The sequence below is a fragment of the Chelon labrosus genome (assembly GCF_963514085.1).
Source record: "Chelon labrosus genome assembly, chromosome: 2".
In the NCBI taxonomy this organism is placed as follows: Eukaryota; Metazoa; Chordata; class Actinopteri; order Mugiliformes; family Mugilidae; genus Chelon; species Chelon labrosus.
The window spans coordinates 34597789-34669877 of NC_140338.1; the positions used below are offsets into that span (position 1 = coordinate 34597789).

The following is a 72089-nucleotide window of genomic DNA, read 5'->3' on the forward strand; positions in this document are numbered from 1 at the left end:
ATTTTGAAGTCGATTCTGAGTTTGACTTGGAGCCAGTGGAGATGCTGTAGTACGGGGGTAATGTGCTGAAATGAAGGGGTTTTGGTGATGATACGAGCAGCTGAATTCTGGACCATTTGAAGCTTATGGAGGGATTTGTGAGGGAGGCCGAAAGAACACTTCAACATGTGGACAGGAGGAGTCAGGGATTGAACCATCTGACTGGACGACCACTCTCTGGAAATACAGACAAGTCATCAGTTGCGACTCACATAGGCCTCTCAATTGGCTGTCTTTTCACACGTGAATTTTGCCACAATTCTGCCGTGGTAGATTCGCAAATGTGTGTGGTGATTTGTGTGATTCTTTTTCACATCTACAGTCTTATTACACACACACATGGATTGAGATACATACACAACTCTCCACACACATTTGTAAATAGTTTTACTACAATAATAGAGAGCCGAAGTCATGTTCCTTCCGATGTACCCCATGGGACCTTATTTCAGAAAAGGTTTGTATGACAGTCAATGGTGAGAGACAAATTATTTCTTGAGCCTGTTTGAATTGAGCCACACCCCAAAAAAGCAAACTGCAAACTCCTCATGGTTGTTTAAATAAATGGTTAAAAAAACAAAAATAAAAAAAATCTTTTTATACTTTTTATAGTAAGGACTTTTCAGTACATCTTACTTGCTTGCGTGCTTTTTCCCTTCTCCCGCCACCAGATGCATTAAAGATCCAACTGATTACTAGCAATTTGTAGGAGGATTCTTCTTTGTCTACTATGTTGCATTGTCACTTCTGGTACAGATTCATTTACCCAGTGGCAGTTCTACATTGAATTAATCCCCGGGCGAGAATAATATACAAATACATTCTTTCATCTTCTGTGCCCGCTTATTCATGTTAAGGGTCGCGGGGGTCTGCTGGAGCCTATCCCAGCTGTCATCGAAGTTGCATGACATCATTTTAAAACTGTCATGTAACATCATCAGTTTGTATCATAAGATTCTGTCTGTACCCGGCTGGCCTTAGGCAGATGGGTCCCTCCATATGAGCTGGGTTCTGCTCAAGGTTTCTTCCTGTTAAAAGGGAGTTTTTCCTTGCCACCGTCGCCTTCAGGCTTGCTCTGGGGGTTTCAGGCCGGGTTTTTGTAAAGCGTCTTGAGACGATTTGTATTGTTATTGACGCTATATAAATAAAATTGAATTGAACTGAATCGGGCGAGAGGCGGGGTACACCCTGGACAGGTCGCCAGTCTATCGCAAGGCCATACATTTAGAATCACCAGTTAACCTAATGAGCATGTCTTTGGATGGTGGGAGGAAGCTGGAGTATCCGGAGAGGACCCACGCAGCACAGGGAGAACATGCAAACTCCACACAGAAAGGCCCAGTCGGCCCATGGATTTGAACCCGGGACTTTCTCGCTGTGAGGCATCAGTGCTAACTATGGAATGAATTTACTATCATAATGCAAGAGCATTTTAAATTGATTCGAGGGCAGGATTTATCGATTTCATTCTCAGATTTTGTGATATTATCTCTCAAAACTCTGCTCTCGCTCTCAAATTTGCTCTGCGCTCTCAAATTTGCTCTGCGCGTGCTCAAACTGTGTCCACACACTCGGTTACGATGCTGCTCGCGCAGATTTCCTGCGCTCACTCTCCAGCTCTCTCTCTTGCTCTCACGGAACATGTGCGCTCACGAAACTCTGCTCTGCTCGCGGATCTTTGGTGTATCAACGCTGTCAACCAATAGAAGGCCGGCTGGTAGTGACCAATCAGATGATCCCTGTTTGTATACGGTGCGTTGGCTGTTTTTCAAAGAGCGTCGCATACGGGCGGGCACTCTTTCAACAGGTTTTATCCACTCCCTACCCCCGGGGCAGTAATAAATGTGATTTCTTTTATTTGTTGGACCACTGTTCGAATAAAATATCATTCAACACATACAAAAGCGTCCGAGCTTCTCATTAAAATGGCTATATTGTATAATAATAGCCGCATCGAACACTGCTCTTTGCGGTGTGCTGGTGCAGAAAACAATGTCACCATCCTGAAGCTAGCGGGACGGACAAAATGGATCGGCGGCAAAGCCAAAGTGCTCAGGCAAGTTATTTTTAAATTCATTTTGATGAAAACTGTAAACAGTTTATTTGATCATATACCTGGTATTAAACATGCATGGACACCATACGAAATATATTTAGATAACCCAAACATCATGCTTATTAATGACTTAGCCAGTGACTTATACTTACAAACTATGTTAAGTGGATGCTATATCCTCATCAGGAAGTGATGAGGATATATGATCAAATAAACTGTTTACAGTTTTCATCAAAATGAATTTAAAAATAACTTGCCTGAGCACTTTGGCTTTGCCGCCGATCCATTTTGTCCGTCCCGCTAGCTTCAGGATGGTGACATTGTTTTCTGCACCAGCACACCGCAAAGAGCAGTGTTCGATGCGGCTATTATTATACAATATAGCCATTTTAATGAGAAGCTCGGACGCTCTTGTATGTGTTGAATGATATTTTATTCGAACAGTGGTCCAACAAATAAAAGAAATCACATTTATTACTGCCCCGGGGGTAGGGAGTGGATAAAACCTGTTGAAAGAGTGCCCGCCCGTATGCGACGCTCTTTGAAAAACAGCCAACGCACCGTATACAAACAGGGATCATCTGATTGGTCACTACCAGCCGGCCTTCTATTGGTTGACAGCGTTGATACACCAAAGATCCGCGAGCAGAGCAGAGTTTCGTGAGCGCACATGTTCCGTGAGAGCAAGAGAGAGAGCTGGAGAGTGAGCGCAGGAAATCTGCGCGAGCAGCATCGTAACCGAGTGTGTGGACACAGTTTGAGCACGCGCAGAGCAAATTTGAGAGCGCAGAGCAAATTTGAGAGCGAGAGCAGAGTTTTGAGAGATAATATCACAAAATCTGAGAATGAAATCGATAAATCCTGCCCTCGAATCAATTTAAAATGCTCTTGCATTATGATAGTAAATTCATTCCATAGCTAACGACCTCGCCACTGTGCCGCCCTACACAAATACAATATAGAATAAATATTCTAAATAGCACAAATCCTTCATCACACAAATAACACACTAAAGAAAATCTAATTATTACACTATTGCACTAAGAACAGAAAACACAAATTAAAACTAAAACCTGACCTTTCTGGACTTCCTTGATGCAAAAACATCCATGAATTGCAAATTTAAATAAACATGCGCTTACATGCTGAATGTCTGTCATTAGACACTATAGTAATCTATCTTTCATGGAGGAACAATTAGCTCCTTGGTTACTGCCTCGAATTCTATGCTTGGCACACTTTTAGTTATGACTGGTTAAACTATGTCTTGTCACGAAATAGAGTTGTAGCAAATGGCAAATGTTCATCTTTGAAACTACCTACACATATGAACAATCCGTTGGCTAATTACAGGACCCAACATGATGGAAATAAATAATAACTGAACTTGTAACAGTTTTATTGCAAAGCACAATCTTACGGTGAAATTAGATCTGGTGTTTGTTAAGATGAATTAAGCATTGCAAGCATCATAGCAAAAAGGCTAACAAACGTATACCACTAACATAAGCCCTTCATTCATGACATGATACTGTAATCATACACAGAGAACATACACTATATTACCAAAAGTATTCGCTCACCCATTCAAATGATCAGAATCAGGTGTTCTAATCACTTGGCCTGGCCCCAGGTGTATAAATTCAAGCACTCAGGCATGCAGACTGTGAAACAAGACATTTGTGAAAGAATGGGCCGCTCTCAGGAGCTCAGTGAATTCCAGCGTGGAACTGTCATAGGATGCCACTTGTGCAACAAATCCAGTCGTGAAATTTCCTCGCTCCTAAATATTCCACAGTCAACTGTCAGCTCTATTATAACAAAATGGAAGCGTTTGGGAAAAACAGCAACTCAGCCACGAAGTGGTAGGCCACGTAAAGTGACGGAGAGGGGTCAGCGGATGCTGAAGCGCATAGTGCAAAGAGGTCGCCGACTTTCTGCACAGTCAATTGCTACAGAGCTACAAACTTCATGTGACCTTCAGATTAGCCCAAGTACAGTACGCAGAGAGCTTCATGGAATGGGTTTCCATGGCCGAGCAGCTGCAGCCAAGCCACACATCACCAAGTGCAATGCAAGGCGTCGGATGCAATGGTGTAAAGCACGCCGCCACTGGCCTCTAGAGCAGTGGAGACGCGTTCTCTGGAGTGATGAATCACGCTTTTCCATCTGGCAATCTGATGGACGAGTCTGGGTTTGGAGGTTGCCAGGAGAACGGTACATTTCAGATTGCATTGTGCCAACTGTGAAATTTGGTGGAGGAGGAATTATGGTATGGGGTTGTTTTTCAGGAGCTGGGCTTGGCCCCTTAGTTCCAGTGAAAGGAACATTGAATGCTTCAGGATACCAAAACATTTTGGACAATTCCATGCTCCCAACCTTGTGGGAACAGTTTGGAGCGGGCCCCTTCCTCTTCCAACATGACTGTGCACCAGTGCACAAAGCAAGGTCCATAAAGACGTGGATGACAGAGTCTGGTGTGGATGAACTTGACTGGCCTGCACAGAGTCCTGACCTGAACCCGATAGAACACCTTTGGGATGAATTAGAGCGGAGACTGAGAGCCAGGCCTTCTCGACCAACATCAGTGTGTGACCTCACCAATGCGCTTTTGGAAGAATGGTCAAAAATTCCTATAAACACTCTCCTCAACCTTGTGGACAGTCTTCCCAGAAGAGTTGAAGCTGTAATAGCTGCAAAAGGTGGACCGACATCATATTGAATTCTATGAGTTAGGAATGGGATGGCACTTCAGTTCATAGAATGAGTAAAGGCAGGTGAGCGAATACTTTTGGTAATATAGTGTAGCATACCTTTATCTTTTGCTCGTTTCTCCTCTTCTGATTTCTTTTTCCTAAATTGGTCACCTGATGGCTTTGACCTTTTTCTGTCCATCTCTGCGTTTATTTGACACTCGACAATCAACAGATTTCCCACTGCTGTCACTCACGACCAGAAGTCAAGATTAAACCAATTCACCTTGGTGACCACATAATCGTTTTGTATTACCTATTTTTATTTGGCCATTTCACACAATTCATAAAAACAAAAACGCGCAGGAATTATAGGCCCGTATTTATAATATTATGAATGAAATGTGCGTTATGGAAGAAAGTCAAGGTGTGACTGACTTTAGCCCTTTATACAGCGGAAGCCCCACCGCCCCCCCCCAACGTTCTCTCTCCACTTTGCAAACAAGGAACTACCAGTTGATGGTGGCAGATCTGGGTTTGAGGATAAGGGGGAAAGCCTGGAGATTTTGCCAAACTTCCCACAAAACTTATTTATATCTTGCCAAGCCTGGAGAGTGTTGTAAACTACATATGTTTTTTTTATTTGGTGTAGTGCATTTATATTGTTAATGAATGGTAGCAGGGTTGCAGAAATAGGAGTACATAGTTCTTCTTCTATATCTATCCAGTGTGCATTATTGCGTTTTTGCACCCAGCTAATCAGGCCCTTTGTTTGGGTGGCCCAGTAGTACAACTGTAAGTCTAGTAATGCCAGTCCCCCTTTCTCTCTAGATTTTGATAAAGTTTTAAAAGCTATTCATGGTAAGGAATTTTTCCAGATAAAAGAGGTTAACATTTTATTTATGGATTTAAAGAATGTTTTATCCAGATAACAGGGCAGTGACTGAAATAAATAACTAAAACAGGGTAGAAGTTCATTTTAATTACATTAATTCGTCCGAGAAATTAGATGGGGAGCATTTTCCAATGTTCTAGTTCTTCCTTAACCTTTTTAAGCAATGGAATGTAATTTATGAGATTTTATAACCACATTCACCCCAAGCTATTTAAAGCTGTTTTGAGCCCAGGTGAACGGTGAGATGGTGTTGGAGAAGACTGTTTACAATACCTTTTTGACCTCGTTCCTCTTCTCTGCGCGTTCATTTAATGGACGACACTGTACGCTTCTATTTCTCAGTTTGAGTAATTTAAAAAAAGCAACACAAAGAAATAAGCTTACAGAGCTTTGGGTCCAAATCTTCCTGTCCCTGACAAACAACAAAGTCGTGTCAGTTCATGAAGTCTGACTCCCTATCTTTCCCTGGCCCAGTTCTAATATACTACTACAGAAAGTTGTGTAGGATGCAGGCGAACTTGGGTGTGTCGTCTTCTGGTTGGCTTGTAATCTGACTCCGTCTCTCCTCTTCACCTGCCACTCACGCCCATAACATCTGACTCCATCCTCGCTCCGTCTCCTCGAGTGAGTGCCTGCACACAACAGCCTTAACAAAGAACACATTCTCTTCCCTGATATGGACGTGCGGTTAATCTAGCGTTGGGTCATCTCGACCTGCTGCATCCCCTTCCTTTATCTGTTACTGACATTCTTCTGTTCCTGCATGGCCTGGAATATTCAATTCAATTCAATTTTATTTATATAGCGTCAATAACAATACAAATCGTCTCAAGACGCTTTACAAAAACCCGGCCTGAAACCCCCAGAGCAAGCCTGAAGGCAACGGTGGCAAGGAAAAACTCCCTTTTAACAGGAAGAAACCTTGAGCAGAACCCAGCTCATATGGAGGGACCCATCTGCCTAAGGCCAGCCGGGTACAGACAGAAGAAAGAGAGAAGAGAACAGCAAAGAGAGAAGAGAACAGCAAGATAAACATACATCTGTCATAGATACACATATCTGACTAAAGCGTACATGTGGAATCTTATGATACAAACTGATGATGTTACATGACAGTTTATGTATTCTGTGGTTAGTAAGATACATTAAGCAGAACACACTCTTAACTACTATACATTTTGTAACAGTAATTATCACACCATGTTATTAAACTATGATTAACTTCTCAGGTATTTTCATCAATTATATCTACAATGGCCCTGAGTCTACTAGAAACTGATGAATTAATTAATAAAGCATTGGATTTTGTCAGGTTGACTTTATAGCCGGATATTGTGCCAAATTTAGTGATGTGTTCTAATACTGCTGGGATTGATCGCTTAGGCTGGTTAAATATAGAATTATATCGTCAGCATATAGTGAAATTTTGTTCTTTGTTTTCCCGATATTGATACTGGCAATCTCTTCATTAGCCCGTATAGCTTCTGCGAGTGGTTCAATTGCCAGGTTAAATAAAAATGGGGATAATGGGCACCCCTGCCGGCAGCCTCTAAACAACTCAAATGTTTCAGTGAGGGTACCATTTAAATATATTTTAACTTTTGGATTGCTATACTTCTGACCCACCCGATACATTTTTCACCAGAATTAAATTTCTCCAGAACTGCAAACAAATATGACCACACTACCCTATCAAACGCTTTTTCTGTGTCAAGCGAAAGTAGTAGAGCTGTTCTGCTGTGTAGGGCCGAGTGGTCAATTATATTTAGTAGCCTCCGGATATTGTCAGATGCCAAGCGTGCCTTCAGAAAGCCGGACCGGTCAGGGTTAATAATCTGGGGCAACAAGTTTTCCAGCCTGCGTGCAATTAATTTTGATAATATCTTAAAGTCAACTGGGAGTAATGAAATTGGGCGAAATTATGCACATTGAGCAGCATCTTTTTCCTTCTTGTGTATTAATGATATTATTGCTGTCTTAGTGTCGGGAAGAATTCCATTTTCGAAAAAATCTGTGACCATAGGCATAAAAAGTGGCTCAATTTGCACCCAAAAAGCCTTATAGAACTCTACTGAATATCTGTCTAAACCTGGAGTTTTTCCGGAGGGCATTGACTTAATTGCTTGTAGCACCTCATCTGAGGTGAATGGAGCACTCAATTGCTCTTTTTCGTCCTCTGAAATAGAGGGTAAGGATACTTTTTCCAAAAATCTACGGATATCCGTTTCGGAAGGATTTTCCGACGCGTAAAGCTGTGTATAAAAGTCAAGAAATGAGGACTTCATTGACTGTGTATCATATTTCAACTGGCCTGCCGCATTACGTGTACATTTTATCGTATTTTCTGCACGTTCTTTTTTTAAGTTGGTAGGCTAGGAGTCTACTGGGCTTATTACCATATTCATGATATTGCTGTCTGGTAAAGAACAAAAGGTTTTTGATATGCTCTGTTTGAATGAGATTAAGTTTATTTTTGGCTGCATTTAGTTTCCTCAAGTTTTCCTCTGTAGGAGACTGTTTATGGGATTGTTCCAAATTGATTAACTCTTTCTTAAGTTGTTCTGTTTGTTTAATAGATTTTTTCTTTGCAGATGTGTAAGAGATCAGCTGGCCCCTAATTACTGCTTTTGCTGCATCCCACATCACTGCCAGAGTAACAGGGGAGGACGCATTATCTTGTCTGTACTGTTCTAACCTTTTTCTAATATTATTAAAAGCTTCAAAGTCTGTGAGGAGTGAGGCATTAAATCTCCATACTTTGGTTTGATTTGTCTGCTGGGGGAGGGATAGCCGCAGATAGACTGGTGAGTGGTCTGATATAAGAATGGGACCGATATCACATGAGACAATGGATGAGAGATGATCCTGAGGTAAAAAAAATAAATCTAGTCGAGAGTATGATTTGTGCCTAGCCGAATAGAAAGTGTAGTCTTTTCTTGTAGGATTAAGCTCTCTCCAGACATCGACCAGGCCGACATCGGCCGAGGCTAACTTCAAAGTCTTAGAAGCATTGGGGTTAGATAGTGTGTGTGATGATTTGTCTAAATTACTATCCATACAACAATTGAAATCTCCAGCAACTTTTCCAAAGTCTGTATTATACTGATTAAATAGGGTGATCATATCTATCATGAATTTGGGGCTATCCTCGTTGGGTGCATATACATTCAGCAGTGACAGTTCTTGTCCATATAGCATCCCTTGAATTATGTGTCTGCCCTCATGGTCGCTATATTGCTCTTTAAATATGAAAGGCAGTTTTTTATGAATAAGTATTGCTGTTCCCCTTTTATTACTAGTAAAGCTAGAGAAGTAAGCCTGTCCGACCCAATCCCTCTTGAGTTTTTTGTGCTCCTCATTGGACAGATGAGTTTCCTGAAGGAAAGCAATGTCTACATTTTCCTTTTTTAAGAATGTAAGAACTCTCTTCCTCTTATTTGGGGGCAAAGTTATTACATATACATATATTATAAGTTATTAGTGTACTAGACATACTGAGTTTTGCGTGCTATATTGGTTTCATGTGACCATGGTATGATAAAAGTAAAGGAAAAAATAATATAAGACTAACAGACAAAATGTTACATAGGTAGAGCACGAGGGGCCCCCTCTATTGTAATAATTTGTCCTCCGTAAAACATAATCATATTATTTTCAAGTATACAAAAACCAAAGTGTCCAGCCATTAACATTAATTAAAACACAATTTAAAACAAATTTTGCTTAATAACCGGGTTTGTGGAGCCTATACATCTCTTGCTTGCATCCCATCTCACTACCATTACTCTTTTCTATTTACCATGCTAAAAAAGTATCCAAAATAAAGTGAGTCATATACAGAGACTGCAAGTGTTCACAGGAAATAGATAAATAAAATAGAATAAAATAAAAATAAAACAGAAATTTTGCACTGTCTGATAATCAGTATAAACCTGCTGTTAATTGTTCATATTTTCCACTGTTGTCGAGCAAACACCAAGCCCCATTTTGAGCCCATTTCCCTGCACATAAGTTAGTGCACTTACCCCTCTCCATGTATGAGAAACAGTTCAAACCTGGTCATATGCAGGCTATTTGGCGGAGATACTGATATAGAATTCCTCAGCCTCTTGTGGGGAGGAGAACATCTGGATCTTCCTGTTGTGAAGCACTCTCAGGGGCCATCCACACGGAGACACTTTATGGTTTAAATGCAGATGTTTTGCATCGTTTTGGCCGATCGTCCAAACGAATCCTGTAAATGCATTGCCTTAAAACAAACTTTTCTGAAACCTGGTCCCAGGGTGAAAAAATTCGCAAACGCAGCCCTTGAGTGTTCGTATGGATGGCGAAAAAAAGCATACTTGCGTTTCGATGATGTCATCGCCACACCCCTCGAGCAGCCTTCCACCTCCCGCGAGACGTCTCATAACAACATCAACAACAATGGCGGACTACATGCTCGTGTGCCTGCTGGAGAAGATATTGAGCCTATTAGGGTTACTAGCGCAAAATATCATATATCAATATCATGCGATTTGTAAACAGCGCTCAAGCTTTATGCGCATGCTCCGCCTCTTCCTCTCCGTTTTTGGTGAATTTCTGAAACTGAAACAGTTCACTTTTGCTTCCCTTTTTGTGGACATTACTTTTGTATATACTTTTTTCAGACAGCATTGCACTTTTTTAGTTTTGTTTTTTATTGGGAGTCTCGCCATAGCCAAATATTTTTAACAACATCCAGACCTTTACTATGCAGGAAGCCGGCGGCGTAACTATGCGAGAAGCGGCCAGCGTGCGCATTGGTTACAGGAGGGAGCGGCTGATCGCCCTGCGTGGCGCTGTGGTTTTCCCTCGGGACGGACATGGGATCACTCCGGAGATGCTTCGTGGGACCCGCCGTGGATCCTGAGCAGGAAAACTACATCGAGAAGAGAAGAGACGCTTCACTTTTCAGCGCTGTTTTCTCCGTAACCATGGGCAACGTGAGATCGCTGCCATATAAAACGTTCGAACTGGCCGCATTCTGCAGGCTCTGTGGTAGAGTCGGCCATCCTGTGTGGAATGGTCTGGAGCAGTGGCATCGCAGAGAGGGAAAGGAAGAAGCTGGAAAAGATCATCAGGAAGTCCAGCTCTGTCCTGGGCTGCCCCTTGGACTCGGTGGGGGAGGTGGGTGATGGGGGAGTTCTGGCTTAACTGTCCTCCATGCTGGATGATGAGTCCGGCCCCCTTCCATGGTGACCTGAAGGGACTGAGGAGCAGCTTCAGTGGCAGACTGCTTCACCCTCGATGTGTGAAGGAAAGACCTTCTGTATCTTCACACACTGCTGCTGTTAGGCTCCATGGCGAGCACTCCTAATATGTGCAATATGTCTATTATCTGTTCTATCTCTGTCATTTCTGTATGCTGTTGCAAACTGCAATTTCCCCATTGTGGGACTATTAAAGGTTTTCTTATTCTTATTCTTATAGGCCTGGAATATGAAGTAGCGTGTTGAGTCGTGTTGAGATGGATCCGTGTGTACGCAAATATTCTTGAAACGATGCCAGGGAAAACGGAGGGGGAAAAGATCGTTTTGGTACGTGTGGACGGGGCCTCAGCTTGCATGTTTGAAGGTGAAATCCTCGGAAAGTCCCCATGTCAACAAACAGCTTTTTTACAGCGTTGAACTCCCGTCTTCGTCGGATTGTCTCTGCTGAGAAATCCTGGGCGAATGCGGATGGATGAATTATTTATCTTGGTAATTGAGAAAGCGGAGGACGACGGCTCGGTTCAGGTTGGGAATTGCTCGAGCCAGGGCGCGGTGGGCTCTTTCCAGTGTGAGTGTTTTGTCGGGTCCGGTGCCGAGCCATTGGGGTAGCATGTCGTTCATAAAGTCTAAAAGAGGACGCGTACCCTCAGCTCCTTCTTTGAGACCAAACAGCCGGATGTTCTCGGTCTTTTCCTCCAGGTATGTGAGCCACTTTGTCGCTTTAGTAAGAGCCCTCTCCATCTTATCCAGTGCGTCCTCTGTAGCGGCTATGCGGGCTTCGGCCTCCTCGATGCGCTGTTCATTAGCTGTTACATCTCGCTTAATTTCACCTAAATTATTCTCCATCACCGAGATAGAGTTTGTCAGCTACCCCAGCTGGTTGTTTATTCCATCCAGCTTCGAGCTAAACTCGGAGCGGCGTGATTTCAACTCAGTTAGCACGTCGGCTACATTAGCCATGTTGCTAGCCTTGATATTCTTGGCCGGAGTTGTCTTCGCGTTTCGTGAGCTTGTTTTGCGAGCGTTTGAGAAGATGACACACTCCTTTGCTGCTGGGGGTTTGGGCATAGTTTGTATTGTGTAGTTGACAAGGTTTGCAAAGGTTTGGGGCTATTTTCTGTGCGAAGTTGTAGGGAGCTGTCACGCTATGCTGCCATCTTGTTCGGGCTCTCAAGCACCCCCCACTTGTATTGTTATTGACACTATATAAATAAATAAAAATTCTGAATGCTTGACGAACCAGGTCTTTTCATACGTCTATAAAATGGCTCATGGAACCACCTCCATCAGAACAGACTGACCTGAACAAATGAACTGACCTGAAAAAATGAACTGACCTGAACAGATGGAATAAATCGATTCTATTCTGAACTCAAAGCATGCACTTTGTTATAATGATTTCCAGGCTGGTGGATTGGGAAGGTTTGAGTTTTATTTGAGGCTTATTAGTTACAATGTGTTGCACCTTCCCCTAGAGTTAGCATTGTATGAAGTTCACATGGAGCTTTCCAATAGAAATAACAGCTTCTTATAGATGTGAATAAGACTTTTGACAAGTTGCATCCATAATTGCAATCCCGTTCTGTACATTTTTCATCAGATCAAGACAATAAGCCGCACAGTGCCCCAGGAGGAAATAAGCCATGTGTGAAAGGATGTATCCTTAAGCATGATAAACCCAGAAGCAGCAGCATTCGTTTTTGGCATTTGGCCAGAGACGCTGTTCTACTGCTTAAATAACAATATACGCAGAAAAACTATCTGTGATTATTAACAACATTATGTGTATTTATATTTTATTTATTATAGGATGACATAGTTAAGTGTTACTGATTGAGTGTGGTAGCTGGAAATGACCGTTCATGAATGTTCAGCAGCTCATTGTGTGTTAAACTGGCAAATTAATAATGTAAGGCTTTATGGCTGCTGCGATCTCTGACCATTAACTGAAGCAGCATAGTTTTCTCCTCAAACTCAATCAAAACACATACACCAGAATGTATATATGAAAATATCTATGGGAATATCTTCAAATTTCAACTGATCACTTTATCCAACAAAGGTTAAAAAAGGCAACTGGACTTGAATCACCGTATTCCAGTTTATTTCAAACCAGGAAATACACTTAGGCAAAGACTGGTCCACCCAAAAGACAAAACACCCAGGCAAAAACAGAGTAATGTGGTGTACGCTGTTCAGTGCAGTGAGGAATGTACAGATTTATACATTGGGGAAACCAAACAACCCATCCATAAACGCATGTACCAGCACAGGAGAGCCAGCTCATCAGGAAACGATTCAGCGGTCCACCTACACCTGAAGGACAAAGGACACTCCTTTGTAGGTTACAACGTCCAAATCTTAGCCAGAGAACACAGATGGTTTGAAAGAGGAGTAAAGGAAGCCATCTATGTCAAGCTGGAAAAACCTTCACTAAACAGAGGAGGTGGACTGAGGTTTAATCTGCCATCTATTTACAATACAGTTTTAACTTCTGTCCCCAAGAAGTTTCAATCTCATTCACACCTTGACACTGGAGCCTCTGACGGACAAGAGTCGTTAGAGCACTATAGGGAAGAGGAGGGGGACAAAACAGTCCCCCCTCAACAACAGGTAAGTACCCAGCCCCTACTGGGTTAAGGGAAATTAGCTGCACCAGTTTCTGGTTATTAGCGTAACAAGCAAGTTTTTTTTCAGGAGGAGTTCCTATTTAAACCTCAGACTTCCCATCAGTCCCCTAGAGCTGAAGAAGCTACTCGGATGAGTGGTGAAACGTCTTCTCAAAAAAACTCTACAAGTCCAGTTGCCTTTTTTAACCTTTGTTGGATATACCATGACCTGGATGACTGAGAACCTTCACAGACAACTGATCACTTTGTTACATTTATTTAAATCAAATTCAGTATTTGTCATGAGTAATTAAACTATGCCCCTTTACTGCCATTTTACTACCACTTTACTACCACACGTAAAACAACTATGTTTTACTTGCCTGGTCTAGCCAGACTCCGTTGTTATCAGAATACAAGTCTGGTAACTCTCCAATTGGATTTCAGAGAGTGTTTAAACCAATTCAGAGAAAAAACTAAACCTCTGCATGCAACAACCATTCAGAGCAACTAAGTTTGTGACATTAAGCATTAAGGCATTCTCAACAAATGCCTGGTCACTGTTCATCCTTTAAAGTTATTTGAAGTTATTTCTGGCAACATCTTCTACATCTCTAAACGTCTTGCTTCTCCAGCAGTAGCCATTTTGTTGGAAACAAATTCAACTTCATGGCGCTCTGGTGACATACAATGCCTATGAAAAGTATTCACCCCACCTTGGATATTTCACTTTTTGATGCTTTGGTATATGAAATCATGGTCAATATCATTTGGCTCTTTTGACAAAAAATTGCACAAAAAATATAAAAAAATTTCAACTGTAAACAGATTTTTACAAAGCAATGTCAATTAATTAAAAACATCTAAGTTAAAGTAATTTTTGCATAAATATTCACCCCCTTCAGGTCAGTATTTAGTAGATGCACCTTTGGCTGCAATTACAGTGCTGAGTCTGTGTGGAGACTGCCACATCTGGACACTGCCATTTTTGTCCATTCTTCCTTCCTCAAGCTCTGTCACGTTGCTTGGGGATCGGGTGTGAATAGCTCTTTTGAAGTTCAGCCACAAATTCTTGATTGGATTGAGATCTGGGCTTTGACTTCAACAGTCCAGGACATTCACCTTATTATCTCTGAACCATTTCTGTGTAGCTTTTGCTGCATGCTTGGGGTTGTTGTCTTGCTCGAAAATAAATCTTCTCCTAAATTATAGTTCTCTTGCAGACCGAGTCAGATTACCCTCCAGGATTCATCTACGTCTACCTTTAAAAGATGTCCAGGGCCTGCTCCTGAGAAGCATCCCAAGAGCATGGTGCTGCCAACACCATGCTTCACAGTAGAGATGGTGTGTTTGTGGTGATGTGCATTGTTTGGTGTTTGCCAAACATAGTGTCTAGTCTGATGGCCAAAAAGCTCAATTTTTGTCTCTTCAGACCAAAGAACCTTAGTCCAACTGACCTTGGAGTCTCCCACATGCATTTAGGCAAATTCTTTGAGCTTTTTTTCAACAGTGGCTTCCTTTTTGCCATTCTCCCATACAGCTTCAACTGGTGAAGAACCTAAGCAACAGTTGGTGTTGTATCTCTCCAATCTGAGCCACTGAAGCTTTTAACTCCTTCAGAGTGGTCAAAGGTGTCTTGGTGGCCTGCCTCACCAGTCTTCTTCTTGCCCGGCCACTCAGTTTGTAAGGACAGGCAGCTCTAGGCAGATTAAAGCGCCATACTGCCTCCATTTCATGTTATTATACTACAATCACTTGACACACATCAACTGTACTCGGATGATCTCTATTTCACTATTTGTGACACTACTGGCATCCACTAGTTGGACCTCTGTTAAATTAAGTCACTTTAAAGGGGGTGAATATTTATGCAAACACTTATTTTACACTATAATTTTTTTATTTATTTACATTAGTTTAAAAAAAGTTTAAAAAAAACAAAACAGTTTTTACTTTGACATGAAAGAAGACTTTTTTTTTGCAAATATTTGTCAAAAAAGCCACTTTTTATAGCCACTGTATATGACTAAGTTGCTGTTATTTTTCTGCACATCACTGCATAAAGCCCACCTAAATGATATGATTGGCCCAGCAGATTTTTTCCAGAGCAGTTCCTTACAGTGCAGTTCCAGACCAACTTTACACCACAAAAAAATCTGTGGGCACAGAAATTTGGCTTAGTTTTGTTAGCAATAAAAGTGGATTTTCTCCCAAATGTCGTCTCTTTGTGTTTTGTGTTTAGCAGCGGCCATGTAAGGCTGCCTTATTGTAGTCAAAATAAATTATTCTTAATTCTACAGATAATCGACAACTATCAATGGTGAATCAGTTATGAAAGTGGTACACAAGGCAATCAGTGCTAATAATTTTATGTCAGCTTTTTAACTCCATATAAATACTGTTTTGCCTTTGCTAAGATTTAACAAATAACAATAACATATGAATTGGAAGTATTTAAAACAACCCCTCACAATAAAACCAGTACATTTCATTAGCCAGGCAAGCATGATGTGATCTTTGAGCAGGAAATATTTGTGATAGCACAACATATGAAGCATGCAGAGCTAAATGCTCACAGAAATACAGGGGATCTTGCCAGAATACTGGCCTTTCCAACTGCCTCAAACAACCCAGTCTTTGCCATCAAATTCAGGCAACAACTTGAACAATGAAGTCAAAGCGGATCTGCCAAAAACTGCAGTTCCTGTCAGGGTCACTTGAGGCTAGAAAGTCAGTCCCCATAGACCTCGATGTTAAAACATTTACAGTAGAAATAAACATGTTTACATCCTGGTACAAAAAAAACATTTTCTTTTTCTCTTTATTTCTAATTTCTCCATTCATGAAAACTGTACAAAGGAGAATTTTTGCCTGTTTAAATTATATCAAGGCTTTGTGGTTGCTTTGAGTAACAGGTGTGTGTTCTCACAGATTTCTAGCTGTCTGCCTCAGCTCTACCTCTTTGACCATTTTGATTATCTGCAGTCTGGAGGAGTCAGGTGCTGCCAAGATGGCGACAGCTGGAGACAAAACACTGAGGGTCAAAACAGAAATTATATATGCAACATCAGGAGGATTTGTTGTCTTTATAAAAGTCAAAAGTCTAATTGTAACTGCCAAATCTAACTGTACACATATTTGCTAGAAATGTTAAGTGTCTAAGAGTCTAAGCAGTACTGTGAGAGTGCAACCTTGTCACTGATGACTGGCCAATACCTCTGCTAGACTCACTTGTGTTTTGGTTAATACTGCACAGTGCACTCCCTCCACCAGTTCCCACCAGCCAGCTTTTTTTCCCACAGAGCATTGGAGTGTTCTGAGCCAGCAAGTTTAACTCACTGAAAAAAATGCAAAGATCCTTCAGATCCTTGAGGTCAGTTAGCATAGTTGACAGCACAACTACTATTTTTTCAGGTTTCAAACTGTTATATATACAGTCCTAATCTGTATGGGTTCTCCTAATGAATTTTACTTTTGTGTGTTTGTGATCACCACATAACTGCAAGTAGAACACCCTTTTTAGATTCTGAGACTTTCTCTACTAAGCTAGGACTCACACCATGTCAGACAGTTGCTACCTCATATGCAATGGCTTTATCATCTGCAAAAACAGCTACTGCTAGTAATGAGGCTGACCCTGGTGAAATGCAGCCAAAACAGTTACTGAAACACAGTAGAGCATGCTCTACAGTTGAGGTGACGATTGAGCTAAGAGCTAGTGAGTTAGCATAATGCTGTCATGGATGAATAATTATTAATATTGAGCATGTTAGCATGCTGCTTAGGCTTAGTTTCAAATCACAGTTGGTGCTGAGAGACATTTGGACAGTTTTCATGAACTGAAATGTTTGACAATTAAATATGAAATAAATACTCCAAAAATAGGGAAATCATTAATAACCGAACCAAACTGCATCACAATCCATCCTACAGTTACCTATATATCTGAATAAGAACCATTCTGCTACCGTGGCTAAAAACCTACCAATAAACCGTAGTTACATTTTAGCAAATTGAGTGCAACACAGCAGACACACAAGTCTGATAACAACAAGATAACAGGTCAAACAGGTGGACTTGAGCTACAAGACATTAACCAAACAGAGGGTGATGACATAATGGGGCTTGGTTACCTGCCAAGGAGGTGCACATTTCAAAATGCATCACGCAGCTAAAAGCTGATCCCTGTTAAGGCTCACTAGCAACAAACAAGCTTCAGGATCATAAAGCACAAACTGAGTTCCCACAGATTTGACTGATATGTTTCTGATCAATGGGCATTCTGCTTTAAACAAACGTTTTCCTTACATGTAGGCTAAGGATGTCCTTGTCCACACTTCATGCAGAATACCAGAGATCAGCTGAATACTACAGAGACAGGTACACAAATAAGGGACTGTAAAGGTTTGAGTCCACTTGTCCAATCCACAGAAATACTGTCTTTTTGTGCCACCTTGTGTGCCCTTGTCATTCACAAAATGTGAATGATGAAATCCAAGAGGACTGCTAGAAAAGTAACATTGGACAATTGTATCTCAACAGCAGTTATCACTATCAGCAGTAACATCAAAGGTCAACGTCATGGTCCTCTACAGTGTCAGGTTTCTGTAAGTCCCAAAACAGTGCAACATAAAATAAACAAGAGGAATTACAGGAGAAATAACGGTTTTCAAATGTAGGCAAGATAGATCTTCTAAATAACACTTTACAGGCCGTCCTTGCAAAATAAACCAGTCAGCCTGTCGTACTACTTGAGACAGTGTAACATGAAGTAAACTACAGCGGTGTCCAGGGTGATATTCAGAGGCCACTGGAAGCCTCTGGTTTGGTGACAAAGGAGAGTAAAAACTGTGAGCCTGAAAGAGGACTTTTCGTACTATGTTTCTCTGGAAAATATGCCTCACTCTGATTGTGCTTTTTGTAGAATCAAAACAAAACGCTGCATGCAGCATCCAGACCTCCACCACGTCTGCCTCCATGTGACAGAACTTAATCACCTGCTGTTGATTTAGACTTCCGTGGGTTTTTTGGGCAACCTTTTAAAATGTCTCACTCACACCAACAGGGCTGCACTGAGCATTCACTAGTAAATACAGTATAATAAATACAGTATAGTCGACAAGGGACTATCTATGGCACGGGGGATCAGTGCAAATGCACAGCAACCTTTCTCCAAAACATTCATCTCCTCCATCACCTACGCCTAATGCAAACAAGGGATTAACAGAAACTATGCTGAGAAAGAAAATAGATAAGATCACATGATGTTTGGGGAAGTTCGTGCCCGAGCAGAGGCTGGCACCGGGGGCCTTGGTGAGTCATGAGGGGTTGGGCTCTCCGTTTCGGAGGTGCTGGATTCGTCGTCGTCATCGTCTGTCTGCTCCGCGCTGTGGTACAGCATGAGTGCCTGGGTCTTATGGGTGATGGTAATGGTGCAGGGGCCTTGGGCCCACGGCTCCCCATCCACCTGCATGGGCATCTTGGAGCTCTTCAGGACCAGCTGCAGAAGTACACAGTACCAAGAAGTGTCTCACCAGTGTTTGTGATGTCAGTAATTAACACATTTTCCCAACAGTGATTATTGTGTTCGGCATTTTAACTCTCAAAAGCTGGGCAAACTCAACACAACAGGTTGCTGCTGCTATCTGCCTAACTTTTCTTATTAGGTACTTAGGTATTAGCACTTTTAAATTGCTTTATAGATTACAGCAGAGCAAACCTGAGATGATATGGTAGGTTATGCAAAAAGGAGTCTATCCCCATAGACCTCCATGTTAAAAACTTTACAACAGAAATAAGTTTCCTATAGCCTGGTACAAAGAACAGCTTTTATATGAACAGCCAATTTCTTCATTGATGTCAACTGTCTGTTCTTTGTACCAGGCTGTCGTAAATGTAGAACGTCAAATGTACAATGTCAAGGTGATTATTGCTCTGTATTTTAATTCACAAAAACGAAGCAACCTCTGTTGCCATGGCTATGACAACATGCGACTCTGACCAACACAGCAGGCTGCTGCTATCCGCCTAAACTTATCTCATTATGTACATTATGTATTGCTTTGTAGTCTAAAGCTGACTGACTCAGCCCCCATAGACCACCACTTTAAATGTCTTCAAATTTACAACAGAAATAAACATATTTCCAGCCTGGTAGAAAACAAAATGCTTTGGTTTCCACAGTTGATTTTTCCATTCATAACAACTGTGACACCAAACCCCCAGTTAACAGCAATGCTTGTTGTGCTTCCTGTGGTAGTTACACTCTGGCAACAGTGGCAGCAGTCTGCCTTCTCCTTTACATTCACAGTGAAATTAAAAGGAGGTCTTGCTGTTTGAAAGCACTTATAAATCTCTGTACAATTATTTTTGTAGCCGTTTCTTATTAAACAGTGGATTTAAAGGGTAATTACCGTTTTTTTACAACCTGGACCTTATTTCTGGCATAAAATACAATAATTTACTCACCCATATAACTGTCATTTGGAGTCGTTCGGAAGATATTTAGATCCAGCGGAGCGCTGCGTATATCCAGTGTTGGGCATGTTACTAGTAATATTAATTAGTTATAGTTACTAGTTACTTCTCCCAAAAAGTAACTGAGTTAGTAACTGAATTACTCCACTATAAAAGTAACTTACCAGGGAAAGTAACTGCGTTTTTTTTTAAAATACGTCTAAGCATTGGATTTTTTACAGCTCTTGCTTGTGGCTGGCTGTAGTCCGAGAGCCAAGTCAAGTGTCTTCAATAAAGCTCCAGGCGTCATATTACTTTTTCGTTGACACCGCCTTATTGGCAGGAAAACTGAGGCGGTTCATGATGACAGTAACGCAACTACAATAACAAGTAACTGTTTAATTTATTTTTCATTGTGAGTAGTTTTAGTGCTGAATGAGCAACATCCCTTTGTAATCCACCTTATAAACATTAGCCTAATTTGCCTTTATGAAAAGAAATCTGTTGGACATCGTGTTAAAACATGCTAAATAAACAAGACATTACACTTGGAAAACGCTGTATTCTGTACCTGTGATCGCTTCACAAGACAAATCCGTTTCTTGAGGGATCCCAGAGCTCTGTTTTCTCGTACCTGCTTCTTGAGCATTTTATTGCAGCAATCCACATCTACCGTCTCGCAGGATCTTTGGGAATTCTTTAAAACGATTTCCCCTTTGCTTGTCCCTGACTATTCTGACATCCTGGGGCACAAGATCTGTCGACCATTTTTGGTTGTAACTGGTACAAGGGCAAGTTAGTTAGCTGCTTGCAGTTGTCAACCGAGTAGTTATTAGCAAAGTGCGCTTTCCTGCCAATATGGTGGTGTTGTGATTGCTGGTGCAGGGTGAAGTCAGCTACTGGAGCTCTATTAGTTGCTTCACTTCACACAACATAACGCACCACATTTAATTGTCGGTAACGGTGTTACCGGCGTCGGTAACGGTGTTGTAACGATGGAAATAGTAATTAGTTAGATTACCCGTTACTGAAAAAAATAATGCCATTAGTAAGGCTGTTAATTTTGACGCTGTTATTCGTATATCCATATAGTAGGAGTGATTGGGGCTCCAAACGGCAGCCTCTAAATAACGCATTATCTGCCACGAATCTCGTTCATTTCACCAATATTTTGTTATGATACGCTAGTGATATTACCTCATATGGGTGAGTAAACGATCGTATTTTATGCCAGAAGTAAGGTCCAGGTTGTAAAAATGGTAATTCCCTTTTAAGGTTGCAACAGAGAAAACAGAGTGAAGCTGGGTTCAGAAAAATCAGATTAAATCAGATAAAAAAAATCAGATAAAATTAGATTCTCAAGTGCTGTACAGAGGCAAACGGAGGCAAAAATGTAATTTGACTCCCTCACTGTCATTTTTCATACCTACTTAATGGGGTAAACAGGAAGCAGTGGTGCAGAGCGGTGAATGTGTGTCCCTTACCCTAATAGTGTGGGCTTGTCCCAGCCGTACAGGATTGGCCAGCTTGACCTGGATCTGAGCACAGTGGAAGGAACCAAACACACCCACGACCTCCAACAGACCATCATCCAGCCTGCAGAGCATTTAAATTTTCATGACCAGAAATCAAATTGTTTGATAGTTACAGCAGAATATGGCTGGGCAGTGTGTCTTACCGGGTCGGGGGGCATGGTTCATTTCCCATGCCCTCCCAGATCCTACATCCTCCACCCCAGTAGCCAATGTTACAAACTATGATTCCCTCCAGACTGGGCAGCGCCACCTGCTCCCCATCCAACTCCAACTGTGGCAGCAACACACACAAACACACATCTGTATTTTCTGTATTTTCACAATTTCCTCACATTTTCAACAGTTTAAATCAAGTCGTGATTAATTCTTAAGATATTCAACTGGATGGTTATTTTGGATATAGTCTGGTACAGCCAGCCGGTAACACTCCATTATGGGGCTTATTTTGGTGGATTAGTTGGTCTTGGAAGGAGGTGCAACGAAGTGAAACGCTGAAAAAAAGTGTTCAATATTAGTATTTGAAATTCCTGAGAATTAGTGAAAGGTGTTGTAGTATGACCAACATGAGCTAATGAATGTGATTTTGATGACTGTTCAATGAATAAGAGTGGAGTTATTAAGCTATATGGAAGGATTGCCTCAGGCCTGATTGGGGAGTGAAAGTCTATTTATTATAGATAATTTACAAGTCTTATTGTGGTATAATGATAATGAGAACAACAATGCTAACAATAATTTCCTTTGATTATAACATGTTATACTTCAAATGCTACAGAGCTTAATGTAAAAGAACAAAAAGACGCAATAAGAGAACAGAAACAAAGACATTAAAATGATGCAACAATTAAAGTAAATTACACTGTGTGCCACAACAATATCTACTAACGTGTCGTTGTGTTATTAAGGCTTTTAACCAATTTCAAAAGTGATAAACTGAAAATTTCGTTTTGTTTCTGTCTTTGCAGTCACTTTTCTCTTCTAGAAGTTAATGTGCTTGTAGAGATGCTGCCAATAGCTGGCTATGTGGAATAGTTGTGTCCTAGGACATTTTGCTGATGAGAGTGCTATTTAACAATCAGTATTTGTTACTGGTGTTATTAGTGGTTTGTATAATTAGTATGCATAGTTATCTTTGCCCCAGGATACTCCTTTCCTGCTGTGTGCCACTTGATGTGGGGCTGTTGTTTGTCCTGGTCCAGAACGGGGTCCACTCGTTGGTATTTACATCATGAAAACAGTGGTTTTGAACTTACTTTGTTTAAAGAGTGCTTTTTTTTCTGGTTTGATGCTCAAAACAGGCTTCGTGAACCCCAGGCAATTTTTAGGGGTCTATGCAACGGCATTGCAGAATCCATATTGATTTTGTTGCGATTTTTCCTCTTCTTCTGTTTTTTTCTGCTAAGAGTGTCTGCCCAGGACACACAGGACAAACTGCAAGGGCGAAAGGCGTCAAACCTGGTTACTTGGTAGAAGTCCTAGTGTTTCACTTTGCCAAGGTGTCAACACACATGCCTATAGCTAGGTGGCGCTATAATAAGCCTAATATATAATTTTTGCCTGCCATTTTGAAAAAAATTGCACCTCAAAGCAAAATCAACTCCTCCTAGACCGTTCAGCCAATTCTGACCAAACTTGGCATGTATCATTTATGGACAAAGTTAATGGCTAACTAGATGATCGCAAGTGATCATAAAGGGGTCCATGCCTTTGCAAAGTCGTCCCCGTGCGGGATGCAGAGGCATAAGCGGGTGGGACACTTCCTGAAAGGAGGCAAAGTTTCTGCGGAAGAATTCTTTGGCTGACAAGTGAATGAGAGTCAGGCAGGTCGGAAGCAACGGAATTTGGTGGGCTTGTAAGGAGTCATCTACAGATTATTATTGTCAAATTTCAAGCAGTTTACTGTGGTGGTTTGTGAGATATAAACATGTAGTCGCTGTAGCGCGCCCCCCCCCCCCCCCCGAACGAAGATTATACAGTAATTATTAAAATTGTGATATTGCGCCGACGCAAAAAGCGGAACTAATACGTGTGGCTCCACATTCCAGTCTGATCCTTTAGTGCGTTACGCCACTGAAAACAGCGGTCAGTTTTGATACCATCCACCCAAAGAAAGGAAGAGAAACGATTACAATATTGTATTGTTATAAGGTAAGACTTCTGGTCAAGAAATCTTGTTGGCTAACTTTATGAATTATAATAGCAGCCTACCAGACCAGGCGTTAATGTCAGCTTGAGTTGATTGCATGCTTCTAGCTAACGTTAGTTAACCTTACCAGAACACAAAAACAAGCTCGCAACAGTAGCCTATTGTAATAAATGCCATTTATATACTGGGTTGCTGAAGTGTTGTGTATAGGGTTGCCAACTCCCTGAAAAATAAATAAGGGACACCTCGTTGGAAGTGCCGGCGGACCCGAATACCTTCACCCTTCCCGGCGTTGGGAATTTTTTTTAGCCCTTTTTTGTGTGTTTGAAACGATTTTTTAACTATTTGACTCAAACCTAAATTGAATTAAATTCATATTTTTGAGTGATATGAACTCATGGAAAACAAATTATTATTCAACAATTTATTTTTAATACAACATAACAAAATAAAATAAATATCTTTTTTAAACAGAAACCTGTCCTGCTTAACTTAAAACTTTATAAATTAATATAAAATAATGGAAAGCAGAACATTCCTCTTGTAATAGTGCAATTAGAAAAGTGCAAACATAAACTGTGAGGAAAAGTTGTTGCTTTGTTGTCTTCCGGTATCTTCTTCGCAAGCGACAGTACCTCGACCAATGAGATGAGCGGGATTCCCGCTGTTAGCTCATTGGTCAAAGAGCAGGAGACGGCCTGGGAATAAGTTTACCGTAAATGTTCATATAAATTTACGTCCTGTTATTCATTAATTCCACTGACATTTTACGCACTATTTTTGATTCTCACGGTAATACGGGACAAAGGGCGTCCGTTTCAGCTCAATAAGGGACGTGTACTTTTGTTTCTAAATACGTAACGATTCAGTTTTTTCAAGGGACGGTTGGCAACCCTAGTTGTGTATTCCTCTCCATTGCTTTTTGTCTATAGTTTTTTATGTGTCAATCAATTATATACAATTATCATATATATATGATAATTGTATATAATTGATTATAATTAACTGAAACTGAACCAAGGCTGCACCTAACAGTTATTTTTATTATCAATTCATCTGCTGATTATTTTCTCCAATCAGTCAATGCATTCTATGAAATGTTCTTATGATTTTTTTTATATACTTGTGTCTCAAATGTGATCTTTTGAACTATTCACTTTGGTTACAATGGTTAATCACTAGTTTTATAAAAAATAAAAATAAATCAAATAAGATTTCGAATCTTTGTCTTTTTTTGCCCCGGGTTGAATGTGGCCCTCTGACAAAACCCCTGGCCCCAGCCAGGCCCCCTCAGTAAAACTGGTCTAGAAACGCCACTGAGCATATTATAATGAGGGTTGCTAAGTTTCATAAGGACTGGGTGAATACTTCAAAAGTTACAGGTCTTAAAGTCATATGAAATGTTTCTGTGTCACCTGTAGTGCCCCCTCTAGACGTAATGTCACACAACTTGATGGGCGTCTACACATGTTACAGATTGTGTATGCCAAATTTCATGAAGTTAGCTATTGCAGTTTTTGAGATATTGAAATGTTGCCACAAAAGTTGGGGTGCTTGTACATAATCATGTTATTATCAATGATATGAAGTTTGATGAAGTTTGGGTATATACATGGGCATCACACCTGTGGGGGATGGGGGTGTTGCAACACCACCACTTTTTCAACAAGGTGATTTCATCCCCCCCACTTTTTTCTAAGGTATTAAACCGTTTGCCCGCCTTGGCAGCGTACCAGCCATGGTACCAGTGTACTGAAATGGAGCGCATCTCCCAGACATAAAAACCCGTTGGTCAAGTTAGATTGACTGACAGCCATCCAGCCAATCACAGCCATTTGACCAAACCCGCTAGTCCCGGCCGCCCGGCAAAGTAAACAGTTACATGCTAACCAGTAAAGTTAATGGTAACTGACAGTTTTCTAGAGCCATCCACTTGTCATGTAAGTGGTTATGTGACAGGAGGGAAACAGAAATCTAGCTGTCAATCCATAATTGCACTAATTCAGTTTTATAGTAGTACATATTCTTGCATTAATGCCATGTAGGTATTCATTTACGTAACTTAAAGCTATTTGTTGGTGCTTATAACCTTCTTTTCAGTGAAGAAAATCCCCTACATCAACTCATCCCTGTTACTGCTCTCAGAAACTAGAAAAGAATAGAAATGACAATGAAAGGCAATAAAACTATTAAAATCTTAATAATAAGAGGAATAAAATAATAATATAAGAGTAGGATGAAAGATTAGTTAAAACAGATTAGAACAACAAAATATATGTGAAATAATTAATAAAAAGCAGATAAAAGAACAACGAAAGAAAGGAATGGTTCCTCATCAAAATCAAGGCTGTAGAGGTTTGTTCTAAGTTTACATAAAATATTTCAACACTTCCATGTTCAGGAATATTAACATTGAGTTCTTTGTGTAGGATGAGGAAGGGAAGTCCAGGAGTCAGGACAAAGGAGAGCATGGAGAAGATGAGGGAGAGAACAGGAGAGAAGTTAGGGATATTGTGAGAGACTCAGTGGATGTCATACATACAGTGTTTGTTTCACTTCAGAGATTTTTGGGATAGGGAGGCAATTGCATGGGGGTGATAGACACACCTCATTTTGTGTTTTCCACGTAATGGTCTCACTGTGTATAGTGTGCCTTACATATTGGGGCCAATTAGGCTTGGGTATCGAGTATCGAGAATCGATTGGAACCAGGACTAGCTTTGTGATTTTCCCGGAATCGTTCAAAAGTTTAATTTTCGATTCCTAGTTTCGATTCCCAGTCCGCCGACCGGAAGAAGAAACCGCTGAACACCAACGAAGAAGCGTCCACCGGAAGTGTTGGCTTAACCGAATGTCTATGGTCGAACATGGATAGCGTGCGTCGGAGGTCGAAAGTGTGGCTTCACTTTCCTAAACAGAACGAAATCTCGGAAAAATGCAACATTTGCGACAAGATTGTTTCGTGCATAGGAGGGTGCACGTCGAACATGATAAAGCACCTCCGAATTCATGGAGTAGAAATAAATGTGTGCCCCGTCTTTGACGCGCTGCCCCGACCGTCCTCCGCTGCCTCCGCTGGCCTCTGCCTACCGCCCTCCGCTGCATCCGGCAGCTGCCGGTTAGTAAAACAATACATATACATTAAATAATATGTCTTGCGCCAACATTGAGGCAGCTAACAAATTAGCCCACGTATAGAGTTCATAAAAAGGAAAAAGTTCATAGAATTAAAATTGATAAGGTCAGACTATTTCATTAAGAAAGACCGTTGGCTAGCTAGTGTAGAATGTAATAAACTAGGTAGAGAGAGAGTCTCACGTTGACAACGCAACAGCGTGTCGTTTATTCATTCCTACTTTAACGATATCAAAACAAACATGGCGCTGCCCATGATAACAACAAACCAGCAGCGTGTTCTTAAAGAGACAGCGCCCCTAAAGCACGGAACGAGGTGAATTATGTCCATAGTGTCCACTACACTAGCTCATTTAAAATATCCTAAACTTTTTTTGACCCTGCCTCTTAAAAGAATCGGAATCGAGAATCGTTAGGAACCGGAATCGAAACAAGGAATCGGAATCGTTCAAATTCAAACGATACCCAACCCTAGGGCCAATACCAAAAAATACTAAAAGACAACCCTTTTCAATGTGGCATCAATTTCAACATTCTGTGGGTATAAAAAGCTGGTATTGTCAGTAAGTCATTCCAAGTTCATCATTCAAACAGCCATGAACACACGACGTCACTTAACGGACAAGCAGTGCCACCTGGCCATAGTGCGCCTTTGGGTCGGTGGCAGGCAGTCAGATGTTGCTCGTGAACTTGGTGTGTCTCAAAGTGTTATCAGCAGACTTGCATCAAGACACAGAACTACTGGCAGAGTTTGTGACAGACCCAGGAGTGGAGCCCCACGAGTGACAGACCGCAACGATGACCAGTACCTAAGGACCTATGCACTCAGACATCGTTATGCAACTGCCACACAGCTGCAGGCCCGTTTACGAGATGTGAGGGGTACTAGGGTTTCCAGACAAACCATTCGCAACCGACTCCACCACTTTGGCTTGAATGCCAGACGACCGTTGCAGGTGATTCCACTGACACCAAGACACCGCCGTGAACGTTTGCAGTGGGCACAAGATCATGTGACCTGGACAATGCAGCAGTGGTCTACCGTCCTGTTCACTGATGAGTGTCGGGTCACCTTGCACAGAAATGATGGTCTTCAGCGTTGCTGAAGAAGGCGAGGTGAGCGATACGCCGAGGTCAACATGGTCCCCAGGGTTCGCTTTGGTGGAGGAAATGCAACAGTCTGGGCAGGCATCACCAGTCAGCGCAAAACAGATTTGGTTATTGTAGATGGCTCAGTCACTACGCATTCTTACCTCAGAGACATCATAGAACCCATCATCATCCCCCAATTCCGCCAGCACACCCCCAACTTTCTGTTCATGGATGATAATGCTCCACCACATCGTGCCAGAATTGTCACAGCTCGACTTCAGGAAGTCGGAGTGCCTCATATGGTATGGCCAGCAATGTCCCCAGACCTGAACCCCATAGAGCATGTCTGGGACCAGCTGAAGCAGAGACTGGATGATCGTACCCCAGCCCCACGTGACCTGGCAGAACTGCATGTAGCACTTGTGGAAGAGTGGAACGCATTGCCTCAGAACAACATCATGAGGCTAGTGAGGAGCATGAGATGTCGCTGTCAAGTTGTCATTGCGGCAAATGGTGGAAACACCCGCTACTGACATTGTCAATTTTTGTTATTTGGGTCTATCCTTGTTATTGTCTAAATTTTTGGGGTAATAAATATTAAACTAATGAAAACGGTGTTTCTTCTCATTCAATATTAGTAATAGCAAAGGGAACTTTTACTTATTTCATTAAAATTCAGACCAAATAGGAAAAGCACTCATGTAAATAACAATATCCCTAACTTATTGTAAATGGTAAATGGCCTTGCTTTTATATAGCGCTTTTCTACCTATTGGTACTCAAAGCGCTTTACAGTCATAGACACATCTACCCACTCGCTCACACAAGCACACACACATTCACACAGCAGTGCCACGCACTGGGAGCAACTGGGGGTTCAGTGTCTTGCTCAAGGACACTTCGGCATGTGGCACATTCCGGGGATCGAACCACTAACCCTCTGGTTCGTGGACAACCCACTCTACCTACTGAGCCACCTACTGAGTAGTGTAATTGCTTAATACCATGGTATGTGACTGCTTGTGAATATATATCTTGGGTTAAAGAGCGTTGTGCAATAATGTACATTTTGAATGCAATATTATTTGCATATGCTCATGAAGAAAATTTAGAAATGCACTGCATTAGTTTTGGAGACTGAAACAGGGGCCAAAGGTGGTTACGGTGTTCATGTGCTCCCCCCCCCACTTTTAAAATTGCTGCTCCACCCCAGGGTATATACTTCATAAAATATTAGCTTTAGATCAGGGATGGGCAACTGTTTTTCATCAACACTACCAGAGGACCGCACACTTAACCAGATATGATAAAACTGCCATTTTAAATATCTTTGTGTGTGTGTGTGTGTGTATATATATATATATATATATATATATATATGTTTATTGAAACATATATATGTTTATTGAAGCAAACTAAAAATAACCACTTACTGTGATTTTTTATTTTTTTTTCAGTGCAAAGGGCTCATGAAAATAAAACATACAAATCACCATCCACCTCAAGGATGGCAGAAAGCTTCAGAACAGTAGACTAACATTAATTGCAAGAACTAATTCGTGCATTTTTACACTAAGAAAGAGTTTAAAGCCCAAGTTATGCTTCGGCGTTGACACAGCGCGAGGGCGCGTACGGACCTATTGCGTCCTTGCGGACCCCCGTGCGTCCTACGCAAGGGCCAGATGTGCACCTCCCAAAAATCCTCGACGCGCGTCGAGGCGACGCAGCAGCAACGCAGCAGCAACGCAGCAGCAACGCAGCGGCATTGGCTGTGATTGGTCCGCTAACTACATCCGCTGGAGACCGCTTTTCCGGTTTCCACTCATAAACATCATTGTCTCCTTTGTCGTGCCCTAATTTGCAATAGAAGTATTTCTTCCTCTGCTTGAATAATTTGGAGCTCCAACGCCAGTCTCTCTGTCTTGGTGTCCATCGTACACTGTGACTACGACAATAACTATACGATTCGAGATACGTCACAAGAGTCTTGGTCGGTCGGTCACAAAAAATCATAGCGCCCTCTACCGGTGTGGCATGCATTTCGACACGTAAACCCCACGCAGAACCATCACGGTCTCACGACTGCGTCCAAGCAACTGCGTGGCCATTGCGTGACCATTGCGTGATCACTACGCGGAAGCATAATCTAGCCTTAACAGTTGCCCTGTATACCCACGCTATCTCACCACTATCAGTAGCAGCCCTACTGGTTCTTGTTTAATGAGTTATTTTGATTTGAGGTTGGCTATGATAGCAGCCCTTCCAGCTTCAGTATACTTCTCGTATTTAGCTTTGTGCAACGTGCTGTAGTGGCGACTTAAATTGAAATCTTTCATGGAAGATAGTGCCTGCATTGGAGGCGCTATCTAGTGGCCAACTGTGTCATTACAACTGATTCAGTGCCACAGAGGACACATTTTCATAATTTTCAAAAATGTATCTAAGGGCCACTTCGAGTGAGGTCGCAGGCCGTGTGCGGCCCCCGGGCTGCCAGTTTCCCATCCCTGCTTTAGACTAACACTGTGCCACGCCATAAAAATTAATTAGCCATTAACTTTGTAATCAATAAACCTGCTAAAGTTCTTTTGAAGAATTTTCGTTATCTTTGTCCATAAATGATACATGCAAAGTTTGGTGAGAATTGGATGAACAGGCTAGGAGGAGTTGATTTTGCTTTGAAGTGCAATTTTTTCAAAATGGCGGGAAAAAATGGCAGGCGGAAATGGGAGTGACTTAGTCCCTTAGAACCAGGGCTATATAAGGAATCAGAGGGAGAAAGGGGAGAAAGAGAGGGAATTTTGTTTCTAGGGCACACGGCTCTTGAGATATGAGCCAAAACGTAAAGTGGCTTATTATAGCGCCACATAGCTATAGGCATGTGTATTGATACCTTGGCAAAGTGGAATGCCAGGACTTCTACCAAGTTACTAGGTCTGATGCTTTTCGCCCTTGCAGTTTGTCCTGGGCAGACACTCTTAGCTAAGCAGAATAAGATTAATCATTAAGGCAAAGAAGAAGAATAAAAATCCTGCAACTCCGTTGTATGGACCCCTAAAAGTCGAAAGAAAAACAATAGGGATCCTGCAATGTCATTGCATGGACCCCTAACAATAGGGATCTTGCAATGTTGTTGCATGGACCCCAAATAATGATGATTTGTTTGTTCAGTACAAGTCCAAACAATAGGCCCATTATCAGCCAGCAGTGGCTTCAGTATAGGACTCTGTCACTACAATGATAGTAGAAGCAAAAACAGCATCTCCCAGCATTTGCCCAATGCAAATAATTCAGGGACAAATGCACAACAAGGGCTGGCCAAGATGCTATCACTATTATGTTACCTCCTGCAGACAGAAGACATAAACTTTCCAGTAATGATTCTGTTTGACTCTTTTACTGTACCTCAATCCTCTTATCCAGATCTTTACATTCCTGCACTAAACAGTCTTTGGTGCCATACAGGAAATATACCGCCTAGAAAAAGAAGAAAGTAAACATTAATTAAAAGCTCTTGGATGTCTATGTCTATGAGGTAATTGCCTTAATATTTCCAAATGTGGTAAATATCCCCACATCATGATTTCTGTATGCAAACTAATGCTTCAGACCTTGTTGATGAGTCGGCTGGAGAAGAAAGAAGGGGTTTTTTCACGGTGTGTGTGGAAGTTGAGGGCCATCAGTGCGTCTGGGCCCACAGAGAAGTAGTTGTTCATGGACAGAACCTAAGGAGGATTTATGTTAATGACTCAGTGGCAAATAAACACAGCTCTGTGTTGATTACAAAAAAAAAAAAAAAATTAACTCTCAGAGATCAAACTCACCTTTGGTTTACGAAAGTAGAGACCCTTTGATGCTACCTGCACTTTCCATCTGAAAATTGTTATCAAGGTCAGAAGGAGACTCAAAACAAACACACAGGATTTCAGAAACATACCAGCGAGCCAAAACAAAAACATTGGTAAAATCAGGGCCGGTTTTTGCTATGGGCAATGTGGGCGACCGCCCAGGGCGCAATCCATGTGAGGGCGCACGAGCGCCCTAAAAAAAAAAAAAAAAAAAACTGGAAACAAAACTCGCCAGTTTTCTAGACTACCGCTCATTTCCATGCCAAGTTAGTGGAGTGGGCGCTGGGGCGCCCTCATTGTCACGTCAACTTGCTGCTGAGAGTCATACGGGTTGTGTGTGCGTCAGAAGAGGCAAGGGGGAGAGGGGCGGGGGATCAACTTGCGACTGCCGAGGTTGGCAAGGAGGAGGGGGGCGAGGGACACAAACTGCTTCCAAATAAATTGTATTTCATTCCTAAAATTAACATAGACCCATACGTACATGTAATTAATTGGGTTATATGAAAAATGACCAAAAAAATAAAATAAATCTGTGCAGTCATCTACGTGACTCACGTAACTCCGGTTGATTGACGGGCGAACGGACGGTGTTGGCAAAAGGTAATGTAAAAGTTAATTATGTCGAGTCTTCATCTTCATCATGGATCAAAGTAAAAGACCAAAGAAGCCATCAGGTGATCAGTTCAGAAAAACAAGAAAAGAAGAAGAGGAGAAACGGGCAAAAGATAAAGGTATGCAGATTTCTATGAGTGACGTGAGTGACAGTAGGCACAGAAGACGACTGTATTTGGTTTTTAGTTTTGCCTGACTAGCAACTATTAGAATTGAGGCAATTGCACTTCACACCTGTTAATGTTAATGCCAGTTGTAAACAGGGTGAAAAACCCAGGTTGAAAAATCTGCTACAGTCTGAGCACTGAATTCAGATTATGTTAATTATCTGCTGTTTCTCTATGTACAAAACTGGTGTGTTATCATAACTGGAACTGTTCAGATGGTATTAGGATGATGCAAATCAAAACTATGTAAAATACGAAATAGTTGTATTAGTGCATGAATCGTTTTTTATGTAGTTTTTTATTTATTTATTTATTTAGCTTTCTTCAGGGATTTTTCAAGCATGGTTATTAGATCCTGTGATAAAGGATTTGTGCAATTTACATTGGTGTTTATATACTGTATTTCATTTATTTATCTTGTTGTTTCTCTGTTCTTGTTAACTTTTTGTATTTAAGATTATATATAATAAAATAATACAAATAATATAATATATTGTTGTGTTGGTGGCGGTCTTTTTTTTTGGGGGGGGGGGGGCGCCGAGGGATATTAGCATGACTTTGCTGTTTATCATGACTCTGACTCTGTTGTTAATAGAACAGCTATAACTATTTAATCCTATTTAATCTATGACCTTGTAAATGTAAATAATTTATAGCATTTATAGCATCTATAGTCAGAATTGTTATTATTCAATCCTTCAACATAGTTAGTGTTGTTTCATTCAACCTTTAAAACTATTTTATTGAAGAGAAGTGAGATTATTTTTCTTGTCCCACAATACATCTATATAATGACAGAATCACTCTGTAAAATATGGACCATTTGTAAATGTCTTTTGGTGCCAAATACAACAAGAAGCAGTACTGACGTCCCACCTGTCCATTTTCACTACTTCAGCATCAAGGATGTTACGGAGAACTTGCTCCACGGGAATCTCTCCAGCATACCCAGCTCCCCAGCCTAAACTGTTGGAGAGGTCATTTCCTGTCCCCAGAGGCAGGATGGTCACCCTTGGGATAAACTGGTCTTGGCCCTGACAAGGGAAGGTACAGGAGTAGCAGGATTCTTTTTAACTTGACAGAGAGATAAGTAGGCGATCAGCAATTAAAAGTAGAGACTTCCCACCTTTAGCTTCATAGAGTCAATGGCATCGAGTACCCAGCCCACCGTGCCATCACCTCCACACACCAGCACCCGGACACTGCCAGGGGGAAGAAGTGTGCACAGCTGGAGAGCTTTGGAGGGAGTCAACTCAGACAGGTCAAACACCTGCAGGTGAGAGGAAAGACCAGTTTAATGCCAAAGACAAGCTCAGACAACGCTTTGAAAAAAGAAGGATGACATTTTAATTTTAATCTAACTGAGACAAAGCTGCAGACTTACCTGCACTGGGTTAAGAAGGGTGCGAAATTCTCCCAGCAGAACCTCGCCCATGTTGTTACCGCTACGTGTGTTGGCCAGGACCAACACTGGAGTCCAGCCACTTCCACAGGAAGACCCCAGCTGCAGGAACAGAACACCAACTAATTTTTAAAACAGCCCTGGAACAACACATACATTCAAATCAATTTTATTTATATAACGTCAATAACAATGCAAATCGGCATAAGGTGCTTAATAAAACCAGGTCTGAAACCCCGGCCTGAAACCCCCAGAGCAAGCCTGAGGGTTTCAGGTAAGGCAAGGCAAAGGCAAGGCAAAGTTTATTTCTAAAGCACATCTCAGTTGAACCAAAGTGCTGTACAGGCAGAAAATTATAAATAAATCAACAATCCCCGGTTAATATAAAACAAAAAAAAATGCAATAAAACATCAAATAAAACACATGTAAAACTGTCAATTACAAAAAAAGGCCAGTAAGAAAAAGTGGGTTTTCAACAATGATTTAAAATCATTAAAATTGGGGTCACCACCTATCCTTAATTTCATTGTACCACAATTACAAATAAAGACATTCTATTCCATTGCTCCTGTTTCTGAGCCTGGATCTAGGGAGGTCCAGTAGCAGTTAGTCTGTTGATCACAGAGCTCTGGGCGGAGTATGGCGAGTAATTCAGACAGGTAAATGGTAATGGTAAATGGCCTTGCTTTTATATAGCATTTTTCTACCTATTGCACTTTCTATAGCACTTTACAGTAGTACAGCATCTACCCATTCACTCACACAAGCACACACACATTCACACAGCAGTGCCACGCACTGGGAGCAACTCTGGGTTCAGTGTCTTGCTCAAGGACACTTCAGCATGTGGCACATTCCAGGGATTGAACCGCTAACCCTCTGGTTCGTGGACAACCCACTCTACCCCCTCGCAGGTAAGATGGTGCCCGGCCATTAAGACACTTAAAAACTAGTAGTAAAATTTTAAAATGAATTCTAAAATGGACTGGAAGGCAGTGTGGATGCCAGTACCGGTGTAATGTAATCTTGTCGTTTTAAAAGAGTGAATTATCCTCTCAAAATCATGTGTGAGGAGGTAAGACTTTACTTAGAAGACTTTACTTGACTACTAAACTAATCTGCTTGTCAAATTTAAAAGTGGAGTCAACATTCACGCAGAGATTTCTTTCGAAGGTGATAGTAGGATGCTAGAGGGCCGATGTCACTGTCAAAACCATCTAAGAGAACTGGGTGTCCAAATAATATAATTTCAGTTTTGTTTTTATTTAGTTTAAGGAACTTTGCCTCCATCAATGACTGTACATCCTTCAGAAAATTCAGTAAAGCCTGTATAGAGATATTGCTGTTTGTCTGTATTGGCAGATAAATTTGTGAATCATCTGCGAAACAATGAAAGGAGATATTTTTTTAAAAAAAGGACCCCAAGGGCAGCATGTACAATGAAAAAAGGATGGGTCCCAAAAAAGACCCATGAGGAACACCACAGCTAAGAGGGGATGCTGTTGAGGAATACTGGCCTAGCTGGACAGATAAAGTCCTATCTGATAAATAAGATCGGAACCATTCCAGGGCTGTGATCTACTGTGTCGTAGGCAGCAGTGAGGTCCAAAAGAACTGGAACAGCAGAGTTACCAGAATCAACAGTTAAAAGCAGGTCATTACAAACTCTTAAAGGGCGGTCTCTGTACTATGGCACGATTCAAAAGGAGAGAAACATCTGTTCAAAATGCTCAGAACCAACAGGGCATAGAGGGGAATCAGCATGGTCTGAGGCAGAGGGTGAGGAGAAGGACCTGACAGCATCTCGTCTTTTCAAAATGTAGCTTAGGTGAAGGCACAATAGAAGTGGAACCACAGGGATTTATAAGAGAGTTAAGAGTGTTAAAAAGAAATGGAGGTTTGTGGCTATTATTGGATACAAAATTAAATAAAAACTGGCCGTTTTAATGGCTCTCTGGTACTCCAGTATAGCCTGGCTCCGCCTGCCTACGTACTTCCGCTCATTTACATTCCCTACAGTACTCCGTCTGGAATAGAGAGCCGAAGTCCCGCCCCTCTACTTCCGGGTTATGGGACCTATCTTTCGAAAAAATATGAACGGCAGTCTATGGAGAGATCATAATTATTTTCTGGTCCCGATCGAATTGTGGCATGAATTTCACATATGATGTGTGTGAATTTAAAAGATAATTTTTCACGTCAAGAGATAAATTATTTGACGTAAATAAGCTGAACAACATTAGGTTTTGTATGAGATCGCTTAGTGAACTACATCTCTCGTCTCGAACAATGTACGTAACTAGAGAACTATGGCTGTCTCCTTGTTGAGCTTTACCGTCTTCTTCCAGGACGAAGGCAGAAGCATCAAACAAGGTGAAAATCATTATAAATCGGGTCATGTCGAGAGCTGTAGTTACACGAAGGGAGTTTTGGTCGGTTCTGTACGCGCCAGCATGCGGGACTTGTAGTTCGTTTAATTACGTATTTTCCATAGCGTTTTAGTTAACTATCTTGCGACAAACTGTGACATTCTTGACATGTAAAATCATTTTTTATTCTGAAAAACAACATATGTATAATCCAAGGCACAAGTCGATCGGGACCAGAAAATAATTTTCTTTCGCCATAGACTGCCGTTCATATTTTTTCGAAAGACAGGTCCCATAACCCGGAAGTAGAGGGGGCGGGACTTCGGCTCTCTATAGCTTGATCTGCTTACGTTTACTCCGGCCAACTGGTTGGCGAACCAATCAGCGAACAGAGGGCAGGTCTGAGAGCGATTACGTTTCAGTTGCGGGCCGAGTTTGAAATGTTTACACGAACAATGGCGACGGAGACGGATATACTCGAAGCCATTCGCTCCGTTGTGGATATGCTTCCTGGCATTACAGTACTTAAAGGTGCAGTAGGCAGGATTGCGAAGATCCAGGACTTAGCCAAAAAATTTGAACATCGACAACTTCTCAGTCCCTCCCCACTTTCCGCTAAAGCCCAAAAAGGTCTCGCAAGCCCCTCCCCCCACAAGGGAGAGCTGTGCACGATAGAGCGCGTGCATATTGGCCCTGGAATACTGTGCACGAGCAGAGAACCGAGAGAGAGCGAGTAAACAAACTAGCATGGAACACACCGACGTAGTTTTTATAATACCCTTCGTTATTGCTAAATAATTTTAGGTCAAAATATTTAGCAATAGTCAACTTTAGGACAAAACCATGGTTAGGATGTTTCTGAAAGTAGCCTACATCGGTGATGTTTGCTATCAGTAACAGTTAGAAGCATTCATTGTGGCGTTTTATTCCACAGTTTAGATTTATCAATTTGCTATGTGGAAGATATATGACCGCTACCTGTTGATGTGGTTAGACGCTGAGAGTGAAGCTGAGGCACAGGCCTCAGACGAGGATTACGTCCCGGCTCCTTCTACACGCCCACGGACAAGTGGTGCGAGGTGGTGGAGGGAGGGGAGGGCGCTATGAAATGCGTGTCCATGAGCAGTGATTGACACTCTGTTAGATACACCCCTGGACTTGATTGGAGCATCTGGATGTGGAGCGGTGGATGTCTTGCAAATTGCGCTACAGGCTCTAGGAGGGGCCAGAGGAGCCGAATTTTTTTTTAAATGACCTGCTTTATGCAATTATACTTGAACATAGGGTCAGTTTCAGCAAATATGACACAAAGTTAGTTTTATAAAACTTGCCTACTGCACCTTTAAGCCGCAGCAAGAAGATTGTCTTGTAAGTTTTTTCCTGAATTGCAATGGGGGATGGTAGAGTAGCGATTTGTTTACTTGTTGCGTTCTTGAAAGCGGAAGTGCGAGGCAGTTACCAAACGTTAGTGATTGGTTAAAGGAACTCCAATGATTTTAAACCTCAAACTGTGCCCTCCCACCAGGAAATAAACGTTTGCCAATGGATCTAGGCCAGACTCTCTGCGAAGTCAGAGAGTCTGGTATCCAGGCTAACTCCAGTAGACTGTTTCTCAGAATGTCCAGTGAAACCTGAAGGTGATCCTTCTTCCATTTCCTCTCAGCGCGTCTAGAAGCGCGTCTGAGAGTGAGAGTGGTATCATTAAGCCACGGTTCCGTTACTGGCTTGGAGCATTTAATCGTGAAAGGAGCCACCATGTCCAGTAACTCAGTACAAGCAGAGTTAAAAACTGCTATAAACTCATCTGGGCCGAGATCACAATAGTAGTCCCGTGTATGGAGCACAGAGTCGTTGAAAGCTGAAGAGAACTGTGACGCAGTCAAAGGGTTAATCGTGCTTGGCACATAACAGTAAATAACACAACAAAATGGTCAGAAACACATATGTCACAAATCCCACTGACAGATAAATTCAGGCCAAAGGACAGCACAAGGTCCAATGTGCATTCTTTTTCATGTGTGGGACCAGTGATTGATTGAGTGAGGTTAAAAGAGGCAATGAGATTCAGAAAACCTTTGACCAGGGGTCTGGATTCACAGGAAACATAAATATTAAAGCTCTAGGTTTCAGACCAGATTTTGTCATCAGGAATGACTCAAAGGCTGACAACCCAGTCATAACTCCAGCACCTTGCTGTACTCATCTGGGTGTTTGCGGCGCAGCTTATTGACTCTGTAGAGGTAGTGAGGAGGTATGATGAGGCTGTGGAACTCTCCCATGTCACACACATCTGCATCCGCCAGGCTGTCCATGCAATCATCATGGACAGTGGTCTGACACCACACACACCTGCGGGAGGAACACAGAAATGCTGACAAATGATGATTCTGCTGAAGGAAGCAAGACCATGAAGCTATTCAGCCTTAGCAGACGGGTTAAAGTGTCATTACTATCAGGATGAGCATGGTAATTTATCTGACAATTAGAGATCATCGTGGAGAGTAGCAGCAGTGCAACAGTGTAAATTAAAATTAATTTAAATGTTGAACTGTAATGCTTTGACCTCTTGAACTCAAGGCCTCTTTCCTCTTTCTCACATTCAAAAATGACATGCCCAAAAATATTATAAAAATAACTAATATATCCGAGCAGCAACATGGTCCGTTTGTATAACTACTGCCTCATAATATGGCACAATTGGGAGCCTCGTTATGTGCACCTGAGCAGTAAGGTTCTCTCTAGATAAATATTCATGTAGAGAGTTTCTTCTTTTTTTTACCAAACTAGGTAGGTCTGTGAGAACGCTGATAACGTCCTCCTACACATTATATGCGACTGAAAGTCCTACCTAAAGTCGCAGAGCTTCGGCTGGGTCCCGCACTGTTGCTTACACACGGCACAGTAACTGGCCAGAGGTACATTCCCACGGACCCAGCGGTGCTCCATGGCTTCGTCAGGGCTGCAGGAAGCCATGATCTCCTTGCACGGCAGGTCCCTGTCGGCGCGGCGCAGGCACTCCTCGTCTGCGCACACCCCACAGCAGTCACAGAAAGCCCCTTGCAGGATGTGCTGGGAACAGACGCAGCAGTAGGTGGGCTTGTTGAATAGGTCAGTGTAGTGCCAGCCGTGCTTGCTCTTGCGAAAGAAGTCCCTCATGTGCGTTTTCCGCTTGGAGCGCTGGGAGCTGCACCACAGCGTAATGATGACCGGAATGATGACGGCCAGGGAGGTCCAGAGGAGCAGCGTCCATTCCTCTCGGGAGCCGCAGTCGTCTTTCACCTCATCCTCCTCCATGAACATCGCTGCTACTGCTGCTGCTGGATGTAAGATGCTAATTAGCGAAAATCAATACAGAAGAGTGCGATGTAAACACTGAGCCAGAAGGGACGCTACGTTTCCCTGCGACACGCATGTTCTCACGTACATCCATCGGAAGCTGTCACTTAGGCCTATTTCTCTTTTTAAATAAATATTTTCGAATAACTCTCTTTAAACCGGAGGACAACGACGAGACGCTAGACTGAGCTACCACGCTAACGTAGCTACATTACTCACAGAGAGTGTTAGCATTTTAAGATAACTCTTCCACAGGAGAAACGCGCATGCGCTCATGAGAGGAAAGCACTAACGGAGAAGTTCCTGGTCCTCTCCTCTGGAATAAAGAATTTTACATTTCTATCATTTATTTAGGTAAAAGTACCAAAATAATATTTAAACATAAACGCAAAAGCCCTAAATTAAAATATTAGCTAAATGTACGTACGTACTGCTATTTCGTCGACAGAATATCCCATCTTAATGTTAAATGATCATATTAATGATCTTTATTAAAGTTTGGAAATTGACCAGTGTCAAATATTCAATTTCAACGAACACGGAAGTAAACACAAATAACATCCAAGCGGCAACCGTCGGGTCTGCGCATAGACTGTCTGAGCGAAGCCCATGCGGAAGTGCAAAAAAATGTTCATCGAGTGACCGCTTGAAGCTGGCTCCAAAATTGGAGCAAATCCCCATAAAATGCCCAACTTTACAGCATTATTAAACATGATTACAGCCTGGTACAAAAACGGTTTTGGTCTCAATAGCATATTTCACTATTCATTACAACTATACGGGGTGATGTTTATTACAGCATGGATCCAGACATAATGTTAGTCCAGATGTTGAAACAAGGTTATAAGCTGCATTAGTTGTTGAAGTTAGGCGGTAATAATTTTAGGCGATCGAGGCACCATTCATTCATTCATCTTCTGTAACCGCTTGTCCTGCGAGAGGCGGGACAAGCGACGGGTCGCCAGTCTATCGGCTAACACAGAGACAGACACCTGCAGACACACAGAGACAGACAACCATGCACACCTACGGCCAGTTTAGAACCACGGTTTAACAGTGAAGTTAGTTTTAAGTTGGATATTCGACTGTGGCGGTTCTAAGGGGGGGGGGCAACAGGGGCTAGTGCCCCCGTAACACTGAGTCTGGAGGAAAAGTTGTTGCTTCGTTGTCTTCCGGTATCTTCTTCGCAAGCGACAGTACCTCGACCAATGAGATGAGCGGGGTTCCCGCTGTTAGCTCATTGGTCACAGAGCAGGAGACGGCCTGGGAATAAGTTTACCATAAATGTTCATATAAAGCGTCCTGTTATTCATTAATTCCACTGACATTTTACGCACTATTTTTGATTCTCACGGTAATACGGGACAAACGGCGTCCTGTTTCAGCTCAATGCGGGACGTGTACTTTTGTTTCTAAAAAAATACTTAACGATTCTGTTTTTTCAAGGGAGGGTTGGCAACCCTAGTTGTGTATTCCTCTCCATTGCTTTTTGTCTATAGTTTTTTATGCCAATCAATTATATGCAATTATCAAATATATATTATATATGATAATTGTATATAATTGATTATAATTATCTGAAACTGAACCAAGGCTGCACCTAACAGTTATTTTTATTATCAATTCATCTGCTGATTATTTTCTCCAATCAGTCAATGCATTATATGAAATGTTCTTATTGTTTTTTTATATACTTGTGTCTCAAATGTGATCTTTTGAACTATTCACAAGCATGTCATTCATTCCTCAGCTCTTAAACAAAAAAAAAAGTTTGTCGTTGTCCATGTTTTAAGTTTACTGTTGTTCCTTTTTATACTGGTCGCATAGGTAGCACGTATGTTTCACGCAGTCAGTGACAGTAAAGTAATAACTAACTGAGAAGTCACAGACACACTTGATTTGTTGTTTCTTTTGTAGATTTCTGAAGACAGACACCTAGCTATGCACAGGAAGTGTAAGTACTGCTTGTTTTCTTCTGACAAGAGGGCTCAACCATTCAAGCACTACCATTTAACACATGGAAGCTACACAAGAACTACTCCAATTCCATGCCTCCACACAGATTGTCTGTTCATTTAAGTCATTTAATGCTCTCAAAGTGCATTTAATAAGAAATCACTCGCATGAAGTACATGATGGGCAGACGAGTGGAGCTGATGAAATCCCTGTGATATTCAATTGTCCTCTTTGCAATTTTGAAGAACCCTGCACAGAACTCATTTTTTTTCCCATTTGCGCCAACATCTTAAAAATAATGAAAGTGTGAAGTGTCCATATGAAAACTGCATTTTTGAGAGCAATGTCTACTCAACATTTAATGCTCATAAATGCAAAGACCATCGGCTTCCCAGTCAGAAGCAGTTGAAGCCTGACATTGCCATGCGCAGCACACCTCCTGATTCAGATCCAGGCGTGTCACAAGATGTGCAAGAAGTTGAGGATTTTTCTAGTGATCCTACAGACCAAGACAACATTGAGGCAGAAGCTCAAATCGAAAATTTGGATCATTTACAGCATCAACTTGAGCATAATTTAGCCTCACTCTTTCTTAAACTGCAGGCAGTCTTGCATTTATCTGACATGGCAGTACAGGAGGTAATTCAACAATTAAATCAGCTTGTTCTTCTCTCAGAGCCCCTTTTGCGTAATGCCATTTAGCAAATTCTCAATGAACATGGTGTCAGTGACGATTCAGTCTTGAGAAAGTTTGTAAATTCTGTCAAAGAGAATAACCTGTTCTTGAAAATGACTGATGCTGGCCAGTCACTCTCCATAGCCAGTTAAAGAGCGTCATATTTTCAGAGGGAATTACCTACGGTCATGCCAGTTTAATACAAGCTCGAAAAAGACTTACAATCACTCTCTTATGTGCCAATTCTGAAAATGTTACAAACACTATTAAACAGAGCTGATGTTCTAGATAAAAGTTTTACATATAATAATAATAATAATAATAATAATCAATTTTATTTGTATTGCACTTTACATTTAAAGCAATCTCAAAGTGCTACAGGGCAAACAGTTTAAAAATAATGTAAGTTAAATAATCCAGGGTCAAACATTTAAAATTAAGGTTAAAAAATAAAAATAGAAGAAAGAAAAAAATACAATTTAGTTGTAGGCTTTTTTAAAAAGATATGTTTTTAAGTCCTTTTTAAAAGTATCTGTAGTCTGTGGGTCCCTCAGGTGGTCAGGGAGGGCGTTCCACAGCCTGGGGGCAGCAGAAGCAAAGGCCCTATCACCCATGCTGCAGAGCTTGGTTCTGGGGGTTTGAAGGGTGTTTGAGGTTGCAGACCGGGTGCATGAGGAAGTGTGGGGGGTAAGGAGTTCCTGTAGGTAAAGGGGGGCATGTCCATGAATGCACTGGTGAGTGAGGAGGGAGACCTTGTACTCAATCCTGAGTGGGACAGGGAGCCAGTGAAGGGATTTCAGAATGGGGGTGATGTGGTCATGCTTGCGTACCCTCATCAGGATCCTGGCAGCGCTGTTCTGAATGTACTGGAGTCTCTGGATGCTCTTGCCAGAGATCCCAATGAGGAGTGCTAGGGTGAGTGTTGGACGGAGTTTGGCGATGTTCTTGAGGTGGTAAAAAGCTGTCTTACAGAGGTGTTTGATGTGGGTGTCAAAGGTGAGTTGTGGGTCCATTTTAACACCCAAGTTGGTGACAGATGTGGAGAGGGAGATGGTTTGGCCAGAGAAAGTGATATTGGTGATGGTAGAAGAGCGGAGCAGATGTGGTGTGCCAACCAGGATGGCCTCCGTTTTGGAACTGTTTAGCTGAAGAAAATTGAACCTCATCCACGCCTCTATCTCCTCCAGGCCGGTGGTCAATGTGGAAGTTGGTAGGGGAGCAGAAGAAGTGGGGGTTGTCCTGAGGTAGAGCTGCGTGTCGTCCGCATAGCAGTGAAATGTTATGCCATGTCTGCTACTAATATTGCCAAGGGGAAGCATGTAGAGAGAAAAGAGGGTGGGGCCCAGCACAGAGCCCTGAGGAACACCGCAGGTGACGTTGTGGGTGTGTGACTTGGCTTTGCCCAGGGCGACATACTCAGTTCTGTCGGTCAGGTAAGAGGTGAACCAGTTGTGAACATTTTCTGAGAGTCCAATGGTGCATTGCAGGCGGTGGAGAAGGATATTGTGGTCTACTGTATCAAAGGCAGCTGTGAGGTCCAGGAGGATGAGTAGTGATGGTATCTGCTGCCATCAGGAGGTCGTTGGTGACCCTGACCAAGGCTGTTTCTGTGCTATGGCCAGGGCGAAAACCAGACTGAAACTTCTCATACAGGTTATTGAGTCTGAGGTGATCATGGAGTTGTGCTGCAACTATTTTTTCCAGAACCTTTGATAGGAATGGAAGATTGGAAATGGGCCTGTAGTTGGAGAGAACTTCTGGATCTAGGGTGGGTTTTTTCAGTAGAGGTCTGATGACCGCAGTTTTTAATGCAGATGGGATATGGCCGGCCAGGAGGGAGTAGTTAATGATCTTGGTGATGAATGGAGAGATGGCAGAGATATTTACCTTTAGCATGGCTGAAGGGAAAGGGTCAAGGGCACAGGTGGACGGCTTCTGTGTGGGGACATCAACATGTTGTTGTAGGTTGATGGAGTCTAGCAATTGAAGAAAATCAGCAGCTGGACGACATGAGGGGGTGTCGACATGAATGTTTACATCACCCAGGATTATGGTATTGGCAGAGGTAGTACAGAGTGTTGTGAGGAGATCAGACATTTCTGGGATGAAGGCAGAATTTGGTTTTGGGGGTCGATAGATAAGGAGAACAGTCATGGGAAAGGGGGGCTTACATTTAAATGCAAGACATTCACAGGAAGATGTTGTAGGCAGCGAGATGGGGGATAACTCCAGGTCCTGTCGGTAAATGACAGCTAGGCCACCACCGTGGCCAGTGCTGCGAGCTGCCTCCAAGTAACTGTAGCCGGGGGGACAGGCTTCATTTAGGGCAGAGTAAACCTCGGGTTGGTGCCAGGTTTCTGTCAGACACATGAAGTCAAGTCCTTTCTCCCTGATGTGTTCTTCAATCAGTGTGGATTTATTGTTGATAGATTGAGTGTTAAAAAGTTCGAATTTGACCAGTGACTGTGGGGTGAATCTCTGTACAGAGCGCAAAACATTAAAATCCACTCCACGCATCTGGCAGGGATTTGCCTCCCCACCGGAGTCCACAGTGTGGTATGCAGAGTTGCAAACAGGAGTGGACCGTCCAGGAGAGCCGCACCGAGACTGCAGAGTCGGGAGGCGACGGAGGCGTCGCTCGATGATGGATGGTGAGAGAGCGACGCGACCCTCTATGCATATAGCGCTTCCTCCGAAGGATCCCCGCAGCCTGGCAAATGTGGAGCACATCTTCATCGATGGAAGTGATGGCATGCTGTCGGAGTTGCTCGGCGGTGTAGACATGCTGTCGGAGTTGTTCGGCGGTGTAGACAAATCTGCCCATGTAACGTTAACGTTACAAGACAAACACTGTGGAAAATGGAAGCACGAACACAGCACAAAGCCTCGATCTCCCTGGAAGGTAGTCAACCGACTGACCTAGCAGCTGGTCAAAAAACAAACTCGCCGACAGGATGGAAAGAGAGACACTGTGTAGCCAAAAGTCCAAAAACCACCAGCTCAGTAACAGTGGAGCGCAGCGCACTTATCAGCAGTGAGTAACGTCAGCCTTCAACTCAGTCCAGGCCAGTAAACTTAGTCCTCCAAAAAAATAAAACCCACGATGGGGTAAAGTGCAAGAAAATTACAGCAATGTCAGGATAAAAAATTAAACTTAACCCTCTATGGCATGGTGTTGCCCTCAGGCAACGCACCACTTTTTTGGTCATTACAGTGGCCTTTTAAATTTTATTTCATTTTTAAAAAAATATTATGTCACAAGACATGTATCGGTCCAATAAAATCATGAGTAGAAGTGGGCTTGGCCTTTGTCTAGGCGGTGGGTCAAGTCTTTCAGGAAGCGAAGCCACATGGTGCGCTGCACCCACAAGAGGTAAGATAAAAATGTTTTTTTTTACTTATTTTATATGAAATAATTTAATAAACAAAAATGTATGCATGTACATGAACATATAAATAACCATATTTAGTTGTTTTAATACAAAATTAGTTTTTATTTATTTACTAAAATAGATCTTTTTTGTACGTTGCCTGAGGGCAACATTGTGCAGTTAGGTCACTTTGCTAAAGGCAATAATGACAAAAGCAGTGCTTCTCAACTCTAGTCTTTGGGACCACATATTCTGCATGTTTGAGTCCTCCCTGCTACAAAATACTGACACAAATAATTCAATTCTTATGGAACAGTGGCAGAATGTTATAACTATATCGATAAGGTGTAGAACAGGTAAAAATGGACCCCACCGGAGTTGAGAACCACTGGAGTTTTAGTACCATGATTGATCATTGAGTGATGACTGTAGATACAGGTCAGAGGTCAGTACTGTAGATAGAGTTCAGAGGTCAGAGGTCAGTACTGTAGATACAGGTCAGAGGTCAGAGGTCAGTACTGTAGATAGAGGTCAGAGGTCAGAGGTCAGTACTGTAGATACAGGTCAGAGGTCAGAGGTCAGTACTGTAGATACAGGTCAGAGGTCAGTACTGTAGATACAGGTCAGAGGTCAGAGGTCAGTATTGTAGATACAGGTCAGAGGTCAGTACTGCAGATACAGGTCAGAGGTCAGAGGTCAGTATTGTAGATACAGGTCAGAGGTCAGTACTGCAGATACAGGTCAGCGGTCAGAGGTCAGTACTGTAGATAGAGGTCAGAGGTCAGTACTGCAGATACAGGTCAGAACAGTTAAAGATACACAAATCACCAGTGCATTCATGGACATGCCCCCCTTTACCTACAGGAACTCCTTACCCCCCACACTTCCTCATGCACCCGGTCTGCAACCTCAAACACCCTTCAAACCCCCAGAACCAAGCTCTGCAGCATGGGTGATAGGGCCTTTGCTTCTGCTGCCCCCAGGCTGTGGAACGCCCTCCCTGACCACCTGAGGGACCCACAGACTACAGATACTTTTAAAAAGGACTTAAAAACATATCTTTTTAAAAAAGCCTTTTTTTTTATCTGATATGTATGGAAAGGAACTTGATGGCACAAAATAAACATTGTTGATATACATCTTGCATAATTTCCCTTTTTTTGTTCCATTTTCATTACAAAACTGAACTAGAAAACCTTGACGTTTTACTACCCTTGTTGCGCATTGTTGCCCTGAGGCAACGTACTGATTTCTGGTTTGGGGGGGTCGGGGTGTCAAATTTTTTTTTTGATATGTCATCAGGGACCCACAAGCTCTCAAAAGGTGGGGCAAAACATTTTTTTCCATAAAAAATAAAAAGTCATGCCATAGAGGGTAAAAATTGCGAAAAAAAATGAAAAACCCAAACAAAAACAAGCCATACAAATGACTTGATCTCCAAGAAGTACATCACCCTTGAGTCCTTGAACAAAGTCATCAAACATTTTCCTTACAAATTCACAGACAGAACTGACCAGCCCCAGATTGTCCCTGCCACATTTGCCTCTAGAGGTACGATTGGCGGTAACGGCCACGAAAACTGGGCACTCACAAGACTTCTCCCACTAATGACTGGTTTTGATGTCCCAGAGAATGATCTAACATGGGAAATTTTAATGCTTTTGAAGGACATCTTAGAACTGTCAGCATCATTTAGACAGAAGATTCTCTTGATTTCCTTGATGCAAAGATCTCAGAGCACAGAGGTTTACTTTTAACAGTATTTCCTCACTTCACATTGCGCCCAAAGCACCACTTTGTGGAACATTATCCACAGTTGATGAGGATGTATGGGCCGCTCAGAGATATGTGGACAATGCGCTTTGAAGGAAAGCATAAATTCTTCAAACAAGTCATTCACAACACAAAAAACTTCAAAAACGTCCCACAAACTCTGGCTGTCCGGCATCAAAGAATGATGGCATACCATGTGGACTCCTCCTCATTTTTCAAGCCATCCATCCAAATGGACAAGGTGTCACTTTCTTTGGGTTCATCTTTACCTGAGAATATTCAGAACTTGTTGAAACAGAGGTATGCATCTCAGAACACTGTCCTTGTAGCATCATCTGTGAGCATTGATGGCATCAAATACAGTTCAGATATGATTGTGTCTGTTGGTGCTTGTTCATGCCTACCTGATTTTAGGCAAATTCACAACATCCTTGTCATTAACAGTGATGTTTTGTTTCTGTGCAAACATATGACATCATGGTATAATGAGCATCTGCGTTCTTATGAGCTATGCAGTCATGATTTTGATGTCAAGTGTCATGAAGTAACTTAACTGATTTTTTTTTTATTGTATTTTTTTAAATCCTCTGTAGAATCGCAACCAACAATAGAGATGAGGACTACACTAAGGATAATTGTCCATGACAATGACATAAGGAAAATTACACTCTCTGGGAAAACACACACACTTGACTCTCTTGTTGAACAGCTTGAGGAGAAGCTGGGGCTTCAGTATAAATTCTCCCTCCTGTATGAGGATCCTGATTTCAATAATGCCCTCGTCAACCTCACTGACATTACTGACCTGCCCGACAAACCCACCCTAAAGATAATCGCTCTGGTTCCAACCCCCACAACAAGCACAGCCAGCACGGATGACACAGAGATCCTCTCTTTTGCCTCCCCTGAAAGTCGGTCATCTCTTACTCGGTCTCCATGGCCAGACACTTTCGAAATTCCTTATTTTCCTGTGGACATCGAGTACAGATTACGCCAGGGAAATCTTCTGTATATGAGAGACAAGGCATATCTACAAGTACCCAGGGACATGAAGCACGAGATACTTGAAAAGCTTGCCGAGGCAGTTTACAGCTTCAAGGCATATCCCAGCGATCAAGAATTCAATGATGTTGCAACAGCACTGATTCATAAACATCCATGCCTCATTGAACCAGGCTCTACCAATGGATGTAACGGATGGAAAAAATAGTATTAAGTTTAAAATGGGCAACTACCGGACCAAACTGCGTCGAGCTGGATGTACAGATGTGGCGGTAAATGAAAGGAAAAGAAAAGGCCAAGCTCCTCACACAAGCATCAAAAGACCCAAACGGTTTGAAATCAATTTTCTACCCAATTTCCCTGATGGTGAAGATGAGACCAGTATAGAGTCCAAACGAAAGGAACTTGTAGAGGAGATGAGGAAACGGTGTCCATCTGCTGCTCTGATAACCAAAAACATGGACTCTACTTTTGCCTGTGAGAAGACAAGAGTTGGTGAACTTGGAGCCTCCAGTGAAGGACACCATGGAAAGGTGGCCAGCACTCTTTACAGAGGGTCAGGTAATTTAAAACTCTTCCTATCTTTTATCAACTTCCTATCTTTTATTAACTTACAGAATTAGCTTCAGTGTCCAATATCACTATATCTTAAATATTAATTTGTCATACTTTTCCTTCAGATTCTGGCAGTTCTGTCGCTTGCCAAGCAAAAACCTGAATACAGAATTCTTCAAAGAACTTGACAAATACACCCCTCGCTTCTTTGAGATTTTCAAGAGCAAGGGGGGAAGTGTTGGCCAGAAACTTCAGAAGTATCTGCAACAAGTCAGACCAGAGGTAAGTTTCTCAGATACAAAGTAATTAATTTTTCATCATGTGGGAAACAAAATGTACAACCCCATTGTGTGTGCAGAGCTATTAATTGATTATTCTTTACCACAGGAGTGATGTGTTTGACATGATTTTTCAGAGTACAGATATTACTGCGAAGCGAACGGCAGTCCTCCGTGGCATTCCTGTGATCCTTGGAGATGAGAGCACAGACTTCTTCAAGACATGCTTTGTAAGTCGTCTTTATTACAATTTTTTTTATTCAACACCACAGGATGTCCACTCTATTTAATTCTGCTCTGTTACTTTGATAGCTTTAGTTTTAGTTACCGTTCTTCCACTCAGCCTGAATCAGTGCTGCTGTACTTCTTACATGATGCACTGATGACCTATCCCCAATCAGAACACTTTTAGTGGTATCTGTTGTCTTTCAAAAGGATTCAGTCGCAGTTCTCTAGCGTCACCCCATGTGAAACCCAAATGTCTTTAAGAACAAAAAAGTACAATGAATTTCACTTAGCTGATTTTAAGTACTTTCACTTCGCTGATTTTAAGTAGAGGGGTTCTACTGATATCTCTTACGACCGTATGAAGTGCAACATGTAGTTAAACACAAAAATGTTTTGAACTTTCCCTTGCAACAACATCAACACTTATTTATCGCTCATGCTCTTGGGAAATGCGCTCGCTATACTGTTACAGGAGGCTGATGAGTGGACTGCCATAGGTGTGACAGCTACAAACTGTATTGCCCAGAAGCTGCAGTGATGAAGTGTTACGTTGTACTGTTAGTGGCTGTCTTGTGTTTTCTGCCATACAAATTCAAGGTGACATCTGATACGTAATTTTGGTGTTATTGCTGCTATTGTTGTTAGGACTGCGAAAACCCAGACATGTCTCACACCCCCATTGGGATCCTGACCATCATTCCTGAGGACGGAGAGGCCTCCCCTGACTCACTGCACCTTGAGACTTCAGGTACTGCAATCATTTTGGAAGGAAGAATTGTCATGGATGACCTTGGAAATCTTCCACATGCCATGTGCTTGCTCTTTGGACTTACTTATGCTCTGAATTTGGAGTACCCTCAACAACTGAAGTACACATTTGACTTCATCCAAAGGGTGTTTCTCTCCCTTGGACATAAATCCCTAAAACCAAAAATACAATCGCTCAAAAATCTTCTGATGCAATGAGTGAATGTGACATGACATTATGGGTCACGTTGATACCTTTTTCCTTACTGGAAAAGTGTTATTTATTTCTTGTTTGATCCTTTCAGACTACTATATGGTTTTATGTTTGTAACCCAGGTCCCATGTAGTTAAATATAAAGCTAGAGTTGTTAATACAATGAGACTGGGCCTGGGCTCGTTGTAGCAAGATACAACTATTTTATATGTCACTTTAATAACTTTTGTAACTCTAATAGTGTAGGTTACTTTAATAATGACCACCACAACTGTACTTTAAATGCAAAAATCCTCACAGGTATTTATTTACAAAATTAAATAAAATGTAAAAGGTGTTGATTGTTCAATAAAAATAAAATGCGATATGTAAATAAAGAGATTTTCAAAATAAAAGTCACAGGTTCCTTTCGTTTTCACACCTTTCCTTTAACTCAAAGAAAAAACAATTTGTAAGATACTCTTAAACTAAATTTGATCCCTTTAAGATATTCAATTCACCTTTAAAACACTAGGCTTTAATTCACAATAACCAATAACTCAAAACTCAATATTTATCTGTGGGCCCACACACACATTCATCTATAAAACACACCCAGATAATGAGATTTTTAACCCGTTGCAGGCCTGTTGACGAAGCTTGTGTGCGGTGGGGCCTGAAAACTATAATGGCCACTTCACTCAACTGAGCTCAAAATAAAAGCACGTGCAAAAGGGTTTCAGTTAGTACTCACGAATCCAAATGTTTGTTAGTAGGGATAAGGGACAACGATGGTAGTCTCCCGATGTCAATGACAATGGAAAATGGCGGTCACAGTTCAATCACACAGGTGGGCTATGGCACACAGCGAAGTCACAAGGAAGAAAAAACAGCAGGGCCGTCTGTTGGAAAATCCGTCTCGCTCTCTCTCCTTCTCCAACGTCCGCCTCCTTTAAGCATAGTATCATAATATGAGCTACAATATCAAACGCTAGCTCTTATTGACTTAGCATTAGCTCACTTTATCTTCGGAAACATCTTAATGCTATCGCTATGATACACAGGCACATTAACGTTGTACGCTACTGCTAGCTGGCACGTCACTAACCGCATTACACATCCAGTCTCTTTACACTATAACAGTTAGATATTGTCGAAGGAGGAATATTTTCCTCTCCTTCAGCCCAAGTTCTTTATACCTATTGGAAAGGTTAGTTCGACTATTAATAGATCACCCGACAACTTCTCTCCAATCAACAATTTATTTGACACGCAGAGAATAGATACAGAGTCAGCGCTGAGACTTCAACTTAACCACCTTGAGGGTAGGAGAAGAGAAGCCCCCAACTAAGTGTACACACAGGTTTTATTCTATCTGGGCTCCACCCGAGTATAATAGGAGGAGCGCGGCCTTTCGTGTATCAGTGGTCTTCTATGTGTGGCCGAGGCCGGCTCTAACTGGTATCTTCAAGGTGAAATATGAGTGTGGTGCATCTTATCTAATGAGCAAGCTGAAGCGAAGCAGTAAATAATCCCGTATCTGAACAGGACAAAAAGAAGAAGAACACTTCTTTCCGTCCTGTTCTGTTTCTTCCTATAACTCTTTTATATCTAAAAAATCCCCCTGTTGCCCTTAAGGCACGCCACCCCTTAACATGTCCTGTCATATAAAATCATAAAAGCAGGTGTATGAATGCAATGTAACCTATATGTGTAACCTGGGCCTCCTTCCAGCGGTCACGTGAACGTGCTCCCCCAGACACGTTGCCATCTCTCCGGTAGACGCAGGTTGTGTATGCAACAGCCTGGAAAATCAACTTACATTGACTATGTGTACATAAAAATGGATATATATTGATATATGCATATATTTAAACCTAAAGCAGAAAAGCCAGCAGCAAAGCAAAATACTATTCTAACAATGTGAGATCAGTTATTGTAGACCCTAACTCATACTACATCCTCCAGATCAGGCACATCATCGTGTGTGTCCCCCCCCCCCCCCCCCCCCCCCCCCTTCCCCCTCTTCTTGTGAGTATCTCTGGCCTGGAGTTGTGCGTTTCCTGTAGAGCTCTATACTACATCTGTTGTTGTGGTCTCATCAGCCTGCCCAGTCTTCATGGAATCCTGCAGTTATCCACTCCTACCTGAATGAACAATTCTCCAACCTGCCTATGATTCCTCTTACATTTTCAAACTGTCATGTAACATCATCAGTTTGTATCATAAGATTCCACATGTACGCTTTAGTCAGATATGTGTATCTATGACAGATGTATGTTTATCTTGCTGTTCTCTTCTCTCTTTGCTGTTCTCTTCTCTCTTTCTTCTGTCTGTACCCGGCTGGCCTTAGGCAGATGGGTCCCTCCATATGAGCTGGGTTCTGCTCGAGGTTTCTTCCTGTTAAAAGGGAGTTTTTCCTTGCCACCGTTGCCTTCAGGCTTGCTCTGGGGGTTTCAGGCCGGGTTTTTGTAAAGCGTCTTGAGACGATTTGTATTGTTATTGACGCTATATAAATAAAATTGAATTGAATTGAATCATCGTCAGATCCTTCGTCTGGATAATGGAACGGCCCTTCCTGGTTCTCGGTGTACTCGTTCGAATCGATCAAGGGCACATTCTCAGAGAGGTTCATCTGATAGGAGGCGATCCCTTTAACTCCACATTCCCAGCGCCTTGTCCATACATCGCACGATGAGAACTCTAATGCAGGGAATGCAACAACAACAACACAGAGCAAACACTACAAATACAATGGCTAATGACGAGGCTACACTAGTTACTAAGTTGCACCATTTTCCAAAGGGGGCCTGTTTATCAAACAGGCCAATTAAGGGATCAGACACCCCGGAATGTTCTTTTAGCTCATTTGAGAGGGCTCTGAGGCCTCTCAGGGTTTTGGTCAGAGATCCGTCAGGGGCGGTGTTGTTCGGGATAAGTGTACAGCACATTTCTCCAAACATGCTACAGACACCTCCTCTGTCAGCCAGTATCAACAATCGAATAGTCAATCATAACAATCGAATTTTTGAGTCCCCCTGTTGAGATATTTGTTCCAGGTGGAATGGTTATATTTTGGTAACACATCACTTGTAATTTATCTACTACCAGATCTACCGCTGCAAAACAGGCCAGCGTAGGCCACAACCCAAAGGTCAACATTTTATTCTTCCTGTTTCTTCGTCTATATCTCTTAGGTGCATTCTGATTTCTCTAAGGTTTCTTTCTGTAGATCCACTCTCCCTCTTTTATTCCCTTAGATTTTTGTTTCATCACATATTTTAGCCAGTTTTTGTTTAATTGACTGATAAGCTTTCTCTACCAGCCCCTGTGATGTAGGGTGGTAGGCAGACCCAAAGCGGTGCTGAATTCCAACGTATTTCTCGACTTCTTTCAAGGACTCCGCTGTAAAATGTGTCCCGTTATCAGAACGAATACATTCAGGGACAGCATAGCGAGGTATCAAGTCATAAATCAGCCAATTAATGACTTCTTCAGCTGTTTCAGTTCTGGTGGGTTTTGCTTCCACCAGTCAAGTAAAAGTATCAACACAAACCAGCAAATATCTACAGCCTTTTACTCTTTGATTCATCCCCATGTCAGTAAAGTCAATCACCACTTCCTGCCATGGTCTGTTTGGGACAGGGAACTCCCCTGATTGATGTCCACGTTTATGTCCTTCTTCACACAACACCATCATTAAGGTAGAGGAGGTTGCAATTCTCCCATCATGTGACCTCCATATGCCCGTTGTTTTACATTTAGTGGCACCTTTTTCAACCCACGCCTGTTTTTCATGAGAGGCACCTTCATTCTGCATGCTCAACACTACACAAATTACTTTTTTGTTACTTAATGCTATCATACCCGTCCCTGTCTGGTGTCCTGAACAGTTCATGATGGCTGCTTTATGGGGTTTGGAGAGAGCGTCTTTCAGTTTTGTCATCTGAGTCATGTGTTTCACAGGTTTACCTGTACTGGTAAGGAAATCTGTTCTCACCCATTGTTTTAGTTCTACGTGTACGGCTTTTGCAGCATGAGCGGAGTCAGTGTAGATATTAACCTCTTTCCCTTCGCTCAGTTCACAGGCTCAGGTTCTAGCTGTGATTTCTGCCAGTTGTGCGGAGACGGGGGGTGGTATGATATCAGATTCCAAGGTTTCCCACAGGTGCTCTCTTATCGGTGAGGCCTTCTTGCTGACTACAGCGTAGGAGGCGATTATTCCTCCTCCAGGCATCGCATGGCTGTGGCCATCCGTGAACAGACTGTAAGCGTTGTTTATGGCTTCAGTAACTATGTTGGGAAAAGTATTCATCTCTTCTCTGACCAAGGCTTCACACTCATGAGGTACTTCACTGGTTATAGGAGCGGTCATGTTATTATCTGAGCTGACATAATGCACATTTGGCTGGAGCAATATTTCCTGCATTCTGCTGGTTCTTTGTTGACTTAAAGTAAACTTTTGGATCGAAATGTAGTTTGTTACTGCATGGTTTGTGTGTACGGTAATGTCCTGTCTCCTTGTGATGTGAGCTGTCCCTTTCAGCGCTTTAGCTATAGCTGGTTCTAATTTAGTGCTATAACAGCATAACACTCTCCTCCCTTGAGCTCCGGGCTGCCACAGTACGTAGCTCACAAAACCATCTTTTTCTTTTACATCTAATTCAAACATTTTACCCAAATCCTCATAAGGTCCAGTAGCCCTCACTTTGTCAGGTATTTTTTCGAGGAGTTGCGTAGCTAATTTAGAATCAGTATTTTCTCTGTCATGTGTCCTGCTCTTTTCTACCCTTTCTAACTCATACCTAATTAGGCCGTGGTATTTCAGTTTATAACATTCGCAGGATGGACTAAACTCCATTAAAGTAGTCCCTGTCACTATTTGCCAATCATTCGCTTCTTTAGCTTGTTTCACCATGGGCCCCAGGTTTTTAGCTTCTCCCCCACTCACTATCTTTAAGGTAATGTGGGGAGACATTTCAGGTCTTAATTTGTACAACATGTCCAATTCTTCAGTTAGTTCAACAACAGCAGCCACCCCCTGTTCGCCAATATAAACATTATCACTTTTTAGCTCAGGTTTTGGGTCTCGAGAGACCCCAATTAGTATATTTAGTGTTGTTTCCCATAGTTCTTCATAGTTTTCTAATTCCTCACTTTGCTCTGGACGACGCAGATAATTTGGAGTGACATAGAGTGCCGGATCCTACGGGTCCTGATACGAGCGCAGATGTAGATGTAGTAAAACATGCCATCATGGTTTATCACATCAAATAGATCAGTTTGTTCTGGTTCACATATCTTTTCCTACCATAGCAAGGCATTACTTTGTACTGTAGGAACTGTTTGGAGCATTTGAGTATCTATGTCTGTATGTGTTCTGATAATCTTACCGTTAGGGAAAACAACATCAGTAGAGTGGTGAGAACAGACTACTGTAGCTCCCATTTCTGCAATCAAATCTCACGCAAACAGATTTACTGGGCACTCCTGCTGTGTTAAAACTCATGGGGGAATAGGAAAGTTTCACTGCCTAAATCTAACTCACATTTTAACGGGCACGTGAAATAGCATTTTTGTTTTTCTCCGGAAAATCCCATCACTTCTGTGTATTTAGGAGAGTTGGGGAGATCAGCATTTAAACGGATAAACCCTACCACCGATCATAACATCTAACACTGGCGCTGGAAATTCCTCTAGCTGAACTTCTCCTAAGATGCGGACTCCGGGACCCCTAGTACTGTGGCATTTTATTCGAGTTAGGGGCCATGTGGGGTGGATTGCCACCCTGGCCTGGATTATGTGGGTACCGGTGTGGTGGAGGAACCGCCTGTCTTACACCTGGAGCTCCACGGGGTGCGTGTCTGTGTGGGCAATATCGGGCAATGTGCCCTGCCTCCCCACAATTCCAGCAGTCGAAAGGCCCTGGACCTCCTCTGTGAGCCAGGCTCTGGCCAGAGTACATTTCTTGGGCCTGTCTGCCTCGTCTCCTCCACTGGAATCCTCTGCCTCTCCCCCTGTACTGGCCTCCTATAGGGTATTGCTGATACAATTGATAGATGGGTATCGTTTCTCCCTGGAGTGGTTCTGTCTGCTGTGGTAGGGGAATCAGAATTGGACCACTAGATGTGGTGTTAGGCACAGCAGCCATTTGGGTTTTGGGCACTTTAGTTTCCTTCTTTTTCTCATTAACCTTCTCTCTCAGCTCTTTTAATTGTTCTTCCAACAGTTGTACGTTAAGGTTTTCAAGCTCCCTCTCATTCCTCTCTTTACTCTCATCTTCTCTGTCTAAGTGATGAACCAGAGTAGCCATCCACATGTCTAGGGGCATACTTTCTCCAGCTACCAGTCTTTCCATTTCTTCTCTAACAGAGCCTGTTTGTCCCTTTATCATGGTTTGTTTAAACAGCTTCTGTAACAGTTCAGTTAGAGGGAAGGATCCCGTGTGTTCCTCCCACAGTTTTAGCAGGCGATTTGTGTATTCCTTTCCTGTTTCCTCACTTCCACGTTTAGTGTCATTCATTAAAACTGAGTCGGTTTTTATTGGATATTGATTTCTCAGAGCGGCCCAAATATCAGGAGCCCAACTTTCCAGAGGCTCAGCCATGGTGACCTGTGCGGTCCCAGCTGCAGTCTCCAGACGGGCTAATTCGTGTGGTTCCAAATGGGCCCCTAAACACATTCTCACATCTCCCATAGATAGCACTTGTCCACTAAAGGCTTTCAAAAATTCCCGAACCCAATTATTGCCTCCCTCTTTAGGGTCTGGTAGTATAGATTTCAACAGGGATTGGTCTGCATAAGATAATAGACAGCATTTTGTTTCTCTAATTTGTCCTATCCTAGTCCTGGTTTCTACCAAAGGAAACATACCCGGGATTTTATCATTTTTTCTGGGTCTGAGGTTATGGTGACATGCAGTACTTGCTTTGCTATAAGCTGCTGAAGTATTTTTAACCATCTCAGGTGGATACAGGCCATAGCTTGGGGTTTCCATTTGTTTAATATCGCTGTCGGGATCAGGGCTCGAATCATCGGTGTGGGTAATTAAGTCACGAGCTTTCCGACCAGTACATGGTGTATTTAGGGTGTGTTACTCTAAAGCTGACCTGTAACTCTCCCTCTTCCCTTTCTAGTTCTGTCATCTTCTGCTCTCTCCTTGCCCCTCCTATTTCATCTGCTCTGACCCACAACTGTGTTCCTCTTGCCTTGTTCCTTCCTACCCCATCATTCAGTGACACCGTCTTTCCCTTGCTGGCTTTGACAGTTAACTGGGCCATTCCCTCCTTTAGTTCACTCAACATAGTTTTTATTTCTTTTAGATCCTGCTCAGCAGCCTCCTCCGGCGTGGGTTTTAGTTCATATGTAAACATACCTTTGGTTATATTTACTTGTGGCATCTAAACGGATTATTTGGGCTGTATTGGTTGTTAGGGTTTTCCTGTCCTGCTCCTTCCATCATGGCTCTAGCTTCTGCATATAATTTTTCAGGTGTCGGTGCACTAGCTTGCGCTCTCGGTGTTGTGTATGGAGGTGGTACAAGACCAGGTGACTCACCGGTAGTTGCGATGGTAGTCTCACTTACATCGGGCTTGTTCTTTTCTTTTTCTTCTGTCTGGACCGTTTGCACTGGAGCGCTGGAGTGGCTAGGAAAGCAGTTGCTAAAATGCAGACGTGTACGTTTCATATGCTCTTCTATTTTTTCTTTTTCTTTTTCTTTCCTTCCTGCTTTTTTAATTTCAGTTGTCAATTGGTTTACTTTATTTTGGAGGGTCTTCGTATAATATTTCCACTGCGCGGCTGTCGGTGTGGGGCCCCCAAGGTCACCGAACAACCCGTCAGCTCTCATATCGTTACACCATTTTTCAAAATCTTTTAGTTCTCCTTTGACCTTTTTTCCTGGGAAGGATCGTTTAAATTATTATTATTTTTTTTCTCTCCCTTTCATTAAACATGCTCCTAATGACCCTGGTTCTAATGGTTCTGACTCACACATCCTGTGTTCTCTTTCACACCATCTGGTCAGCTGAGAAATGCAGCACGCTATGTCCAAAGTACTCAGCCACAAAGACCGATCACGTAAGGATTCAGTCCTGACACCAGAACTTATTCAGACCCTTTGAGCAGCCTACTTCAACAGACAGTGAACTTGTGTTAGCAACGTTAGGTTTCCGTCCACCCGCTGCTTCAGCGTGCTCTCTGGATCTCACACACAGCAGTAAATACACAAAGACACTGGTAGACTTATTTTCCCCGTGACTTTTTTATCTTTCCCTGGTACCGTAAAACTTATTTATTTCTATCCCTACTAGTCACTTTTTTCTTATGAGTCTAAACGTTTGACTAAGCTGTTTCCTTTTTCACCCTCCCCAAATGAGGGAATTCTAACCCGAACTGCTAGACTGGGGGGGGGGGGGGCTGATCAGACCCCTCCGGCCTTTTTTTTTTTCCCCAAATTCCTGAGGGGTGCTTTTACATTGAGACACTCAGGCAGTTTTAAGCCGAAATATCTAAATGAAGGACCTTTAAACCCACCTCTTTTACTATTTTACTTTTTGCTGAGGGGTGCTTTAACATCCAGAAAGTACCTGGATGAGGGACCTCTAAACCCTACCTCTTTTTTTTCTTTATTCCTGAGGGGTGCTTTAACATCCAGAAAGTATCTGGATGAGGGACCTCTAAACCCTGCCTCTTTTTTTCTTTATGCCTGAGGGGTGCTTTAACATCCAGAAAGTATCTGGATGAGCGACCTCTAAAACCTACCTCTTTAACTCTCTAATCCGTACAAATTCTCCGCGTTTATAGCTCTTTTTAAAACGACACTACTGTTGGATCATACTCTCACAGCCAAAGAATGTCTCGAAAGACATGCAGAAATTGGTTTAAAAGGTTTTCTGCTTACCTATTATTTAGTTGCGGCCGCTGGCTGTAAGAGACGTTCCTCCAGTGTAACTATTCCTTTCCAGGTATCCCGGACGAGCCCCCAATTTGTCGAAGGAGGAATATTTTCCTCTCCTTCAGCCCAAGTTCTTTATACCTACTGGTTAGTTCGACTATGAATAGATCACCCGACAACTTCTCTCCAATCAACAATTTATTTGACACGCAGAGAATAGATACAGAGTCAGCGCTGAGACTTCAACTTAACCACCTTAAGGGTAGGAGAACTAAGTGTACACACAGGTTTTATTCTATCTGGGCTCCACCCGAGTATAATAGGAGGAGCGCGGCCTTTCGTGTATCAGTGGTCTTCTATGTGTGGCCGAGGTTGGCTCTAACTGGTATCTTCAAGGTGAAATATGAGTGTGGTGCATCTTATCTAATGAGCAAGCTGAAGCAAAGCAGTAAATAATCCCGTATCTGAACAGGACAAAAAGAAGAAGAACACTTCTTTCCGTCCTGTTCTGTTTCTTCCTATAACTCTTTTATATCTAACAATATAGCACCGAATACAAGCATACACATTGTATTCACCTCTTGCAGGTCACACAGAAGTTTATGTCAGGACCAACGAGTAGTCAACCTCCACGACTAAACTGAAATGCTCCCCACACCACGATGCATCCGTTTTGTCTCTCTGGTCGATAGCGTCTGTCTTTCTTGTTGCATGCTCACTACACATCTTACTAACTCGCGCCATTAGTCCCTCCCCTTACTCAATTAATTTACCCTGATGGGCTCGTGAAATACCAATGACAACATGGGAATTAAATGATTGACTCTCTCTTCGTTTCAATAACTTAACACTTTTGGTTCAGCTTACTTGAACATATCAAGGCAATCGGTTTCCTGATATTTTGCTAGTAATGTGAACGCTTAAACTTGTAAGGATAACTTATTTTTATGAGTACTGCTTAATTAACATAACTCACAAGTTTAAGTGGTCTAAATTGACAATCTATAGTCAACCTAATTAATGATTTTGAGTTAACTTCAATGAAGTTTACTGCCATTATCTGAGTTGTGTAAACACAGTTATTTTCAGCTATAACACCTTAAAATGAATTAGCTACTTTACTTGGAGATTTTGAGGCAATCGGTTTCCTGACTTTTTTTGAGTAAAGTCAACTTATTACAATTTACAGTTTTGGCCCATCCAGGTCCCCTCAGTACAATTGGTCTAGAACCGCCACTGATATTCGACAGACATGTATTGGAGATGTCAATTTCCCTGCGGGAACCTCCCAAAGGGATCAATAAAGTTGTCTATCTATCTATCTATCTATCTCAAACTTGTTTTGTCAAAACTTCCATATAAATTAAGAGAACGATTTAGACCCATTGCATACGACATCCGTGAGAATCAAAAACGCAGACCATGTTTCAATGATATTGTTCACTTTGTGGAACACCAGGTCAAACTCTTGTCTGATCCAGTTTTTGGAGATATTCAAACATCAGAAAGAGGAATTTATGTCAAAAGGGACTTGCCTGTAGTGAAACCCAAAGTAAGGAGAGAGAACTTTGCTACAAATGTCTGTGCTGTTAACAAACAACAATGTAAAGAAACAAAGGAAATCAATAAAAGTAACATCAGTTGTTTATTCTGTTCACTACGTCACTCCGTGAATGACTGTCCAAAGTTCACAAAAATCAAACATTGTGAAAAAATCAACTTCTTAAAGGAAAAAAAAGCTTGTTTTGGCTGTCTTAACACTGGGCATTGGAGCAAAAATTGTGATAAGCGCATAACCTGTGAAAAATGCAACCAAAGTCATCCAACAGCCTTACACATCCATGTTAAGAAGGTGGACAAGTCAGTGAGCACCAGGGACACCTGTGACAATGAACCTGAGTCAAGTGTAAATAACACACTTATATCAACTGAAACCTTTGGAAGCCAAACAGGGGCCGGGAGCAATGGAATGCTGTCGATCCTACCAGTTCAAGTAAAAACAAAAAAAGGCAATAAAATAATTCAAACCTATGCATTTTTGGACAATGGATCAACATCTACATTTTGCTCTGAAAGTCTAATGCGAAAGCTGAACCTAACTGGAAAAAGGTCAAAAATAAGCTTGCTAACAATGAGTCCTAAAACAGCGGTGTCAACATATATTGTAAGTGGTCTGGAAGTATCCAACCTTAATGGAGAAAGGTATTACAGTCTTCCCGATGCTTACACCCAAAAAACAATTCCAGTTAGTGCTTCAAATATCATCAACACTGAATTCCTCAGAAAATGGCCGTACCTTGATGACATTCATATCCCAGAAATTTCTGCTGAAGTGGAGTTGTTAATTGGAACTAACGCTTCTCAGTTGCTGGAACCATGGGAGATTATTAATAGTCAAGGAGATGGACCCTTTACCACTAAAACACTACTGTTTCATGATAATTTTATTATTTATGGCTCCTTGTTAATATTATGGTAATTGTTATGTCTTGTATATCCATAACAATTAGGGGCCGGTGGTGGAGGAGCCATTTTTACTGTCCACCTGAGTGGCGCTGTGGAGCTGTGGAAGCATATTTAAGGCGCTCACTAATTGATGCAGGTGTGGCGCACAAGAGTACAAGAGTATTATTTAGTGCACTTAATGGAAGTCACTGAAACAAAGAAGATCTTACACTCTAAAAAAGAAAACTTAAAGTTGTTGGCCTACCCATAATTTTTCAGCTAACTAAACAAAAAATGTTGAGTTGTGTTGTAAACTAATACACCTATGTATTCCAACTACCTTTTTCAAGTTTCTTGGCTAAAGTTGGTCTCACCTAATAATTTCAGTCAGCAAGCCTTAAAACTGTGCATTTGAGGCCAGGACAAGTTCTAGAAAACTAGAGAACAAGAACTCGGGGTCTCCAATGCATACACCCCTTGACTGGTTTAAATCCTACCTCTCAGGCCGCACTCAGTTCATCCAAATCCCATCCTTCAGTTCCCACCCGTCCCCCGTCACCACTGGTGTGCCCCAGGGCTCTGTCCTGGGGCCCCTTCTCTTCATCATCTACCTCCTTCCTCTTGGCAATATCTTCCGTAAATATAACATTCATTTCCATTGCTACGCGGATGACACCCAGCTCTACCTCTCCAGCAAACCTAATTCCACTCTCCCACCTTCCTCCCTCACTGACTGCTTCACCGAGCTCAAATCTTGGTTCTCCTCTAACTTCCTAAAACTCAACAGTGATAAAACCGAATTCCTTCTGATTGGCACCAAATCAACCCTCTCTAAAACTGACAGTTTTTCCCTCACCATCGACCACTCCTCTGTCTCCCCCTCCCCCCAGGTTAAGAGTCTGGGTGTCATCCTCGACAGCACATTATCTTTCCAATCCCATATCAATAACATCACCCGGTCTGCATATTTCCACCTACGCAACATTAATCGCCTTCGCCCCTCTCTTTCTCCTCACTCCACTGCCATTCTGGTACACAGCCTTGTCACCTCCCGCATCGACTACTGCAACTCCCTTCTCTTTGGTCTACCTCACAAATACCTCCATAAACTCCAACTGGTTCAGAACTCTGCAAGCTCGGATCATCACCAGAACCCCCTCCACCCACCACATCACCCCTGTTCTGCAGCAACTCCACTGGCTCCCGGTCAAACTCCGCATTGACTTCAAAATCCTCCTGTTCACATTCAAGGCCATCCACAATCTTTCCCCTCCTTATTTGTCCGAACTCCTCAACATCGCCACCCCTTCCCGTTCCCTCAGATCTGCATCGTCTGTCCACCTCTCTGTCCCTCCCGCCCTCCTCGTCACCATGGGGAGCAGGGCTTTCAGCCGCTCTGCCCCTTAACTCTGGAACTCACTCCCACCGGACCTCAGGAACTTGGACTCTCTCACACTCTTCAAATCAAGACTAAAAACTCACCTATTCCGAACTGCCTACCCAACTTAACCATCTTCATTGTCTCTTCTTATCTGTCTCTTATTTCTTCTTAGTGTTTTTATTATTATTATGTTGTACGGTGTCCTCGAGTGCCCAGAGAGGCGCCTCCAAATAAAATGTATTATTATTATTATTATCTGCAGGGGTTCCATCACAACCACACTGTGTCCATGTGCTGCTGCTGCCGCTATCTCTTCGAGATTTTTTACTCTCAAGGTGAGTATTTTTCTCAATACGGTACTAAAAGTCGGGGTTCACGCGTGTAGATTATACTTTATACATTATTTTTTATTATATATTTATTGGCCTTTTAACATTGGTATCCGGAGAAGTATCTCTCGCGGCTAAAAAGAGTTTTTTCAATGCATAAATCATGTATAAATTAAATGGGAAGGACTCGTTTAAATATTCCAGTAACTTAAATAAACAAATGGGTGCACACGTTGTGTATGTCGTGTTAGCAAGGTAAGTTAGCCTGTTAGCAACTCAAAACGTGTTACCAAGTTAAGATTAAACAGCTAGAGTTATCAAAATATAACACTGGCCCGGACTAGAGTTTTTCAGATTCCAATACCCGGTATCAGATAGCCTCCCATACTGCCGAAAATGTCCGTCTGTTTACCGGTAAGCTACGTTAGCTTCGTTAGCTTTGTCGGCTCCGTTAGTGCGGCTACAGTCGAACTGGAGCTCATTTATTAAACACAATGAGCAGTGCTACAAATGAGCGGTGTACCGCGCACGTCTGTCTTTGATTTTAAAGTTTAGTGTTACTTTAAAGACTCGTTTTTACTATCGGGAGTCATGTAAACATGACATAGGCCTACTACTCGTCTTGTTCCGGTCGGTCGTCATGGAAACATGACGCTCTGTCAGTGATGCGATTTGGACCAGAGTGAAGGAGATGAAAAATGAAACTATATCTAATCAGTTTATACCACCAGTATGTATGACAACACATGCTATACATACTATGAGACAGCACCAACAGAGAAACAATCTAAATATTAAATTAAATAATAAATTGGTGGACTGACAAGTTTGTGTATGGAGGGTCTTTTATGCTGCACATATTTTGAGTGTATATTTTGTTGTTTATTTTATCAAGTAACTGGACTTTTATCTCTTGTTGCAGTTGTCGTATGAGGTGCAAATTTTGTGATTTTGCCTGCGCAAACCAAGAGGGTCTCTTCAAGCACTATCGTCTGAGGCACAGAGGAGGAGCTGATTGGCCCTGTGTTTACAGGGACTGTGTGTGCAGGACCCACGGGGCACTGAAAACACATCTTACAAGATCACATTGCAGGACAAGGAGAAGGGAGGAGACATGCACTTTTTTTTGTGAGTCTTGTGAATTCAGAGAAAATTGCACTCAACGCACATTTTTCATCCATCTTGCACATCATTTAAGAAATAGACAGACTGTGCCTGAAAACAAAGCTCTTGCTGTAAGAAGCCTGACAACAACAAGGCCTTACAAGCCCATCTTTTTTTTTTTTTGTTATGTTGGCTGGCTTTTGGGCCTGTTTTGCAAGCAATGGACTCATCCATGTCAGGGTTATTTTTCCACAGTTCTACAAAAATGGGCTTTTTATTTTTATTTTTTTAAGAAAATAACTATTTTTTTCACTTGATTAAAAATGTCAACATTAGGGGGGGAAAAGCAATCATCTGAAGCTAAAACTGCCATGTATAAGTGTTGCTAAGCTCAGGATTGTTATTACAGTGCTTTGTGGTTTGGACTGTTTTAAAATGTTTCTTCAAACCAGGATGTTTTTAGGATCTGCATCTTTTGTTTGTGTGCAGTGTACTTGTACCTGTACTGGTAAATAGAGAGTTCATTCTCCTGCATATTTGCAGTATTTATAATGGTGTTACTAAGCTCAGGATTGTTATTACAGTGCTTTTGAACTGTGGTGTAGTTTGCACTCTTTTAAAGGGATAAATTCAAATTGGACTCATTATTTACTCACCCTCATGTGGACTAAGGGCTGGGAGAAGTTTCAGAGTTATCCGTGGCTTCTCTGAGTTACAGGGGGTCTCGGCGTAGCAGTGCATGTCCATATAACGGTTGCAAATGGATGCCACTTCTCTTTGTAAGAAAAAGACACACCAAAAAACATCCAAATATGTCCATGCTGCTTGTCTGTAATGTCAGTTGCTGCTTGTCTGCTTGTCAGTTGTTGTCCATTTGCAACCGTTATATGGACATGCACTGCTACGCCGAGACCCCCTGTAACTCAGAGAAGCCACGGATAACTCTGAAACTTCTCCCAGCCCTTAGTCCACATGAGGGTGAGTAATGAGTGCAATTTGAATTTTGGGTGAACTCTCCCTTTGACATGTCCACACCAGTCTGCATCTTTTTGTTTGTGTGCAGTCAATAGTATTTGCACTATAGAGATTTCATCCTCCTGCATATCTGCTGGAATATTTTATATAATGTTTAAATAAACATGTTTTATTGAACTAGTATTATTTGTATCTGTATCATATATAGGCATAATAGAAAAGTTTTAGTTGCTCATGTTTGACAGTAAGTACAAGTCAAAATGTTGAGTTTTGATGCATTTGAAAGGTAACTTATCTGAAACAAAAATAATTAGTTGAGACTGCTGAATTTTAAGTGTTTAAAAAAATCTAAATTTGAAGTTATCTCGAAGTTAATTTATGAGGTATCTCAACAAAAGATCATTTGTTATCTCAACAAAAGGTTATTTGTTGTCTTAAATTTATGTAGTTTTCTTCAAAACTAGAGAGTTTTAGTTGGACTCAAAACGCAAAAATCTATTGCAGCCAGTGACCTAGAATTTTTGAGTTTTCATAGCTCTTCATTTTTTACGGTGTACAGCCGCGAGTGCATAACTAAGCAAGGTGCGTCATCACTATCTATCTATCTATCTATCTATTGTTGAAGGAAAAAACAATCCAAGTCTTAGTTCTAAGTTTGCTGAAGTGGTGGAGGTTTATTGGAGTTCCAGGTCATGGTGAGCCTACCGACACAGAGTGAATCTGAGACCAGAGACTGACCCTGAATGCAGGGCCAGAGCACAGATATACCCTGTCCCCAGGTGTGGTTGCACACAGTTCCTGATTAGATCATATAGTGGATGTATATTGGTCAGCCGAGGGCAACTTTACACAGGAGGGTGAACTCAGTAGGGGGCAGGGGTGGCTCCCAGACATGGTCAAACAAAGGGACAAAAGGAGTGACACTCAGGTACTATGATCAAGGCTCTGATCAGCAGGAGAGAGGAGATGGGGAGGGTAGACAAAGGGGTATGATCAGGAAACCTGATCGGCAGGGGAGCAGAGACAGGAGAGATCAACTTATGATTGGAATTGCCCCAGACATGTCAATTCCAATGTCTCTTCAAAGTTTTACTTCTTCAATCCACCCTTTTTTTTTTTTTTTTTTTTTCAAATAACAAAAGATAACCATAAAGCAAAGCAAACAAAAGACAACCATATAACAAAACCATTTCAATTTTGTACAAAAAGTCAGAATTTTCATCTTCTGGTGTATTGAAGAGTTCCATTTAGTCGGGTGTAATCCATTCAGGGTGAATCCTGGTATTTGGAGATGTGCTTCACCGTCTTCTTCTGGTACTCCAGTGCCAGCTTTATCCTGTGGGGGAGGGGGTCCTTCTATTGATCCGACGGTGACGAGGAAGAGGGTCCACCGGAGGAGGGAGGATCTTGCTGGTTTCTGCTGCATGGTGGCGGGGGTGTCCTCTTGCAGTGGGATGCGTGGATCCACGTAGGACGTCCTTCACACTTGACAGCTGTGTTGGTGGTCAGCAGGACGTGATGTGGTTTGGACCAGCGAGGTTTGAGGGCGTTCTTACGTCGGAACTCTCTGATGCACACCCAATCCCCTGGTTGGATGTCGTGGCAGGGCTGGTCGTTTGGAGAAGACTGGGCAGCTTTGTCCTTATGAAATGGGTCCCGCGATCTGAGTTGATGCTCTGTGGAATTCCAAATCTGGGAACAATACCTTTTAGGAGGCACTTCACCACTGAAGCGGAATCAGTCTTTTTACAGGGCCAAGCTTCAGGCCAGTTTGAAAACATATCAATACAGACAAGAACATTGTCATATCCCTCACATTTTGGCATATGAATAAAGTCAATCTGTAGGGCTTCAAAAGGCCCCTGTGGAGGAGGATGTGTTGATGCTGTAGTCTGGACGGTCTTTCCTGGATTATGCTGTTGGCAGATGAGGCATTGTTCACAATACTTCTTCGCATAGGAACTAAATCCAGGAGTGTACCAATCTTTCAGCACTATCTGACACATCTTTTCTTTGCTCACATGTGACAAGTCATGCGACATGCGGGCCAGCCATGGGTACAGAGATGTTGGGGCCACAACGCGGCCGTCACTGTGGACCCAAATGTTATTTACATTTTTACAACCATGGGAAAGCCACAACCTACGCTCCTTCACATCAGCGGCCTCCTGTAGGAGTGTCACACCATTAGGAGAAGCAAGGTCATTGGCAGGTATGGAAGGACAGAGCTTCACTTGGACAAGGTCACCAATTTTGGCAGCTACCTTGGCAGCATGGTCCGCCAAAGCATTGCCTTGTGAAACAGGATCAGTTGACTTTGTGTGGGCTTCACATTTTACAACAGCAATGGATGAGGGTAGCTGACACGCATCTAGCAATTCCCCAATCAATTTCCCGTGTTTGACTGGCGTCCCCGAGGAGGTTATGAATCTTCGGTTTGCCCACAGTGTGCCAAAATCATGCAAACATCCAAACGCATATCTGGAATCTGTGTAAACTGTAACAGTTTTACCTTTTGCTAGGCGACAGGCTCTCATCAATGCATACAACTCAGCTACTTGGGCGGAGCTCGAAGGTGGCAGTGCAGCACTTTCAATGACTGAGAAGTTATCACAAATTGCGTACCCTGCATATGACACTCCATTTTCTCTGTAAGCTGAGCCATCAGTGTAAAGAACAAAGTCAGAGTTAGAGAGCGGTGTTTCAGAAAGGTCTGGACGGGGTTTAGAAGAGCATGAGACAACATCCATGCAGTTATGAGGATCACCATCATCCTCTGTGGGCAACAATGTGGCAGGGTTAAGAATAGAGCATCTTTTAAGGGTTATGTGAGGAGCTGTGAGTGTTAGTACATATTTCGCCTCCCTGGTCCCTGTCACATGTCTGTGAGCCTCTCTGGTGATCAGGGTGAGAGCATCATGTGGGATCATGACTGTGAGTGGAGAACCTAACACAATATCAGCAGATTTGTTAATTGCAAGTGCAGTTGCAGCAACAGCTTTCAGGCAAGGAGGAGGTCCTCTCTCTACTGGATCCAGTCTGGAGGAAAAGTAGGCAACAGGTCTGTAAGAGGAGTTATGGCGCTGTGTGAGAACAGACTGTGCAAAACCACATTTCTCATGTGCAAACAGTGTAAAAGGTTGGTCATAATCAGGAAGTCCGAGGGCAGGGGCCGACAGTAACTCCTGTTTCAACTTCTCAAAAGAATCATTCGCTTGTTGTGACCAAGTAAGGGGCTGTGTACAAACTGAGGGTTTACACATCTCTTGGAGTGGGGATGCAAGCGACGCATAGTCAATTATCCACTGTCTACAGTAACCTGTCATTCCCAAAAAAGTTTTCATCTGCGACACACTCGTGGGTTTGGGCACCTCCAATATAGCGTTTACCCTGGAAGGAGTGAGGACTCTTGTTGAACCAGATAACGTGTGTCCCAAATACTGGACTACAGGTTGACACATCTGAGCTTTCTTTAGTGAGGCTTTGTGGCCTTTTACGGCCAAAGCGTTTAGGAGGACAATTGTGTCTGTCTCACAAGCAATAGCAGAGGGAGAAGCTAGAAGCAGATCATCTACATACTGCACTAGAACGGAACCTCCTGGGAATGAAATATCTTTTAGATCATTGTGCAAGGAACGAGAGAAGATAGTAGGTGACCCAGTATACCCCTGGGGCAATCTAGTAAACGTGTACTGCTGTCCCTCATAAGTGAATGCAAACAAATATTGACTATCCGCATGTAGGCCACGGTCGATTTGTTTGTTACGTGATTTGTTTGTTTGTTACGTGTTTTCAGCCCGCAGCAACGGGGCGAATCACGGTAGATTTGTTTGTTTGTTACGTGGTTCAGTCCGCATCAACGGGGCGAATCATGGTAGATTTGTTTGTTTGTTTCGTGGTTCAGTCTGCATCAACGGGGCGAATCACGGTAGATTTGTTTGTTTGTTACGTGGTTCAGTCCGTATCAACGGGGCGAATCATGGTAGATTTGTCTGTTTGGCTCATGGTTATTAGTTGCTATATTAGCTGTTGATAGACATCGAATGGTGAGGGAAACAGGGTTGTGCAGTGGCGGTGTGGAGGGGGGTGACTCCAGGACGCTGGAAGTCACTGTTAAGCCTTCTCGAGGTGTCGTGGGCCTAACTTAACGAAACATCGGTGAAGGGAGGTGCCCACTTGAAAACCCCAATGACATGCTGCATACTGCTGTTGTCTTCATGTTACGTGGTAGCTATGGTTAGCTGCTGAGCGGGCCATACAAGCCAGCAGCGTTTAGTTAGTTTATGTAGATTATAGGTTAATTGTCATATTATATGACCATAGGTTTGGTAGGGTCTCTTAGCTGAACAGGGCCTCTAAATGTGTTTTGCCTGGGATTTTGGCACAAGGGATTATAACATCTTATCCTGTGTATTACTGAATGCCCTGATGAAGGTCCTCCAGAGCAACAACTTTCCACTTAACCAGGAAAATGACCTTAAAATGTACTGTGGGAGGAAATAAATTTACTTTAATATGAGCAGATATGCGACAGATTGTTGCTCAGCATGGCCCCTGCGCAAGGGAGGAGGAGAAGGAGGAAAAGGAGGAGGAGAGTTTCCCTCTTCACCCCCTCACCCCACCCACCACTCCCCTGGATCAGGACCTCCGAACAGAGAAGGCTCAAACAGGAAAAACGTGAAGAAGACAGAGAAGAAGATGAAGCAGCTGATGGTGTTTTTGCTCTGCCTGGTCCTGCTGGTCAGTTACACAGGTACAAACCTTTGAGGGAATTTACTTGCAGTTATAAATTATGGGGCAACATTTCAGTTAATGGAAAATAGATACGCTTAGTAAGAGTAGTTTTACAGCAGTTTCTTGCCAGTTTCTTGCTGTCTTTTTCTGGAGTGCAAATTTATGCATAAGGAAATACTTTATAATGTTCGTATTTTAATATATATAAGTATATAAATATAATATATTATAAGTCTTTTCCACTCCTGTTACTTTTAATAGCAACTTAATTTTCAGGTGTAATAAATGTATTATGTCATGCTTTAATCATCAGGATGGCTCATATGTAAATCCAAAACCAGTCTTTCTTGATGAAAATCTCTACAGAGTGTTTTGCCATGTTGTTGTGACAGCCCAGGGAGCAGCAGCAGCAGCTCTGGCCTGGTGTTGACACAATTGGGTGCTTTTTCACAGCAGCTTCCTAGCTGCTTGCTTGGGGTCATGTGCTGCAAAGACTCGGCTCCCTGTGAGCAAGGAGGATGAATGGGCACTTTGTTACCTTCCTCCAAATACACTGCTTCCCAATCCAGGCGTGAGTTTGGAAGGAGGGAGACAGAGAGCCCTCACTCCACCGAAGCTCCCATATGGCTAGTACTGGGGAATAAACACCCTCACACTGAAGCTAGCTAAACAGAACCAGCAGCAAATAGCGATGAGGGGTTTATTCATAGGACTGAACATAGCTTTCAGTTGTACTAATGTTATTCTGATTAAATGGTAAATGGTAAATGGCCTTGCTTTTATATAGCGCTTTTCTACCTATTGGTACTCAAAGTGCTTTACAGTCATAGACACATCTCCCCATTCGCTCACACAAGCACACACACATTCACACACCAGTGCCACGCACTGGGAGCAACTGGGGGTTCAGTGTCTTGCTCAAGGACACTTCAGCATGTGGCACATTCCGGGGATCGAACCGCTAACCCTCTGGTTCGTGGACAACCCGCTCTACCTACTGAGCCACAGCCGCCCCCTAACCAATACCCAGGTGCCAAGAAGCTGTTGTGTTCATAGAAAACTAAATAACTCTAACTAAATAACTCAGGCAGTACAGCAGTAAAATATCTGGACACTTCAGCGACACAAGAGATGCCCAGTCTCTCTGGCGTGGCATCGAAACCCTCACAGATTATAAACCCCCACCACGGACCTGTGACAGCGACATCACACTGCTGAACAGCCTCAATGACTTCTACGGCCGCTATGACACACACAACAGCACACCGGCTCAGAAGTCCCCACTCCCACCGAACGAGCAGGCCATGTGTCTGGCCCCATCCAGCATGAAGAGGACCCTCTCTAGGATCAACCCACGGAAGGCAGCCGGACCAGACAACATTCCAGGCCGTGCTCTAAGGGACTGTGCCGAGGAGCTCAAGGATGTCCTCACCGATATCTTTAACATCTCCCTGAGCCAAGCTGTTGTCCCCAAGTGCTTCAAAGCCGCCACCATAATCCCAGTCCCGAAGACCCCTAACCCATCCAGCTACAATGACTATCGGCCCATAGCCCTGACTTCCACCATCATGAAGTGCTTCGAGCGGCAACTACAGAAGAGAGGTGAGCCTACTGGTGCAGTGGTGTAAGGACAACAATCTCATCCTCAATGTGGAGAAAACAAAAGAGATTGTTGTCGAGAGGTCACCCCCAGCATCCCCCGCTGACCATCTGCTGTGGAGAGGGTGAGCAGCACCAAGTTCCTGGGGGTGCACATCTCAGAAGACCTTTCCTGGACTAATAACACAACATCACTGGCCAAGAGGGCGCAGAAGCGCCTCTACTTCC

General features: G+C 42.4%; 1 protein-coding gene across 1 annotated transcript; it reads right to left on the reverse strand.

Annotated features, from left to right (window-relative positions):
• Positions 1–11747: 11747 nt before the first annotated feature.
• dgke (diacylglycerol kinase, epsilon) lies at positions 11748–40470 on the reverse strand. The gene is made up of 11 exons (XM_084567572.1): positions 39132–40470; positions 38473–38632; positions 33896–34015; positions 33638–33781; positions 33388–33545; positions 31709–31757; positions 31496–31609; positions 31290–31361; positions 21658–21785; positions 21464–21575; positions 11748–19023 (listed from the first exon to the last, which is right to left on the reverse strand). The coding sequence occupies exons 1-11, from the start codon at positions 39581–39583 to the stop codon at positions 18781–18783; spliced, it is 1752 nt and encodes a 583-aa protein (XP_084423698.1). The 5' UTR covers positions 39584–40470; the 3' UTR covers positions 11748–18780.
• Positions 40471–72089: the final 31619 nt, after the last annotated feature.

Excerpts from the sequence above, each read along its gene's own strand:
- dgke (XM_084567572.1), bottom strand. The coding sequence starts at position 39,583 with ATGTTCATGGAGGAGGATGAGGTGAAAGACGACTGCGGCTCCCGAGAG. Across the intron at positions 31,758-33,387 it reads GAAGTAGTGAAAATGGACAG|ATGGAAAGTGCAGGTAGCAT; the intron begins GTGGGACGTCAG and ends AACAATTTTCAG. Across the intron at positions 21,786-31,289 it reads ATCTGGATAAGAGGATTGAG|TTGGAGTTGGATGGGGAGCA; the intron begins GTACAGTAAAAG and ends TTGCTGCCACAG.